This window comes from Odocoileus virginianus, chromosome 22, assembly GCF_023699985.2.
Source record: "Odocoileus virginianus isolate 20LAN1187 ecotype Illinois chromosome 22, Ovbor_1.2, whole genome shotgun sequence".
In the NCBI taxonomy this organism is placed as follows: Eukaryota; Metazoa; Chordata; class Mammalia; order Artiodactyla; family Cervidae; genus Odocoileus; species Odocoileus virginianus.
In genome coordinates, this window is record NC_069695.1 from 51,268,403 (window position 1) to 51,340,491 (window position 72,089).

At 38.0% G+C, this 72,089-nt stretch overlaps 2 long non-coding RNA genes across 2 annotated transcripts; both read right to left on the bottom strand.

Moving 5' to 3' along the window:
* Positions 1–22,464: 22,464 nt before the first annotated feature.
* Positions 22,465–35,424, bottom strand: LOC110133201 (uncharacterized). The gene is made up of 5 exons (XR_002312713.2): positions 34,730–35,424; positions 33,921–34,117; positions 28,320–28,398; positions 24,237–24,315; positions 22,465–22,588 (listed from the first exon to the last, which is right to left on the bottom strand). It is a non-coding gene; the product is annotated as an uncharacterized lncRNA (long non-coding RNA).
* Positions 35,425–35,910: 486 nt separating this feature from the next.
* On the bottom strand, positions 35,911–43,936 carry LOC139030454 (uncharacterized). Its single transcript, XR_011482823.1, has 3 exons — positions 43,524–43,936; positions 38,487–38,666; positions 35,911–36,030 (listed from the first exon to the last, which is right to left on the bottom strand). It is a non-coding gene; the product is annotated as an uncharacterized lncRNA (long non-coding RNA).
* Between the last annotated feature and the right edge of the window lie 28,153 nt (positions 43,937–72,089).

Consider the following 72,089-nt stretch of genomic DNA (forward strand, 5'->3'; position numbering starts at 1 on the left):
GATGACACCACCATTATGGCAGAAAGTAAAGAAGAACTAAAGAGCCTCTTGATGAAAGTGAAAGAGGAGAGTGAAAAAGTTGGCTTAAAACTCAACATTCAGAAAACTAAGATTATGGCATCCGGTCTCATCACTTTATGGCAGATAGATGGGGAAACAGTGGAAACAGTGGCTCGCTTTATTTTTCTGGTCTCCAAAATCACTGCAGATGGTGATTGCAGCCATGAAATTAAAAGATGCTTACTCCTTGGAAGGAAAGTTATGACCAACCTAGACAGCATATTAAAAAGCAGAGATATTACTTTGCCAGCAAACGTTCATCTAGTCAAGGCTATGGTTTTTCCAGTAGTCATGTATGGATGTGAGAGTTAGACTATAAAGAAACCTGAGCGCAGAAGAATTGATGCTTTTGAACTGTGGTGTTGGAGAAGACTCTTGAGGGTCCCTTGGACTGCAAGGAGATCCAACCAGTCCCTCCTAAAGGAGATCAGTCCTGGGTGTTCATTGGAAGGAGTGATGCTGAGGCTGAAACTCCAGTACTTTGGCCACCTCATGCAAAGAGCTGACTCATTAGAAAAGACCCTGATGCTGGGAAAGATTGAGGGCAGGAGGAGAAGGGGATGACAGAGGATGAGATGGTTGGATGGCATCATAGATTCGATGGATGTGGGTTTGGGTGGACTCCGGGAGTTGGTGATGCACAGGGAGGCCTGGTGTGCTGCGGTTCATGGGGTCGCAAAGAGTCAGACATGTCTGAGAAACTGTACTGATGTTGTGTGTGTGTTAGTTGCTCAGTCCAACTCTTTGCAACCCCACGGACTGTAGCCCATGCGGCTCCTCTGTCCATGAGATTTCCCAGGACCAGGGAAGAACCCCCCCACCGCCCCCCGTGATTATGGTGGGGCTGTTCTTTTCCTTCATCACAGTGTCTGCTGCAGACCCTCTCCCATGACCTGCTCCTGCCCCAGCTCTCATTCAGCTTTGATTACAGAGTCTACACATGCACCTAACTTTCACCACCTACAAAGCAAATCACCGCTAGAACATCTTCATAAATTTCAGTTGAGATTTTCTTAACCATGAGTCACTTTCCCCTTTTCTGTCCCTTTTGGAATTGCCTTCAGAATTCTGCATTCCTTCCCCCCACTAAAGTTCAGTTATCAAGTAATGTCCAAGAATGTAGGTATTTCTCAATCTAGTGATTAAAAACTGCTCCTGGGCTTGTTTCTGTTCCCTGAGTGGACCTCTCCCAGAGTTTCTCAGAGGTTACACTCCCTCAAAATTGCCTCCTTTAAGTGTCTGATTCTTAATTCTAAGTCATTACTGCTTAACTACTTTTTCCTCCCTTGGAAAATAATATAGTACAGTATTGAAATACCCTAAGATAGCATGTAGCACACTAACAACAAAGGAAAATAAATGAGCAAAATAAAAGGAACATCTCTCCCTGAAACAAAGCAGATTAAAATTTGCAATAATCTGCCTTAAACTGAACATTAATGTATAATACAAGGTGTTTTGTTGTCAATTGATGTATTAAAAGTCTCTTTAAATTAGGTCCCATTTGTTTATTTTTGCTTTTATTTCCAATATTCTGGGATGTGGGTCATAGAGGATCTTGCTGTGATTATGTAGGAGAGTGTTTTGCCTATGTTCTCCTCGAGGAGTTTTATAGTTTCTGGTCTTACATTTAGATCTTTAATCCATTTTGAGTTAATTTTTGTGTATGGTGTTAGAAAGTGTTCTAGTTTCATTCTTTTACAAGTGGTTGACCAATTTTCCCAGCACCACTTGCTAAAGAGGTTGTCTTTTTTCCATTGTATATCCTTGCCTCCTTTGTCGAAGATAAGGTGTCCATAAGGGAACGCTTGTACACTGCTGGTGGGAATGCAAATTAGTACAGCCACTATGGAGAACAGTGTGGAGATTCCTTAAAAAAATGGAAATAGAACTGCCATATGACCCAGCAATCCCACTCCTGGGCATACACACCGAGAAGACCAGATCTGAAACAGACACGTGCACCCCAATGTTCATCACAGTACTGTTTATAATAGCCAGGACATGGAAGCAACCTAGATGCCCATCAGCAGATGAATGGATAAGAAAGCTGCGGTACATATACACCATGGAATATTACTCAGCCATTAAAAAGAATACATTTGAATCAGTTCTAATGAGATGGATAAAATTGGAGCCTATTATACAGAGTGAAGTAAGCCAGAAAGATAAACACCAATACAGTATACTAATGCATATATGTGGAATTTAGAAAGATGGTAATGAAAACCCTATATGCAAGACAGAAAAAGAGACACAGATGCATAGAACAGACTTTTGGACTCTATGGGAGAAGGCGAGGGTGGGATAATCTGAGAGAATAGCATCGAAACATGTATATTATCAAGTGTGAAACAGATCGCCAGTCCAGGTTGGATGCATGAGACAAGTGCTCGGGGCTGGTGCACTGGGATGACCCAGAGGGATAGGATGGGGAAGGAGGTGGGAGGTGGGTTCAGGATGGGGAACACATGTAAATCCATGGCTGATTCGTGTCAATGTATGACAAAAACCAGTACAATATTGTAAAGTAATTAGCCTCCAACTAATAAAAATAACTGGGGGAAACAAAAATAAAAGTCTCTTTAAAAACGTGCTGCTTTTAATAACAACAATGTATCTGTCTCAGTTCTGAAGATCCACAGCATTTCTTCTGCTTTCCTTGGCACTGACTACAGCACTGGGGTGGCTTAGGAGGACCAAACATACCTCCTCAGACAGCTGGGAGTTGGTGCTGGCTGCTGGGTGGGAATTTGCAAGTTCAGCAGTTGTATTCCTGTTCACACCAAGAAGGCTGGGTTCTAAGAAGGAGCTTTTCAAGAGACAGGAACTACATTCTGCCAATCATCATAAGCCTTGGGCTCAAGAATCTTTGAAAGCCGTTTCTGCATATTTTATTTGTCAAAGCATAACACAGGGCCAGCACACAGCAGAGGGAAGCCCTCCACCTTTTGAAAAGGGAACAGCATGTTTGTGCAGGAGGAAGCAAGTGGTGGCCGCCATGTTGGAAACCGTTTACCACAGGAAGCCTGAGAAACACAATTTTCCACATAAGCCCTCTGAGAAAGTGTAGTTTTTTACCCCTGTGACATGTTTTCTAGTCTAAATTATCCTACATTTTCCTTCAGAATCTAAAATAAACTTTCTTCCAGGGAACTCTGACTCACGCAACGTGGTGAATTCCTCTCACACCTGACAAAACAATGCCTCTCCTTTGGTTTCAGTAAGTAAAACCTATCCAAAAATATGTTTCCTTGGGCTATTAAAATATTATCCTGCTAGATAATACAAGGCAAATACAGTATGTGCTGATTATCTTGTCATCAGAATGCCTCATTATGTCTTTCTCTTAATGAGGACCTTATTTGTGAGATTGCTGAGCTGTGAAATACATTCCAATTAATTTTGGAATATTAATTGGTTTTAAATATTCTATACTTATAACAAGAAGAATACAGTTCTTTATTCAGCATAATCGATTCCATGTTGTAAGTGATTTATAGTAGTGTGTTGGCTGGCCACAGGCTATAAACATGGCAGCATCCAAAATTAAAATGACAATACAGGTAATTGAGAAACTCCATTTTATATACCAAATTAAGTTTTAATTGGAATCTCTGTTTTTCTCAAAATTGTCTGCAGCATATGGTAAATCATTTTGAAGCAAATTTCTATTAAAGGTTGTTAAATCATTCATGCTTGCATACTTTGAAAGATTGGTTTAAATGTCAAGTCTATCATATCTCTCTCCCCCACATAGATTTTTTTCTGTGATCATGTATCATGGGGCCTCTTACTGGTATGCTCATAGTTGTTATTAAAGCCAATATTCCCTTATTCTGGGACATTCCTGATGGGGACTCAATCACAACTTTCCCATTCCAGCATCATAATATCAACATACTCAACTGACATTAGGAATAATGGTAACTTGAAAAAATGCATATACAAACAAGCAGTATACACAAACAATGAGCTTTTAGTAAGTAAACACTGATTAGTAAATTCAACTATACTGCCGCTCAGTCACTAGGTCGTGTCTGACTCTTTGTGACCCCATGGACTGTAGCCTGCCAGGTTCATCTGTCCATGGGACTTTCCAGGCAAGAATACTGGAGTAGGTTGCCATTTCCTCCTTGAGAGGATCTTCCTGACTCAGGGATCAAACCTGCGTCTCCTGCATTGGCAGTCAGATTCTTTACCACTAGCAGCACCTGGGAAGCCCAAAACTAAGGTAAAGTGAATGTAAAAAATGTCCTAACTTTTTCTGATCTGATGCAAATGCACATGGAGGTGTTGTAACCTCTGAGAGATTTAAGATTGCATTATTGAACAAGGAGATACATTTTTTGTAATACACTTTATTTCAAGAACTCGCTTTATGAAAGTATAAATATACACCAAAATTCAATACCTCTGACCTTACACATTTCCTTTAGTCTTCAGCAAACTCTGTTCCCCAACTAGCATGAATAAATATAGAGACTGAAGTACTTTTCATTGAAAAACAAAAAGTCACAAAATGGTATGTTTACTTTACCAAAAGAACAAAAGTCCAGTGACAACCCTGACACCAATGAGAATTACCACATAAACCTTGCTGATCTTTAACAAACATAATTATTGAAAGCTTTAAGAGCAGATGATGACATTTATAGGTTACATATTAAGGATAATCTCTACAAACTGCACATCCCAAATCTCACATTTGTTTGGGAAACAAAAGATTTCCATTGTTTCCGCTTTCTAGACCTTTCCTCCTTATACCTGATGTTTAACAGTTTCTTCCTAAAGTCACCCTTCCACCTCTTCAGAGAAGATTATTACGAGATGCTATTACCATTTTGATTGAATGTGTAAACCTTGATCTCTGCAAATAAAAGACTTTTAAAAAGTAATGATCTGAAATCCAAATGAATTGAACAGATGCTTTTCTTATAAAATTAAACTGATTTTTAAGATAATGACAAATGCTCTCAGATAGTTGCATTTTGTGTTTTTTTTTTTAAATGCAAATAATATCAGCTCTACTGATTTTTCTTGAGAAGTCTATTAACAATCTAAACAGAACAAGGATCAATGAGTGGTTGACTCGGTAGGAACTCATGCAGATGACGTCAATGAAACACTGAGTCGAAATCTGCCCTGAGTCACACATCAGCTTTTAGGGCCCATTTCAATGACAAATTTGCAATCTTTTCATCACAAGATTTAGTTTTTCCTATCATATATATTTTTAGGTTCTCTTCATATTTAACATCCCTGTATATTAAAAAATAAAAGTCTCTTTGGGTGGACCACTTGAAACTATTACAGCACTTTTAATTGGTTATATGCCAATACAAAATAAAAAGTTTAAAAAAAATATTCTTTTGAAAGCAAGCTTTATAGCTGCACCAGTGTTTGTGATATGGATAAAAGACAGTGTTCTGCCATAATAAGTGTCAATAGTACCAATAGGCATCTATAAACCAATCATAATGAAGTGGCATCACCAAGAGCAGGAAACCACTTTTGACTTCACTTCAAGTGGCCTTTACAACGAAATGGCAAACTAGGCTGCTGCAATCATTTCACTCAGCCTGATGGGACAAGCTAATGTTTATTGTATACACTGTGTACAGTATCAAACCAAATTATCATTTTATTGAAGGAAAATATTAGTATACTGCAGTCTGGCAAAAATAGTGGAGATTCAATATACGTATGGTTCTCTTAATCTCTCTTCAGTGGCTGAGAAAGACATGCAATTCAGGTTGATAGATTTTAAGTACCAGTTATTTTGAATTGATAACATAGATAGAATGCACTGCATCTTCAGGATGGGTAGCAAGCACATTCATATCTCTTTATAATATCCAAATAATGGTTCATGTCTTCTTTATATCTCCAAAATGGAGAATTTGCTCAGTCCAAAGCGGCAAGACAGATGCATAATGTAAAGCAGGAGCAATGTCTCAACTCCATTTTGGCTGCTCTAACAAAATACCGCACAGTGGGTGGCGTATAAATGACAGAAGTTTATTTCTCATACTACTGGATGGAAGGCCAAGATCAGAGCATTAGCATGGCCAGCTTCTGGTGAGAGTCCCTTTCTAGGGATCTGATTGCCATTTCCTTGCCTAAGGGAGGAGCTAGGGAGTACTGTGAGGTCCCTTTTATTGTTTTTTAATCATTAAAAAAATTAAAGTGTAGTTAATCTACAAAGTTGTGTTAGCTTCAGGTGTACAACGAAGTGTTTGACTGTAACCATCTTGGAACTGATTTGTGGTTTTATTGGCTCTTTATATTGCAGATATTTAGCTTCTGAATCAGAGAAGGCAATGGCAACCCACTCCAGTACTCTTGCCTGGAAAATCCCATGGACGGAGGAGCCTGGTGGGCTGCAGTCCATGGGGTCGCTAAGAGTCGGACACGACTGAGTGACTTCACTTTCACTTTTCACTTTCATGCATTGGAGAAGGAAATGGCAACCCACTCCAGTGTTCTTACCTGGAGAATCCCAGGGATGGGGGAGCCTGGTGGGCTGCTGTCTATGGGGTCGCACAGAGTCAGACACGACTGAAGCGACTTAGCAGCAGCAGCAGCAACAGCTTTTGAATATTCATAATATACAATCATGTAAATTATAGAACAGAATTTCTGATAAATTCAATCAGAATAAACAGAAAGAGTTTTTGCAAATCTTTGAAAACAGGAAATCTTTGTCACACTGAAATATGCTCAGCTTTATGGATGAAAGCTACTGTCTTTATGACATGCCTGCATCTCAGTTTACTTATAGCAGTAGCATGATCACACTCAAAGAATAAACATTTGTCATGTCTGCTTAAAGAACTGTTATCTTCCTACACACATTAGATCAAACTAAAGCTCATTTGAAGTTGAAATGGAAATTGTTGAAATGCACACAAGGGGGACTAAACTATCAGAGTTGACATCGTTTTGTTGACAATTATAAATAAAGTTTATCCTTTAAATCATTTCATTAAAAATACAGAAAAGAGTCAAAAATTATTGTGAGGTCACAACACAACTTATAATAGATTCTGCATTTTCCAGTTCTTGAAATATAATCTCATATGTGATTCGGTATTTCTCAATTTGAGATATAAATTTCTCCTTTAATTTTTAAAATAGGAAACAATCAAAATACAATCCAGATACATTTAATTTTTTGAAAGCAAAGAATTATGATGGATTATATATCAACATTTTATTTTAAATAGATTCATTTGAACATCAGTGAAGATGCTTGTAAGATTGTTTTCTACTCCAAATTTAATTTCTTTAAGTTGCCTTTCTTTAGAAAATCTGTATTTCTGAGATCACTCTAAGTAAAAAACTGAAAGAGATATTCTTTTGTATTAAAATAATTGCTGCTTTGAATTTTTGGTTTCCTGGTTTTGGTTAAATATTTCATGCTAAACATTTTTATTCCATTTTCCTTAAATTTTCAAGTTTAATCACTATTGTTTAAAATTAACTATGTTATCCTTCATATAAATTCTTAAACTGATTCAGGGCCAATTTATTTTCTTGCATGGAGAAATTGGAAGGATTGTAATTCAACAAAATAAAAAACTAACTATATAGTAAAAATAAATATTTTTCTTTCTCCGTGTGATTTCTCAAAGTTTTCTTAAGGCTTTGGCACCTATGACAATGGAACTACCATGGTCAAAATGTCAATTGCCATGCTTATCATATTGTAAGTGTGGGTTATGGAGAGATTTAGATAAAATGGTTGTGATTATTTGAGAGCATGGTTGTGAGAAAGGAGTAAATAACTAAGTACCAAGCATTCAACCTGATGACAAAAGATAAGGAAGGTAGAATTAGGAATTCAAGGCCTTAATGACAAGCATTGTTTAATGCCCAATTCTTCCTATGTTAATCTGAGTCTCTGAGTATTTTGATTACTTGAGCTTTCTGTGACCTAATCATTAAACTATTTTTGCTTGGTAGATTTTTGCTTTACATCTATCTGTGAAAAAGAGACTGTTAGTTCTGAAAAATAATAGAGCTATGAATGTGAGATGTGATGAAAAATTGTGCGAACATTTTAAATCAGATGTTATATAAAGTGTGTGTAGTAATTTTTTTAAAAAGTACTTGAGGCTTACACAGAAAAAAAGTTACTCAAAAAAAATCATACAAGTCTGAATATAAAGTAGAAGGGATATATTTATCAATCAAAATTTGTTGTATTTCCTATAGTATATTAAAGCATCATCATTTATAACTGAAAATTAAAAGAGGAAATAATATTCATGATATGTATCAATATCTGTCTAAACCTGTTTATAACAGAAAAGAACTGTATAAAATATTCTATCTTATCAATTTCAAAAATAATATAAAAATTTAAAAATTGTATTTAGAATGATTCTGGCAGGTCAGAAGCCACACTGATTAATGATAGCTTAAATGCGCCTGCTGTGTTGCTTCAGCCGTGTCCAACTCTTTGTGATTCGCCTATCAGGCTTCTCTGTCCATGAGATTCTCCAAGCAAGAATACTGGAGTGGGTTGCCATGCCCTCCTCCAGGGGACCTTCCCGATTCAGGGATCAAACCCACGTCTGCTGCATCAGCAGGTGGGTTCTTTACTGCTAGCACCACCTGGGAAGCCCCCTTCTAGGAAAGGCCCCTAGAGTTCAGATAGAAAAATAAAATGTATAATCATCACTATCTTCATCCATGCTTATAAATCCTGTCAGTGAAAATCATGACATGATGAACACACTCTCCTAAGTTACCATCAACTTCTTGAACATACCATTAAGGAAAATCTCTAATAGTAATACCCCATGTTTATCTTGTTTTATACTCTGAACTTTCAAGAAAGTGCATATGTAATACTGTGGTAATTGTGACCAATAGTTTAGAAGAAATTTAATAGTTTAGAATAATTATTATTATTTTCTTATTCTTACTACAGTTACAATTTTGAGGGTATGATATGTGAAAGTTTAGATGAAGTACAGCACTTGCCATGATTCAGGTCAAGGATTAACTCTATTAGTCATCTGGATTCCACATCATAGTTAAATACAAGGAGATGCATCTTCTTACCGCTAGCTAAGAACTTTTCTTTTCTTGCCATCTGAATTAGCAAAGAATGTTAAAATGAAAGTAAGAAGTTCATGTTAGGACTTCTCAGTATTGCCACCAGGTTAAAGGAAGCATTTCTAGGACTCAATGGTCTCTAATATTCTTCTCAATATATGATAACATGATGTCATATGTAACAATGCACACTTCCATATAGACACCTAATGGTAGTCTAAATAGAACTATCATGCATATATATATTTTAATTTCAGTGTAGTAATTGGCCAAGATTAGCTTAACAGAATCATTTTTTCTGCACAAATACACCCTCTTGGATAGACTACTAACTACTCTTGGGTTGGCCAAAATGTATTCGTTTCCCCCTACCTAACACCTTATGGAAAAACAGAACTGACATTTTGTCCAACCCAATATTTTTTCCTAACATCAGTGGTTATGTTCCCTTTATGTTAGATATAGCATAACAGTAAAGATAAGTAATAGATATCTCAGGACAATACATGTTTTCTCAAAAGACTTAAATATTCAACATTTATCCTATGAATATTTATAGGTAACATTTCAAATAATAATAATCTTGTTCTTGCTGTGCAAATGATCCATGGAGTCTTCATTACTATTTGGAAAGATATTCTATATTTATTCTGTGGTTGGAAAATATATCATTCTTCAATAATCCCAGGGAGCATGCTTCTACATTAGAGCTAAATTGATTTAGTCAAATCTTCTCTAAGGACAGATGGATAAAATAACCATGCCTGAGATCAAGTAATAGCTTCTTCAGTCTAGACAGCAAAATGAGAATAAATGACCCAAACATCAAAGGGGCTCGTCCAGCAGGTGATTCAATAACAACTATTTGAAAACTCCAGGATATTTTTCTATTTACATATAAGAAAGAATACATACGGAAAATATTTTAATGTGGCCACTTTCTATATTTCTAGGAAGAAATTATTGTAGCCAGCCTATATGGTGGAGCTGTATTTTTTATTTCATACAACTTTGCTCTAGCTTATTTAGTGGCCTCAGAAAAATACTCTCCTTTGGAAGGTTTTAAAAATCTATTTAAGAAAAATAAATAATATATAGAGCTTTTTTGGCAATCTATATTCTTCAGTGGTTCAGTGGTAAAGAATTCGCCTGCCAATGCAGGAGACACAAGAAACACGAATTCTATCTCTAGGTTGGGAAGATCCCCTAGAGTAAGAAATAGCAACCCACTCCAGTATTCTTGACTGGAAAATTCCATGGACAGAAGAACCTGGCAGACTCTAGTCTATGGGGTTGCAAAGAGCTGGACACAACTGAGCGACTGAGCATGCACTCATGCTTATTCTTCAAACATTTTAAGGCTGTTTTGGTTGCCCATTAGAACAGATGAGTTCCACCATTTTCCTGGACTTTTTCTTATGCTTCTTGAATTCTAATACAACAAATTTGTATATTTACTGGGTTTCATAGCATCTTGAATTGCTAATTTTGCTAGTTTTACTAGTTCATATGACCATTAAAATATAAAAAAATGAGTCAGCATATAAGTAAAAATGGCCAACAAATTCTAATCTTGTAATATAAAACATATTCTATGCCCTGCAAGTCCTTGGTATTTGAAGACAAGACATGCTATTTGGCTTATATCAGATCATGAATATTAGTTAGTATCGCCACCTGCATTTATATTCTGATCTCTCAAGTAAACTTCACCCCTTAAAGCATCTTCACATGAGATTTAAATAATTTGGGCAAATATTCATTATTCTTCTAAAAAATTCCTCTTGGTGCTGCTTTTCAAGGACATGTGCTTTTTCCATTCTTAGTTTCAAAATCTTGGAGATACTTTTCATGTTATCATCCACATCTGGCCTTCTCACCCTTCCTTTCATACAGCAACATCCTTTGGATCATGCTTTTTGATCGGAAAGCATTTTCAATTTGCTCCTTTCAAAATTCTGGTGAGTCAGGAAGGACAAGTGCATTCAATATCAATTCAAAAGAAAGAAATGTTATTAAGAAGCTATTATGAAGCAGACACTATTTAAGTTCCCAGACGACGAAAATAAGAATCAAGTCCATGGATTACTGTAAGGTACTAAACTCATCCCCTTGGCTGTGGGTCATGTCTTCTTTCCAATCCTTCTTCACGTCCCTGTTAGACAACCTTGCCCAAACACGATGGCTTAAAGATCTAAAATCATCCCCGGTGGCCATATAAGTGTTCTCCTGCATCAGCTCGGAATATGGCTCATCTCTCTCAATTTTTTTTAACAGCATTTGTAACTCCTAAGGGTGGCTCAGTAGTTAAAAAAGAAAGAAAGAAAAAGAAAATCCTCCTGCCAAACCTGGAGACATAGGTTCAGTCCCTGGTCGGGGAGGTCCCCTGGAGAAGGAGAGAACAACCCACTCCGTGTTCTTACCTGGGAAATCCCATGGACAGAGGAGCCTGGCGGGCTACAGTCCACGGTGTTGTGAAATAGTCAGACACAACTTAGCTACTGAGCATGCACGCACGTCACTCCTAAACTCCATTCTGATCAGGTGGACCTGCCCAGTATCTTTCATCCAATCTGTGTTCATTTCATCATTTTCCTCTCACTAATGTTATTTCTTTTTCTTGGGATTGTGTAAAATCCTTCAAATTGCTTAATAATGTGATCCTCTTTGCCAATTCTAGAGTGGAATGCTATTTAATCCATTTTAACTCTTCACGGTAGGGAATTTGACATAGTTTAACTTTTCATTCTTCTCCAATCATTTCATATGTTTTAGTTCTGCCTCCTGAGCTAGATTATAAACCTGTGAATACTGGGGCCTTATGGACGAGTGCTCATGTTTACCAGACACATAAAACGTGATTTCAAGTCTCGGATAACTGCAGGATAAGCACTTGATCTTTCCAGACATCAGGGATAATGACTTGGTCCGAAGAGAAGCTGACATAGAGGGGTTTCATATATGTTGCTAATCTGGGGATTTCAGTGCGTCTAGGGACACAGCTTATGCTGTACGCCTCTTCTATGCAGTAGTCCTCAGATTATGTTCGTTTTCCACAGGTATTTCTGTCCTTAAGCCTAGCCAACCACAGCAAAACCACTCCCACAGGGAACTCACTATGAGCTTGGCAGTAACTCCTCTTCCTCCAGCTAATCCAGGAGTTAAATCCGAATTCCAGAACCGTGCGACTCATTCACATCCTGTTTGGTGCTGTTGTGGTATGTTTTCAAATGTAACAAATGAAATTTGCCTTAGGCCATATACATATGGCTAAGGCATTCTTTTAACCTCATTTGAATAATAATTTTTTGAAGTATGGGAAAAGAAATAGATACACATTTCTATAAATTTGGCTTAACATAAGCACACAGGCATATTTGTATTTTTCCTGTCTGTAACAATCACACCTGGTTGTACCAGTTACACTCAGAAAAAGATTAGAAATGACAGTGGCAGTTAAAAATTGGTGTTAGCGCAATTCCAGTTTTTACTTTTCATATTCTTTTGTATCAATCTCAAGCATTTTGACCTCCAGATGAGCTTCCTATTACCTACAACTCATTGTAATATACACAAAGAACATTAGTGTTGATAGAGTTTGTAAAGATAAAGATGTCTCATATTTTTGTCTTTGATAAAAGAATTCATAAGATTTCTCTGCTCTTAAAATGCATCTCTTTTATCTAACAAAAATGCATGCTTTACATAGGGTAAGTTTGAATGCTATGAAAATAAATTACTAGGATTTAGATACTTTTCCAGGGCTTCCCAGATGGCTCAGTGGTAAAGAATTCACCCGCCAAGCAGAAGGCATGTGTTCAATCCCTGGGTCGGAAAGATCCCCTGGAGAAGGAAATGGTACATACTCCAGTATTCTTGCCTGGGGAATCCCATGGACTGAGAAGCCTGGTGGGCTATATAGTTCATGGGGTCTAAAAATTGGGACATGACTTATTGAGTAAACAGCAACAACAAATGCCATTTCTTTCAGAAATAAATGTGTTACTGAGCTACGTGGAACAAGGTGAAATAACTCTTCTTTTGGGCTAGGGAGCCAAAAGTTAATGTCACTGAGTGAAAAACCAAGAGAAGCTGGAGCTGTATCAGAATTAATACAAGGACTGTCCTCGCTGGGCAGCATCTAAATTGAAAGTGTTCTCAGGTCACCATGGTTAATGAGTCTTATTTACAGGAAGTAATTTAAGTACCGACTTAACTTCCACATCATGCAGAACTGTGCCTTGACCTACAAAGGTAATAAATAAGAGTTGTCTAGATCCATAATAGAAACTAGGGTTGCAATGTATGTCCTGTGAACTCATGGAAGGAACTGGTAGATGAGTAATTATTTTTTCCCCAGTGAACAAGAGGATGCCCAGGAAAAAGCACTCAGAAAGAAAAATAACGTTTTTTGGTGCCCTGCTGCTGGTTCTATGAGATGTGTTAACCAAGCTGAAAGTACATTCAGGTGAATATGACAGCTGAACAACTGGTTGAAATGTGAAACATATACTAACTAGCTAAAGGTTTGAGCTGTAAGAAATCAGTTTGATTTTACCGTCAGGTTAATGAGGGTGATTCTTGCTTTGGGGTATTGTTGAGTAGCAGTGATCACTGGCCAGTGACTTCTAAGGAAAAGAGAAAGAATAGGTAAATAAACAGGTGGAAAGGGGGTGCATTTCCACATCCAGCTTTTAATGTGGGAATAATTAATGTGCTTCCACTAACTCTCTGAGAACTCGACATCTGAGTGGCAGCAAGAAGTGGAACACGGTGATTGACAATCCTCATGTCGTCTGAAGTGACAATGCACAGATAAATTTCATTGATTCCATGAGCAGAGTTAAATACTTAGAGGTTATTTGGAATTTTCTAAGCTTCTCAAAAATTGATTCGTGGTCACTTCAGAGTGACTGCAAACATGCTCAATGAGTTAGGTCAGTTCAGTTCAGTTGCTCAGTTGTGTCTGACTCTTTGCAACCCAATGAACCGCAGCATGCCAGGCCTCCCTGTCCATCACCAACTCCCTAAGTCCACCCAAACCCATGTCCATCGAGTCAGTGATGCCATCCAACCATCTCATCCTCTGTCATCCCCTTCTCCTCCTGCCCCCAATCTTTCCCAGCATCAGGGTCTTTTCAAATCAGTCAGCTCTTCGCATCAGGTGGCCAAAGTATTGGCATTTCAGCTTCAATATCAGTCCTTCCAGGGAACACCCAATGAGTCAGTTTTTTTTTTTTAATAATTGAATTCTTTATCTTGCATACAATATAACCTAGAATAATTTTTCTCTTTTGTCCAATAAGTGACTCTCACTCACTGTTAACATCTCAAACCTCTTTAAGCATCATCTCTCCTACAAAATCTTGCCTCTCACTTCCTCCGCTTCCTCAACAGATGAAGGCAGCTTCCCTCCTCCTCTGCATCTTTTTAGGAAAGATCTTCTCCATCTCCTGTCCTCTAGCAAAATTTATCAAAATGTCATGCAGTGAATTTGCTTGTTTTCTCTCTCTCTCTCTCTTGTTTGCAATGTTGTGTGACATGTGGGTCTTACTTCGCCAGTCAGCAATCAAACCTGTCCCCCCTGCATGGGAGCATGGAGTCTAACTACTGGACTGCCAGGAAGTTCCTGTTTTCTCTTCTTGATGAAGACTTTTCCTTGCAAGCCTGCTGCACTAGTGTTGGTGGGAGAAATTCTGTGCTTAGCAGAGTAAATGATTTTTTAAATTGATGAACATATGCCTATTGATGAAGAAAACCTAATCATTTCCTTTTATTTTCACATTTTCTCAACATCTTGAATTTAAACTTCCCAACTCCAGTTTTCGACTTCATCAGTAGTCATATTCCCGGGGATGTGGCACGTGTGTGTGCATGTGTGTGTGAACCATAGGGACCCTTCCCTGTGCCCATGACTGGAAGTCAGTCCACCAACTAATATTTCTGAGTGCATAACATGAAACATGAATAGTTGAGCAATTGTATCGTAGCTTTTCATTTGCTAAGTATATAACCCTGGGAAGCTGCTAAACTGCTCTAAATGTTCATTCCTTCATCTGCAAACAAGTGAGGAAAGCAAAGCCCACTGCAAAGAATTACCATAACCTTAAGTAAGAGAATTTAGGGGAAAATTCTTTATAAAATGAATCACTCTATTAAAATGAGGATTTTTTTTCAGGTGCATGCCTTTAGACTTACTCTCTCATCAGTAATATCACTGCACTGTAATTAGTGTTTTCATTGCTGTATTACCTATTATATTGAGAGCTTTTCAAGGCAAAGACTTTGCTTCTCTAATATTGCAATGGTATATGGCACATGGTGATTTAGTCACTAAGTCATGTCTGACTCTTGGGACCCAGTGGACTGTAGCCCTCCAGGCTCCTCTGTCCATGGAATTTTCCAAGCCAGAACACTGGAGTGGGTTGCCATTCCCTTCTCCAGGGCATCTTCCTGACCCAGGAATCAGATCTGCATCTCCTGTATTGCAAGTGGGTCTCCTATATTACAGCAGATACCTTACCACTGAGCCACCAGGAAAGCCCATATGACACTTCAGTTCAGTTCAGTTCAGCTCAGTCCCTCAGTCGTGTCTGACTCTTTGCGACCCCATGAATCGCAGCACTCCAGGCCTCCCTGTCCATCACCATATGACACTTGGTAGATAACAAATATTTACTGATTAACACAGGGGTCTCCAAACTCAGAGATCTAAAGCCTGATGGTTCCAGCTTGAGCTGATGTAATAATAGAAATAAAGTACACAATAAACATAATGCACTTGATTAGCCTGAAACCATGTGTCCCTGCTACCCCAGTCCTTAGAAAACTGGTCCCTGGTGCCAAAAAGGTTGAGGATTATTAGACTAACAGATCCACCCAAGAATAAAGAGAAAGAAAATTAAAGCATTCTTTGAACACACAGATGATCATTAACTGTGAAAGCATAGTTGTGTGATCCCTGTCACCTGGGAAGATCACCTTGCAAGTAACATCTATTTAATTCCCTATCTACTTGATTTAATTATATTCAGCTATATTATTTGTGGCTCATTAAAATATATTTAATTATTTTCACAACTTAATTAGTATAATAGTTTTAATTACCCCCTTCCAATTTGCAGCGTCAGTTGTTACATTTTGTGTCAAATACCAAAGCAACTTTAAGGTTGGTCACACTAAATGAATTAAAAAAAAAAGAAACTTCACAAAGTAAACTCCACCCATTGAATGATTTAATAACAGCTGGGGAAACAGTTGTAAAGAGGACGTAAAGTGAGACTTGACTAGAAAGAGGTGTTACAAGAAAACTGAGAAGTAACGGAAGTCTGAGCTTATAAGGAATGATTAAGGAAGTAGGTCGTCTGGAGTATGTGAATCAAAGACTCTTTCTACAGTTTAAGGCAAGGAATATTATGAAAGGATGGAGGAGACAAATCCTGAAATTAGTGAAAATCTGCGGAGTAAATAAACCCTTGTAAATCCATCCCCAGATATTTGAGACTAACACTGCACTTTTTACTCAAATATTTGAAAATCTGAGCTCCAACTGTTGTTCTTGGCCTCAGTTACCTATATATATACCCATTGACTGATTCTACTAAGGGCATAATTATTTAAGATGCACCATATGTAAGGGACTGTGCTTTCCATATGTGAAGAATAAAATAATGGAGAAGAATATCCTGTTCCAGGGTGGATAAATTTGCAAACCTATCAGAAAGGGAAGCAGCAAGAAGCTATGTTGGTCAGACACTCAAGACAGAGGTGAAGACTAATGTTTCTGCATGCTGCCTGGCATGTGACATCCTAGTTCAGCAACCAAGGATCAAACGCATGGCCCCTGCATTGGAATGACAGAGTCCTAACCTCTGGACCACCAAGGAAGTCCCTCTCTCATCACTTTAATTCCTTTCATTCAAGAATCATATTTCAGAGAGATTCAGGTTGGCACCTGTCCATCATTGAACACCTCCATCCCTGGTACCTCCAGCCACTGCACAAAGGAAATGCTCATTTCATGAAGGCACATCAGCCAGGTAATCCCTGAAGAAACGGAAATAGATTCTGAGTAGGCAAAACCATCATCATTTATCACAATGACATTTATCATTATTCACGTCAAGTGAAATAAGCCAGACAGAGAAAGACAAATGCTGTATGATCTCACTTGTATATATGTGGAATCTGAAAAAGTCAGACTCAAAAAAGCAGAATGTAGAATGAGGATTAGGTGGAAAGGGGGACATGTAGGTCAAGGGTACAAATTAATGAATACTATCTGGAGGTATAATGTAGATCACAGTGACAATAGTTGGGGCTTCCCTGCTGGCTCAGACAGTGAAGAATCTGCCTGCAATGCAGGAGACCCAGATTTGATCCTTGCATCAGGAAGATCCCTTGCAGAAGGAAATGGCTACCCACTCCAGTATTCTTGCCTGGAAAATTCCATTGACAGAGGAGCCTGGTGGGCCACAGTCCTTGGGGTCACAAAGAGTTGGATGTTCTCTTTATAATGGTCTCACCATAACAACCACCACAAAATGGTAATTATGTCAGGTGAAGGATGTGTTAACTAACTTTATTGTGGTGAACATTTTCCAATATACACATGTATCATCAAACTGTACATTTCAGATTTACGCCATGCAACTTGTCAATATCTCAATAAAGCTGGGAAAGAAATCGGAATGATTGGAGAAGTTTCCCCCATATTTTCTGTAGCTCCTCCCAGATAAGTGTGTATGATGCACATTTCCCTACTTGTTTAACAGATTGAACACCCCCTGACAGCTATGCCCCCGCCAAATGGAAGATGGTAACTACGTGATGACCACCAGTAAATAGCCCCAGGACTTCTGGAGCCTAAGGACTGAGAATGTCAACCCTTGTAACATCAGACTGTTACCTTCCCATCAGCCAATCAGAGAACCGTGTACAATTCACAGCATACCCTGTGATGCCCCCACCCCCTCACCTGGCCTTTAAAAATGTTTTGCTTAAGACCCTTTGGGGAGCTTGAGGTTTTTCAGAGCATGAGCCACCTGTCTTGTGTCTTTGCGTGGCCCTGAAATAAACCTTTCTCTGCTCCAATGCTGATGTTTCCGTTTGCTTGGCCTCACTGTGGGTTGAACATGGGAACTGACTCTAACAAATATACAGAGGGGTCCAGGAAATGGAGCTTGGCTGAAACTTGTACATCTTCACAGTGCAGGCGAGTTCTTCTTGCTAGGTGCAGATACCTAGGCAGTGATGCAGCTTTTCAGTGTTTTGAGGAGTAAATGGAATATGTGTGAATAAAGGAGGAAAAATGCATTAGTCTTAAGATTGATTTTGGTGAAGGAAGTGTTAGTTGCTCAGTCGTGTCTGACTTTTTGTGACCATATGTTCTCTAGCTCCTCTATGCAAGGGATTCTCCAGGCAAGAATACTTGAGTGGGTTGCCATTCCCTTCTCTAGGGGATATTCCTAATACAGGGATCAAACCCAGGTTGCCTGCATTGCAGGCAGATTTTTTACCACTGCACTACCAGGGGAGTAAATAATTGGAGAAGAGTTGTGGTCCAGGGAGTTTTTTGTTTTGGAGCACAGAGAAGACATGAACAAGCTTGCAGCCTAAAGCAGGAAGCAGTGGAGAGGAAAGGACAGAAGCAGGAAAGAGAAATAAAGGCAGCAGCCCACATGGGCAGAGGGGGGTGAGAGAAGGCCACAGGGCTCGTTGCCCAGGTGCTACTGAGGTCAGCGGAGCGTCGGCTAGGCCGCGAGGCATTTATTCATCCTCCTCACAGCCTCCATCCATCCTCAGAAGCTAACTGCATGATAGGATGCTTTGCAAAATGTGCTTGGTGTCCTAGGGCCTTTCCCAGGAAAGCTGGGAGCTTTCTCACTTCAAAAGCTTTATTGATTTTAGTTCCTTTATACAGCACTTTTGGAGTCACTGCCTGAGTGGCTGCTCTGTGTGAGGCCATGTGGGCGTGGGTGCCACTTGGCGAAGGTTGGGGTTGGGGAGGTGGGATGGGGTCCACACACTGGCAAATGCAGAGCCACAATGCAGTATGATGTGGTCCTATATCTAACCCAGACCTGGGGCACATTTAAAACTTCTTGGAGGGAGTTCCCTGGTGGTCCAATGGTTAAGGTCTGTGCTTCCACTGCAGGGCGCACCAGTTCAATGCCTGGTCAGGGAACTAAGATCCCACGTGCAGTGTGGTCATTCTCAGGGTTGGGTGATGTGCTTTCCTAGGTTTGGGGCAGAAAAGAAAGGTGCAGTTCATTGTCCCAGCACAGTGGCAAACCTCATGTGCAGGGAAATGAAAACAAACACTGGGCATCATCCCTAAGTTTTCGTTTTATTTTGAATTTCATCAGAGATGATTTTAAAAAGCACCCTGCAACCTACTCTCACATCAAAGAACATGAGAAATAATACCTCACTTCAAAATGAGCAGGAATCATGGACTGCATGGTGTTCCTACAAATGGTATAAATACACTTTGTGAAATGTTACTACTTTGTTCTAAGGGCCATCTTCTGGACTCATACTGGTGGGAATATATCATCATAACTCCAAACTAGCCCAGAGGCACGAGCATGGGAGTGCCTGTGATGGTGGGACCTTTGCATATCTGAAGAATGGACAGAAGTGGAGGAGAACACTTCAGTGGGGGACTCATTTTGTTTGACCCAATGGATTTAAAAGGAGAAATCCAGAATATTAGCCCAGTTTCTACAATCAAACTAAAACCACCTCCAAAGAGCTATAGATTCATAGCTTATCAATTGAATACTGTATGGTCTTTGGTTGCTGTTGTTTAGTTCTTTGTTTGTGTTTTGTTCTTTAGTTAATCTAACCCAAATAAAGACTCAAGGCCAGAAGATGGTGTGGACTGAACTGGAAGGTGAGAGAAATTGCCTCGTCTCTAAAGATAAATGGGGCTTTGCTGGTGGCTCAGGTGCTAAAGAATCCACCTGCATTGTAGGAGATCTGGTTCGATCCCTGGGTGGAGAAGATCCCCTGGATAAGAGAATGGATGGATCCAGAGTCAAAAATATAAGCAGATGATTATACTGGAGCTTAGCCTAATAGATTAAAACAAAAAAACAATTTCAGCTACCACCAGAGAAACAGCTAAGGGGACACAGAACAGATGTCCTTGCCTGAGAGTATGGTACACACCATATAAATATGCCATGAGAAAATAGATGGTAATGGACACTTGACATTTGTTAAACATAACCAACCAATAATTTTCTTTTAATTTAATTGTAAACTTAATACTACAGAAAGAAGCACGTTCCTCATAAAACCTGCTACAAGTGTGCTTATGACTTTGGAAGTATCATTAACAATCTTTGCTTTTTAATTGACTTTTGATTTCATAGCTGAAAGCCAAAAATGATATATTGTTTTTTCTCAGAATTTCAGGTCAAGCTTTTTTTGATCCTATGATTATGAGTTTGTTTTATTTATTAAATTTCCTGGAAGGGGACATGGTTGTTTTTAGAGAAATAGACACTCCTGGGAAGTAAGAAGGAATAACCTATTTCCCTTTTCATAATTCACGAGTATTTACTGACTTTTATAATAGTCTGCTTGAGCTTCCACAGAAATACACCACAAACTAGGTGGCTTAAATAACATAAATTTATTTTTTCACAGTTCTTGAGGCTGGAAATTCAAGAGGAAGTTACCAAGTTACGTTTGATTTCTGACAAGGGCTTCTTCCTGGCTTGTACATTCGCCCTGCATCCTCCTCTGAGCTCACGTGGAAGGAGAGAGTGCTAGCTCTCCTCTTTTCCTTATAAGAACACCAATTTTATGAGATTAGGGGCTTATACTTATAATCTTATTTAATCTTAATTACTTCCACAAAGGTCCAGCTCTAAATACAGTCATGTTGAGGGCTGGAGCTTAAACATATGAATTTAGGGGAGATACATTTCCATCTATAATAGCTCTATAATGAGATATTTATACTATTCATTGTTTCACACATTTAAACTTCTTTTTTTCTACAGTTTCATGTTTCTAAGGTTTTTCTAAAAAGTCTATTTAAACTTCTAAAATGTTGGTGAAAACTTGAGTGATCTCTGGTTTGGGTAAATGGTCCGAAAATTCCTAAGGCTTCAACTTTGAGTCAGAAATCCCTGAAACTAATTTTGTGTAACCTGTTTGTGATATATTGTGCATTTAGTGGCCTTAAAATATTTAGAAATAAAGCAAACTTAGCGTAGTTTATGAATTCATTTTATAAAACAGAAAAATTGTTTACCATAAAGGAAGAATACTAAGTGTGAGAATTTGGACTTAAAATGATGAAGAAATGGTTTATGACAGGTTAGTCCCCTCATAAGGTCCCAAAACAGCTTTGATGAAGAGAAGTGAAGGGCTGCCTGAGGAGATAAGGTGATTGTGAGGGGACTGAAATCTCATTTATTTTGTTTCTTTGCATAATAAAGTCTAGAAGAGATAAACCAAGAATCAGAAAAGTGCAATACAGTCTGTATAAAACCAAGCACTTTTCAGATGAAAGGAAATTTCATTTTCAACTGTGTGACACATTATTTTGTCATGTAGAATTTAAAACCATGAAACATTGTTTTTATGTATTTCATAAGAACAAATTCAGTTTAGGAGAAAGCACAGATGAGAAGATTGGGTGACTATAATGATGATCATAAACACTCAAGAACACTCCCATGATTTTGTCCCAAATAGACTAAACAGAAATTAACTGTCAAAGAACAATCCAGAAAGGCCTCCATGAGGAGCTTTCCCATTTTCATAAAACTAGATTAAACTTCTTGACCTATAGTTACGGAAATTTTACACCTGTCGAGTTGCTGCCATCAGTACACCATTTCACTGTGCAATCCAGCTTGTTTCTCACACGCAGTAGCAGGTTTGAACAAACCCTCGATCTGAATTTGTCCTTCTCAGTTTTAACACGCTTGCTGCAACTTCGCCTCCTAGATTCATGTTATCTAGTATCCTCAAAACATGGGTTATTTCCAGGACAAACTTAAAAAAATTTTTTTTTCTTACAATATCTGTGGAGAGATGGCAAAGTGAATTTCATCTATGTCGCCTGGGCTGTGTGTTCTGTCTGTATTTTCTGAGTCCTAGAAACGGGTCAGAGACCACCTCTGGAACATTAAAAGGGATGGAAATAGTAGCAAAGGAATCAGCTTCTCGAAAGGTCCACTGGCTTCTTGGTAGGAGCACTTCTTTCTGAGAAACTTATTTCCACTTTGTCCTCTAACACATTGGACCCTCAAAGCAACGTAGAAGTTCCCAACCACAGAAACTCATTCAGGTCCTGGCCAGGCTCTTACCTCCTGAGCTGCTGGAGGGCATGATCCTAAGATCAGGAGCAAAGTATGGGTGTCCCCGCTTACCATGCTTTTCAGCATCATACTGGAAGCCTCACTATGCCTTTTCAACATCATGCTGGAAGTTCCTGATAATGCAAGAAAGCAAGAAAATGAAATACAAGGTAAGCAGGCTGGGTAGGAAGAGATAAAATTGTCTTTGTTCACAGATGACATGATTACCTAGGTAGAGATTTTTCGGTCTCACCTGCAGTTTTTTAGTCTACACCTGTTTAACCCGTCTGGGACAGTTTTTCTTTGACAAAGATAATCTTTCACAGGTTTAAATATCCTAACATGAAGGACTTTTATCTCTGCTTGGCCTTAGAGGAATTTTTTTTAGAAGAATGATTTTGCTTTCATGAATTTCTGATTCATAAGGTCAGTTTCAGAAGATAAAAGAAATGTTTCCCTTAAATTTGGAAACTCATACTTCTCTGGGATAAAGATCAAACCAAAGTCCTTTAGTTTTCTCAGACTCAAATACACCCAAAGTCAGGCTAAATCGCATGCCAAAATACCTAGCAACTACACTAGGTGGACTGAAACCATTTTTTTAGAGATGAAATATCTTAAAGAGATTGAATTGATCTATGGGACAGGAAATAAAATGATTCAATTCTCTAAATTAAGGTTCCCTTAGCTAAGCAATATTGTTCATGTATGTCATGTATTTTTCATGTGTTCAAGGGATCAATCAACAATATTAACAATAAGCACATACACACTTACTCTGAAATAAAATGAAAAGTGTATTTAAAGAGTTTCTGTTTATCTTTCAGAAATCTTTCATGAAAGTCAAATCCATTACACATGGCAGGCAATTTTATTTAAATTATCTTTCCAATCTTGACAAGGATAACTACTTCTATAACTTTAGAAAGAGGTATTGCAATTGCCTAAAATTTCAATGTAAAAAATAAAGGAAGCTCCTTTTGAGAAGCAGCTGCTACGTAAAGTAGGAAGTGATCCATTTTTTCTCTCCTTTTTCCTCCTACTTCTTTCCAGAACTTTCTTAGAGTAGCTACTTTATTTTACTCTCAATTTAGACAAGTATGTGCTCTCGAATTTTGTGTGTGTGTTTGTGACTCCAGGGCCAATTTTGGGCAATGGACAAGATTTCCTTAAGTCTATTTATGACACGGTAGACAACTGTTTCCTTTCTAGTGGGAAGGAATCAGGGTAAGATAGCTAGCAGCCACTTTCATTTGGGGATTGTAATAAAAGAGACTCTGTAGAAGGTTTTTGCATGTCATTATCAGACATTTTGCTAAAGTAGTTCTTTATAATGGAAAAAAAAGGAGTCTTTCTCCTGAGACTATCTAAAGCTCCATGCTGTTCATTAACAGGGCTGAACAGAGAGGTCTTACATCTTTATTCAAAACCAACATTGGCCAAGTCTTTACAGAACTTATTAGAGCCCCCTTTGTTACCCAGGCTACCTTGTTTCTTTAACCTCGTCCTCCGGCTGTGCACAGACCACTCCAGAGAGGGCACATTCAATCTCTTTGCTGTAAATGAGGATGGACTTGCCACTGAGCCAATAAACCAGTCAGTGGGCAGTGGCAATCTGGAGGTGTGTGCTGTTTCTTTCTTTTCATTTTATAAAGAATTTATAAAGAAATGAATTTAAAAAAAAAACTTGATTAGGGCATCTGGTCCCAGGAACTCAAATTATGAGAGCAGAAAAGAGAAAATTAATATGAGGTGTTGAAACTAAAGATATTCTAATCCTACCTGTGATGAGAACATGGTGTCAAGTGACAGGATGTGTCAGGCCAAGTTCATGGGTCAGAACAGTGATACTCTTCCAATTCTGAAAAGGAAGCATTTTAACAGTTGAAATTAAGAATGCATTTTCAGATTTACCAGAGGATGGATAATCAACTTCATTTCGGTGAACCGGTCTCCCTTGGCCTTTTCCCTTTTGCCATGAATAGCATGCATGCTCATAAATTTTTTTTAAAAAGCAGCTGAAGATAACATATTTCATGTAATTACCATTGAAACTGCTGAAAATCCCACCTGAGAAAGGTTCTAAACCCATAAAAAGGCTACAGAGTTTTCACATGCTGCCAGCACGCCAGCAGCAATCACGTGAAGCCCTACTATTAAATTTAGAGAACGCCAAGGCACAGGGTCCATGCACAATGAGAAGGAAGACTCAGACTGAAAGCTGGTTTGTTTGTAATACTCTGTGTTAGTGAGAACACACACTCTGCTGCTCCACGGGCTATGCGTGGGGGCAGTCACGTGCGTTCTGATACAGGGGCAGGGGCAAAGGGCAGGAGGGGGAGGGGTGACAGACGGTGAGATGGCATCACTGATTCAATGGACAGGAGTCTGAGCAATGAGTCTGATGATTGTGGAGGACAGGAAGCCTGGTGTGCTGCAGTCCGTGGGGTCTCAAAGAGTAGGCCACGACAGAGCGACTGAACAACAACAAATGGGCAAAGCCCGATGAGCCGCCTCCTTAACTGAACAAACACTTCACCTTTCTGTGACTCAGCTTCCTCGTCTATAAAAGGGGCTCAGCAGCAATGCGCATCTCACGAAGTTGTGCAGATAAAATGAGTTACAGAGTGTGCAGCACTTAGAAAGTGACCAGCACACTCCACACTCTGTCAACTGTAATTGTTAACATTTCTGTCAACTGGTTCAACAAGGACATAACAACCACTGCAAAAACATTTAAAAATGGGAGTAAGTAAAAGGAGAACAAATCAGTATCTAGGTATATGATTTTGTGTTTCTTGGTGACAAAGTTTTTTGAGTTTGGAACTTATTTTCCCATTGGAGAAGATATATTTTTGCTGTTGTTCAGTTGCCAAGTCATGTGCAACTCTTTGCAACCGCATGGACTGCAGCATGCCAGGCTTCCCTGTCCTTCACCTTCTCCCGGAGTTTGCCCAATTTATGTCCACTGAGTCAGTGATGGCATGCAATCATCTCATCCTCAGTTGCCCCTTCTCCTCCCGCCCTCAATCCTTCCCAGAGTCAGGGTCTTTTCCAATGAGTCAGCTATTATATACACATATATTTTAATGGAATATAATTGCTTTACAATGTTGTGGTAGTCTCTGCTGTATATCAACATGAATCAGTCATAATTATATATATGTGTGTGTGTGTGTATATATGTATGTAATTATATGCACGTGTGTGTGTGTGTGTGTGTGTGTGTGTGTGTGTATGTATATAACCCTTCCTCTTGAGTCTTTCCCCACCATCCCCCCTTCTAGGTCATCACAGAGCACCAAGCTAGGCTCCTTGTCTTGCACAGTAGCTTTCTACTCCTTCTCCACTGTGTCCACAAGTCCGTTCTCTATGTCTACGTCTGCATTTCTTCTCTGTAAAGAGGTTCATCAGTACTATTTTTCTATTTAAGATAAGTTTCCTGCTTGCATTGTGATTTTAGATGTGTTGATAGGTCTAAAGGAACACAAAGAGTGATGATCTTCATGGGGGCTGGTTTATTATCAACCTGAAGAGCTGTGGTTTCTCCAGTGCACTTTTTGTTTTCCTGAACATGGAGCCATTAATAAGGGAATTGTGCTTTTTATTATGTAAATCCTATAATATTTTTGTTTGATGATCTATTTTTAACAGTTTTCTTATAGTTTCATATTATTTGTGTCCATGTGTATGTATCTTTCCTTTCAAAAAATACACTTAAATTTTGTGTATTTTATTGTATGTAATTTTTACTGCAGAAGGGAAAAAGGTGCAAGCACATGCTGATCCCTAGATTATATGCTTGATGAATTTAATGAGTTTTCTATTGTCTCTCACTTACTTTGTAATGCATCAGAAGATGAGATGGGTTAATAAATGGATAGAGGGATAGATGGATTCAAATATGATAAAGTAAATTTTAGAAAAATAGTTATTATAAAATCTAGATGGCTGGCATATGAGAATTCACTGTAAAATTATTTTATTTTATTTTATTATTTTTTTTGTAAAGTTATTTTAGTGTTTATGTAGTTTTGAAAATGTTCTTAATAAAGTGTTGAAAAACAACAAGAATTGTAAACACATTCACTATATTTTCCATTTTGTTTGGGGTACCTAAATTGTATTTTTGCCGAAATATTAATTTATAGTAAAATGATTTAAACCTATAAATTTATATTTGTCCAAATTTCCATGAATAGATTCACATAGAACTTCCCTACAATTTATTTTCCATTAACCACCACACTCATGGCTTTTTCATGGATTCCAACAAGATTCTGTTAGTTTATGTTTATTTTAGAGCAATGTTTCCTAAATAAATAAATACACTATATATTTTCTTATAATAATATATATCAACTTTATTCCCTTATAGGCTTTTAATATTATTTTTTGTTTCACTATAATAATTTTGCTTATGTTTTCCATGTGAAGCAAATTATATATATATATATATATTCTACAATTAGTTGTTTCTAAATAAATGCATCTTTCAGTACTTAAATATGTACCTAACTTTAGTAGTCAAAGTAGTATTTTTAACATTTCTGGCAATACAGTTGATATATTTTGAAAATAATTATAAGAATTTATTTACAATTTGGGTAAACTAGTAACCTTTTTCTTTTTTGCTTGATACTGAAAGTTTCCTTATTAAAAGCTCACATTTTGTAAATTTAAATATACCCAGACCACTTGAAAAAGAGTATCAACTTTAATTTTATAGCACTAATTTTGTTTGTCAACCTTTTGTAACCTTACATTGATCTTATGCCTATTTTAATATTATTTAGTAGTTTTTATTTTTCAAGATGTTTATTCTTATCACGCAATATTCATATTTGATAATTTTATAGTGATTAACATATGTTATAGGCTGAATTGTGACCCCCTTCCAAATCCATGTGTTGACATCCTAACCCGAGCACTGCAGAATGTGACAGCATCTGCAGATAGGGTCTCTAAAGAGGTAATGAAGGTAAAATAAGGTCATTGGAGCGGGCTCCACTGTGAGTCATGTTCCATATGCCTGATGTCCTTGTAAGAGGGGGAGATCAGGACACAGACATACAGGAGGGACGCCCATCACAGGACTCAGGGAGAAGATGGCCGTCAGCAAACCCGGGAGTCAGTCATCACAGGACACCAGCCCGGCCGAGGTCTGCGTCTTGAACTCCTGCTCCCCAGAATGGTGATATAAGTGTCTGCTGCTTAAGCCTCGCAGTCTGTGGCACTTCATGATGACAGCCCTGGAAAACTAATGTAGTGACTACCATTTCTCAAATTATCCCGCAAAGTGAGATGTTCTTAAAATGTTTTAAAATGTTCTCAGATTTGAATATGGATGAATACATTTTATTTCTTTTGGAGAAGATACGGTATGAAACAGCATCAATACACTATCATTTCTGATGCTCATACAGGACTCCTGACAGATGGGTTGAAAAACAGAAACCTCAATCTAGATTTATTTATGTTTTATTCTTGTGACAACATATCTATTGCAAAATTTTAAAAATTAATCAAAAATGGGACAGTAGGTGGTAATATTTTGTAAACTCCTGCTGTCCTTATGGTTATTGTGTCTGGATATTAAAATATCCAGTGACAACATCATACACAAATTTTAAAAGTGCTGTAAATCAAACAACTTGGATGGAATGGATGAAAATGTATTCTGAAAAAAAATGTTTTCGATTACTCACATTCATGCCAGAGCCTTGTGTGAATAGCTTGAAGAAAATTATCTTATATAAGGGTGGACATATGTATCAAAATTAATATGCCATTCATATAATATGTTAATTAAATTTGTAACAAAATAAATGAACCTTTTTAGACGTTTAACTATTTCATCTATACCTTTAGAATTTAGATGTCATTGTTCAGCAAAAGCCTTCTGTGTGTTAATGGACATTCAGTTTAAATATTTCAAATAGGTCTGCAAAAAACAAAAGGAAACAACAAATGAAAATGAAAATACACACACACACAGACACACACATGTTATTCTAAATGTCTGGTGCATTCTTTTTCCTTTATAACCAAAGAAATTGTCCAGGTTATGTTTTTAACACAGTTGAGTAAATGTTTCAGCAAAAGATAGAAGACTGCTTGAAAATGGTTTCACTTGTGCTCCCTTAGAGCCTTGCCTCTCTCTCATGTTTGCCGCTTCCATGAGCTTTGCACTGGCGACAGACAATTCTAGCTTTTCCCCTTGTGCAAGTGTAGACAATAAGTGACTTCACTTCACGTTCTGCTAACATTAATGGTTGGGCAGTCCATTGTTTCTGCTATTTATTTGCTTTGCTCATCAAACTTTTCCATTTTCACCCAGACTTTGAAATTCCCTGACTCAGGAAAGGGAGCTGATGGCAGAAATGAAAAAGGAAACAGAAGTTAGTGCCCCTTTTAAGTTTTCAAATGTCAAGGACAAGGCCAAAGCAACAGGTTGGAAAAGCCAGCTCCCAAGACTGACTCTCCCCTTGGTCCTTCTAACCATAGGGATAAGGGATCAAACCATCTCTTTGCCAGGGAAGAAAAGGTGTGGACAGTTACTGAGGCAGCCAAGTAGTCTGCCGCTCCAAGAAGGGACCTTGAGTCCTAGGAGTCATAAGCCAGGAAGGGATTTCCAGGCAAGAATACTGGAGTGGGTTGCCATTTCCTACTCCAGGGGATCTCTCCTACCCAGACATGGAACCTGAGTCTCCTTGTCTCCTGCATTGACAGGCAGATTCTTTACCTCTGAGCCACCTGGGAAGCCCAAGAGGAACACAGCTCTTGTTTAATTGAAAGGCAGGAATCATTAATCACTCTTACAGCAAAACTGTGTAAGACTGAATTGAGGAGTTGTTCAAATACTGATATATGGTCTTAATTGTTTAACAGCCTGGCCACCAACAATGGCAAAACCATATATTAAGTGCAACTATTAAGTAGTAAAGTTATTTTTATAACATGAACCCATCCAGTTAAGCCCATATCAATGAAGCCGTTTATTAAAATAGCTACTTGTTAGACTTAAAAAAAAAATCTGTTAGAGAGCCAAATGTTGTGTTTATGTTGTAGAAACAGTGGGAATAACATTCTGTCCTCAGAGCATACATTCTTTAAACTTGCAGCTAAATTGCTATGTAGTAGAGAAACCACATAGAATACTTATAAATGTAATAAAATACCATTATCTTTTTATTTTATGACTACTGAACAGAATTTTGAGGTAGATGAAATCATATACAAAGCATTTGAGCAATGCTTTCTCCTAAATAATCTCTCCCTAATGCAGATGACACCACCCTTATGGCAGAAAATGAAGATGGACTAAAAAGCCTCTTGATGAAAGTGAAAGAGGAGAGTGAAAAAGTTGGCTTGAAGCTTAGCATTCAGAAAACTAAGATCATGGCATCTGGTCCCATCACCTCATGGGAAATAGATGGGAAGACAGTGGAAACAGTGTCAGACTTTATTTTTTGGGGCTCCAAAATCACTGCAGATGGTGATTGCAGCCATGAAATTAAGTGATGCTTACTCCTTGGAAGGAAAGTTATGACCAACCTAGATAGCATATTAAAAAGCAGAGACATTACTTTGCCAACAAAGGTCCATCTGGTCAAGGCTATGGTTTTTCCAGTGATCATGTATGGATGTGAGAGTTGGACTATAAAGAAAGCTGAACACTGAAAAATTGATGCTTTTGAACTGTGGTTTGGAGAAGACTCTTGAGAGTCCCTTGGACTGCAAGGAGATCCAACCAGTCCATCCTAAAGGAGATCAGTCCTGAGTGTTCATTGGAAGGACTGTTATTGAAGCTGAAACTCCAGTACTTTGGCCACCTGATGCGAAGAGTTGACTCATTGGAAAAGACTCTGATGCTGGGAGGGATTGGGGGGCAGGAGGAGAAGGGGATGACAGAGGATGAGATGGTTGGATGGCATCACTGACTCAATGGACATGGGTTTGAGTAAACTCTGGGAGTTGGTGATGGACAGGGAGGCCTGGTGTGCTGCGATTCATGGGGTTGCAAAGAGTCAGACATGACTGAGCAACTGAACTGAACTGAATGTATCAGATGAGTGACATCCCAGAATTAATTATGTAAAGGACAGATTAGGGAATATCTCTGGAGGTCCAGTGGCTAAGACTTCGCCTTTCAATGCAGGGGATGTGGGTTCAGTCCTTGGTTGGAAAGCTAAGATCCTACATGCCTCATGACCAAAAAAATAGGAAATATAAAACATGAACATATTGCAACAAATTCAATAAAGATTTTAAAAATGGCCCATATCGAAACAAAATCTAGAAATAAAATAAAGGACATATTAGGAATCTCTGCCAAGCCATGTCCTAACTTCTCATCTCAGACCACCACAGACCATTTCTCTGTCCTCCCTAAAATCCAAACTTGTTTCTAAGAGTTTCAGAAGTGCCTTCTTTCCCACTTGGGAGCGTGTGCAGCAGCTGCTCCATCTGCTGGAATCCCCAGTCTCTATGCACTACCTTTTCTTCTGTAGATCCCTGAAAAACACCACCTTTCTCTACTCTTTGCTTTTCTACCACCTCCCCAGTCCTCGCTGCCTCGGACCCCAACTCCACTCTCTCCCTCCCCCATCACCTGACCAATTTACAGATTCTGAGAGTCAGTGAGTGCGTTGACTTTCTTCATAACATGTATCTGACTGGGTGATTATGGTGTCCGCAGGATGGTTATGTGTTTAAGACCTTTTACCTTCTCCCTTATTTTAAAGATTCTTGATGGATCTTAATGCTCCTTCTGTTGCCATCTTAAGTCTGAGATATATGGTAGACACACAATAAACATGTTTCCATATGGTCTTGGTCAGTCTGGGCTTCTATAACAAACTACCACAGCAGGGTGGCTCAATCAGCAGACATTTGTTGTCAAGATCAAGGTTCTGGTGGTTGCTGTCTGGTGAGGGCATTCTCCCCGGGGTGCGAACACTCATCATCTTGTGCCCTCCACTGTTGGAGAGCAGAGAATAGTCCTCCCTCTCTTCCGTTTCTTTAATGAGGAGGGCACCACCCACATGATCAAATTACTTCTCAAGGACCCCACCTCTATCACACTGGAGATTTAAGCTTTGACATATGAATTTGAGGAAGTGGGGAATTGAGGGTGAATAAGACCAACATGTAGCTCATAGCAATGTATTTACCAAATAACACTAAAAGGCAAACAATATAAATAATCTTAAATGTTTCTATAAACCTCTGAGCTTATCATTATCCTTTGAAATGGTGAAGGGCAAAGTAGATGATTATCCTAAAAGCATTTTTGAAGTGCTGAAATCTGATCAAGAAACTGATAGAGATGTGAGAATTGGATCATAAAGAAGGCTGAACACCAAAGAATTGATGCTTTCAAACTGTGGTGCTGGAGAAGACTCTTGAGAGTCTCTTGGACTGCAAGAAGATCAATCCAGTCCATCCTAAAGGAAATCAGTCCTGAATATTCATTGGAAGGATGACATTGAATCTGAAGCTCCAATACTTTGGCCACCTGATGTAAAGAGCTGAGTCATTAGAAAAGACCCTGATGCTAGGGAAGACTGAAAGCAAAAGCTGAAGGGGGTGGCAGAGGATGAGATGGTTAGATAGCATCACTAACTCAATGGACATGAATCTGAGCAAGGACAGGGGAGCCTGGTATGCTGTAGTCCATGGAGTTGCAAACAGTCAGACACGACTTAGTGACTTAACAACAATAACAATTGGTAGAGAGAATGAGAAACTAAAGGAAATCTCTGATGGGATTCTCCTGCCTTGAGCCACTTAACCTCTCCATATCTAGTGATTCTGGAGGGTCAGTCAACCTGAAGCGTCTCCCACCACACAGGGTCCAAGGAGGAGGCAGTAGGTCTATCCTTTTCAAGTTGCCTTTGGGTATGAGAACAACAATGACCTTCATTCTTCCAAGGGAAAACCCAAATCCCAAGACAAGACTCTGAGTCTTGTCCTGAGATGAGGAAGAGAGAAACACATAAATATTATTCAGATTCTAAAGAAATATTAGGGAAGTTTGCCTCAGGACATCGTGGGAAAGGTACATTTCTTAAATTTAAATCTAGGGATTCACATTGTCATCCAGCTTTGCCAAATGCTTTTCTTTTTAAAATAAGTATCATCTTTATTCCCTATTTTCAGATAATCTAACATTAGTTCATGTGTTATAATCATGTTTATGTGATTTTTCCTTCTTGTAGTCCACCTCAATTATCCACATGATGGGTCCATCAAAATAGGTCTATAGGACGTCCCTGGTGGTCTGGTGGATAAGACACTCCCAATGCAGAGTGCCTGGGTTTGATCCCTGGTCAAGGAGCTAGATCCTGCATGCTTCAACTAAAAATCTCACACGTCACAACAAAGAGATCCTTCCTGCTGCAAATAAGACCTGTTGCAGCCAAATAAATTAAAAAAAATATGGCATTAAATTAAAAAAAATATGGCAGCCACTATTATTGAGATGAAAGTATATCATTAGAACTGGGGTTTATGATTTTTAAAAAATAGGTTTATAAATATAGAAAACAGATAAATTGCAATCATAGTTTCAAAATGATACAGTTCCTTAAAACAAAACAAAACCCTGAAGATGGAGACCAAAATTTCATATCACGGGACAAGGGACAAGTGTTGATTTGCATTTTGCCTTTTACCGATGCCTTGTTCATCTTAATAAAATTGTTACACAGCAAGGCAAGGAAAGCTCAAAACAGTAGGAAGAGGAGGGGAAATATGGGAAGAAACAACTTTATGCGTTAAAGTCAATATATAACAGAATACAGATGATGCACAGAAATTATAGTCTGTAATCCTTTCTGCTTTCCTCTGTATTTTTAGCATGACTCTCTTTCACTTATGTGTATTTTCTCTAGTCCCCAGGACGATTCTTGCTCCTCTGTGTCTCAGGGTCACCTCTTGTGGGACTATAATCTAATCTTCATAGTGTCTCATCCATTTACTAATTCACAAAAATCAGCACAGCCTTCCAACCACAATTCTCATAACAAGGCAACAGATCATTTGTTCAAGGATGTGTCATCCTATGATTCAACATGAAGTACTTCTAGGGCGGGAACAGGGGTGGAGGATGGATCAAATTTGTCTGTGGCAAGATGGCCACAGAGCATTTCCATTAAATCCATTCTCCTGCTCTCACTCACCACGTCTGTTTAACATAAGAACATTTCTTAGGTAATAGGGTTTTTGAAATGAGGGCATCGTCGTGGTCATTGTTTATTTCACCGACGAATGTTCTACTATGAAGAGGTCTAGGAAGTTACATCAGAAGGTGCCATTGAGAATGTGAGGGCAGGATACATGCTAAGAGGACTTGAAAAGACTTATAAGAGTGATAGAAATAGAAAATACTATACTCGAAAGGCATCCTTAGTTATTTTGCTTTGTTTTTTAATTAACTTTTATTGGAGTATAGTTGCTTACCAATGTTTGTCAGCTTCTACTGTACAGCAAAATGAATCAAGCAGATACATACACATCTGCCTCCCTTTCGGGTGTTCTTCCCATTTAGATCACCACAGAGCACTCAGCAGAATCCCCTGCGCTGTGCAGTAGGTCCCCGTGAGCTATCTGTTCATACATAATATCAACAGTGTATGACGTGCTTAGTGTTTAAACATCTGTAAAGATAACCACAGAAGTCAGAAAAACACCAGAAAGGATGAAACACACTTGTACGGGCAAGAGTTTCTGCATAAAGCACTAAAATTAAATACCCAAGGTGACACAAGTTAACCACAAAAATGAGAAAGAAACCATGAGAGGGGAAGTAAGCAATATGAGAATTTATTTAATGTAGCTCAGGTGAAAACCAGGTATGCAAGGAGTTGTGGATACATCCTTGTGTGCATGAGGGTGAAGGGCGGAAATGTTATATAAGGGAATGTAGAATCAGATGCTTAGTTTTACCGTTGCTTTTAACTCAGCTCTGGGTGCCACACATTTGCATTGGTCTTTTGCCAGGTTCAATCCCTGGGTTGGGAAGATCCCCTGGAGAAGGGAATGGCAACCTACTCTAGTATTCTTGCCTGGAGAATTCCATGGGCAAAGGAGACAGACGGGCTATAGTCCAAGGGGTCACAGAGAGTTGGACTAAAACTTTGGAGCCATGGACAAGAGGAACAAACAGTGCTGCCATCTGGTATGGACTAGGCCTGGGCACAAGTGCTGGGAATTAGCTATCAAAGCCTCCCACATATTTCCAGGAAAGAAGAACACACAATTATTTTTACCTTTTCCCACATGAGATCTGGCAGTGGCATGGAAAATGCTTCTTTTCCCATTTGGACTTGAAAATCTTAGGCAAAATACAATCTTTCTTATGCTTTGAGTAGCCAAGTATACAATGGAACTTGAGTAATAACTGCAAATGACACAAAAACCATTCTGTTTGTGTTCTACGGAGATAACAGAATATGCATAAAAGAAGAAAAGGGTATCTGCCTCATGACAGGAGACCGTTCTTTGTAAACCTTGAATTGACCCTTTTTTTGTCTCCTTCCAAGAACAAGGAAAATAAAAATGCTGTGATTAAGGACTCAGCAGTGGGTGGTGGGTAAATAACATCCAGAAGGATCTACTAATGATGGTACCTTAAAATAAGTGAAGGCAGAGTTTTGTTGGCCAGAAGCCATAGCCTATAATTTATTACGTTATATCCAAAAATTGTGGGGCATGATTCATGAAAAACAGAGAGAATGAGATGTGACGTCAGGAATGGCAAACAGTAAAACTGAAGCTAATTATTAACAGAAAAACCAAGTCAAGGGATGCCCACTCATTTTCTCCTTGAGGCTGCGAACCAGATTCAGGGCAAGACCTCCATCACTTCCTCACTTCCTAAATAAGGACAAAAAGATGCATTCAAAATTAACTCTTAAAGATGTTTGGTAAAATGAGTGTTATTATACAAAAGGGACTTCTGATCATTAACCTTTAGATATTAGGCTGATTTGTAAATTAAGGTGTTTATGTTTGTCTCCATGTAATAGTTGATTCTGTATATATATATACATATATACACATATGTAACTAGATTTATATAATACAAGTACTTATATAGCATGCACATATATATTATATATACATGCATATATATTATATACGCTTATATATGCTTATACTTATCAGTATATATATCAATACATATTACATATATATGTAATATATGCTTATATATATTTATAATGTACTATCAGTTTATAATATAGATATTCAAATGAATATACCAATTTCTCAGCACATATGTTCAAAATAAAGGTATTGTACATAGAAGTACCTAATAACATTACATGCATGTTAATACTAGTACAACTAGTAAATAAAATCATGTTATTATTAAGTGACGTGAATTTTAAATATTTTTTCAGTATAACCAAAGCAAATGTATACTTTTTCATCTTGTCCTTACCTACTAGGTCTTCAAAGAATCATTGTAAGGTGTTCTTGATCTTGTGGCTTACAGACATCATTTTTTTTTAAGACTTCTTTCTGGCAGTAGTAATCCCTAGAGGTTTTTATACATTGGATATTCCTGGAAAACATAGTTTTGTTTAGATGTGTCATCTTAGATATAAACAAGAGTTTCTTAATCCTGCCAATTTGTGATTTTTCAAAGCTTACAAAATTATCTGTTTAAATATGTGGAATGCACAGGGTGGACAACATTCAGAACCAATATAATATTGATTATTGATAATATTGAATCCAATCTGTCACCCCAGGTGCAGGTGATAAGCAGAGGCCAGGGACTTTCAGAGTCTTTTGAGGACATTGAGTCTACCTCGTTCAGATCAAAACAAGTTCCTAAAGTCAATATTCCTTCATTCACTCACAAAATACTTACTAGGGGTCCAAGTCATTCCAAGAATCCTGACGCTGTACAGTGGACAATTGCTGCTATTTTTGTTCAGTAGCTAAGCCGTGTCCAGCTCTTTGCAATCTCACAGACTGCAGCATGCAGGTTCCTCTGTCCTCCACTATCTCCCAACGTTTGCTCAAATTCATGTTCATTGAGTTGATGATGCCATCCAACCATTTCATTCTCTGTCACCCCCTTCTCCTCCTGTCTTCAATCATTTCGAGCATCAGGGTCTTTTCCAATGAGTTGACTATTTACACCAGGTGGTCAAAGTATTGGGGTTTTAGCTTCAACAATAGTCTTTCCAGTGGACACAGACGCAGGTAAAGATAATACTAATCAAAATTTTGTTTTTGTTTTTCTGTATTGAGGCTATCTGTATCTGAGTTATTCAAACTGAAACTAAATGCTTAGGAATAGGCAAAATGGTGTGGATAGCATAGTTTATGCAAGTACAAGAAATTACTAATAGAAATTAGCAATTTTTAACAGAAAAAGGTCATTATGACCTAAAAAATTTTAGAGAACTGTGGGTGGGGGAGGGAGGACTTTTGCTACAAGAGAGAAAATAATCAAACTAATGAAATTTTCAACATCTTAGTTTTAAAATGGCAATGATCCTTTCTTTCACTAAAGTTTGGCAATCTTTTTAAAGAAGTGATACCTCGAATGATGTAACAAGAAGCAAATAAAGAAAAATAAATATTAGTACATGGCAGTACTTACTCTATATTTGGCTATAATAGTACACATGATAATTTTGAAAAAATTTAATTGTTTTTCAACAAGTATTTTCGTGTATATCTTGTACTAGGGCACTGCCAAGAAAATCTACCTAAAAATTCTCAGCTACCAAAAATATCTTGATTCTTTGTTAACTGCCTACTTAAAATATAGTACACTATTTACAAATGCTTTAAAGAAAGAAATTATACATTCTGAGTAACACTTCTCCTGTTGTTAAATTTTCTGTTATTTTCTGGGAAGCACTAAGCCTTATTTAAAGGAGTTAATTACAGCTTGTATGTAGAAAGAAAAGAAAGGATTAATGGAATGTTTTAACTTATACTTTAAGATTTCAGAGAAATACTCAAATAGTGAGACTGGCCTACCAGCTTCATATATCAAAAAATAACCTTGCATCCGAAGATGAAAATACCAAGTTATCCACTCACTCTTATTTCATATAAATGGCACCTGGGCAAAATATAGAGTGAATAAGGTTCAGGTGAATGCTTTGTAGTTTGACAACCATGGTGGGACCCTTGAAGTCTACAGAAAGTGCTCACAGTAGGTAAGAATCAATCATTAGAAACATAATTCAGAGTTTCCAAACACCTTAGCATTGGTGACACATGAAAGGGTTTGACTCCTGACAGATATGATCATAGTGCTTATGGACCCAATATTTTTGTCTCCCTCAAATTTCTGTGTTGATACCCTAATGTGATGACCTCGGGGAGAGCTCCTGCATTTCTTGGTTTACGCTCCTCTCCTTCATCTTCAAAGCCAGCATAATATCATGTCTTCTGTTGAGTCTCACCTTTCTGCCTCCCTCTAATAAAGATCCCTGTGCGTTTCAGCTATATAATCCAGCATAATCACCCAATCTCTTCATTCCTTAAAAAAATTAATTGGCTGTGTTGGGTCTTAATTGCAGAATCCATGATATTTAGTTGTTGCATGTGAGCTCATAGTTGTTGCATGTGGGATCTAGTTCCCTGACCATGGATTGAACCCGAGCCTCTGGATTAGGAGCACAGAGTCTTAGCCAAATGGACCTCAAGAGAAGTCCCTCCTTGCCCTTAATTTAATTGTATCTGCAAAGTCTCTTTTGCCATATAAGGTAAAGCATTCCAAAGTTTCATGAATTAGGAATTGGTCATATGTGGGAGGCATTATTCAACCTGACATATCCCCCAAACCTAAACTGAGTCCAAATTTGTCATTTGGGTTGAATGATAAGTCCATATGATGAGAATGTTAGCTGATGGTTGTACTGTTATCCTAGATTTTCATCATAAGTAATGCAGTGGTATCAGCCAACTTAAAGTCATACAATGAGGCACTGCATAATGTGTAATGGATTTTAAAATTAATTAGCTTAAAATAAAATATGTGTAGCTTACCTCCAGGAAATGCAATCTGCGTTTAGATCTAGTTTGTAATTTAAATGATGGCTGTTATTTACCATTTAGGTTTTCTTTTCAACTGAAGTACTATTAAAATATTTGGGTCCCCAAACTAGTGTATCATCTTCAATCCTGATGACAGAGTAGCAGCTTGAATGACTCCCATTGTTGAAGATTCTGAAAAGATAGAATTTGTTTGCATCAAGGGTTACATCCATAAATGGATTTGGAGAATTTAAGGTTCTTTTCAAATTTTCTCTATGCCAATGGTCTTTTACAATACCACCATATAAACACTTAATCTAATGTTTCTACAGGAAGAATAGATTCTGCTATCAAGTCAGTTACTCCTTTTTTTAAAGTCAATGGACATGGGTTTGAGTAAACTCCGGGGGTTGGTGATGGACAGGGAGGCCTGGCATGCTGCGGTTCATGGGGTTGCAGAGTCAGACATGAATGAGCGACTGAACTGACGTGAATATTCATTACAATACCCAAGACATAGAGGCAATCTAAATGTTCAGTGACAGAGGAATGAATAAAGAAGATGTGATACCTATATACAATAGAATATTACTCAGCCATTAAAAGCAGAGAACTAATGCCATTTGCAGCCACTTGGATGGACTTAGAGACTGTCATATTAAGTGAAGTCAGACAGAGAAAGAGAAAAATCTCATATTACATTGCTTATATATGGAACCAAAAAGGAACAATATAAATGAACTTACTTATAAAATAGAAACAGACTCACAGACTTGGAGAACAAATTTATGGCCACCAGTGGAGGAAGGATGAGGGGAAGGGAAAGTTAGGGAGTTTAGGATTGACTGCTATATTTAAAATGTATAATCAACATGGACCTACTGTATAACACAGGGAATTATGTTCAATATTATATGGCAGCCTGGATGCGAGGGGAGTTTGGGGGAGAATGAACACATGTATATGCATGGCTGAGTTGCTTTGATCACCTGAAACTATTACAACATTGTTAATCAGCTAAAAAAAAAAAAAAAAAAAAATAAAGTTATTCCTTTATAAGTGGTAAAATGTCCTAATATTGTAAAGCCATTCCAAGGCCAAACAATTATTCCATTATTCAAATATGCAAATGAGATTTAGCCTAAGTAATTCAAACTTCTGCCCTTAATAAGAACATATGAAGATATAAAGGTGCTATACTTTTTTTCTGCAAATTTTTAGAGAAAAGGCATACATAAAATGTACAGAAATGATTGCTGACAGGTGGGGAGGCATCCCAGATGCACCTACGTAACAAATAATATCATGTCTTGGATTTGTTCCTATTCAATCCTATGGCATTATATAACTTGTTTCGGATCTTGAAATAGCTTACAAAGAAGGGTTTGCTAAGCAGTTTGGTGTTGTTAAATGGTTGTTCTTCCTATCAACATCAAACATTGCTTTTGTCCTTTTTTTTTTTTTAAAGATTTGCATTGTTCTTGACGGTTGTTTTTTCTTTGTGCACACAGAGTGTTATACAGCAGGAGCCTAATCCTTCAGTGCTCCAGGCAGTGGGAAAAATAAAGCCTGATAACTTGGCTTTGTTTACTTGCATTTTCAGTTAATTAAAAAAAATAAAAACAAAATGAAGAGGGAAATCCTTTATTTTAATGCTCAGACTAATTATTTGACTCAATGATTAAATGCACATTTGCCAGTGAGGCTTCCAGATATTTAAGCAGCTGTGAAAGAACTCACAGGAATTTCAAAATGGAAAGGCAAATGGAGCACTTGCTCCCTTTGGGGGCTTTGCAGTCTGCAAACAGGGATAGTGGGGTCTGACTGCAAACAAACTGAATGCTGTTCTCTGAACTCTCATTTGTCTAAAGTCCAGCCGCTCCCCACGTCAGGGGATCAGAGTTTAAGCGATCTGATGCTCAGATTCTTAGGTAGCACCCATTCTGTGAAAACTCTTATTTGGACATAGAATTTTGCTTGAGTAAAGTTTTGTGGCAGCTCAGTGGGTAAAGAATACGCCTACAATGCAGGAGATGCAGGCAGATGCCGATTCCATCCCTGGATCAGGAAGATCCCTTGAGGAGGACATGGCAACCCACTCCAGTGTTCTTACCTGGAGAATTCAGTGGACAGAGGAGCCCTATATCCATAGGGTCACAAAGTGTCAGACAGAACTGAAGCGACTGAGAGTACATGCAAAGTATACAATATCAAGCCATCTGAATTAAAAACACTGTTATTTAAATTATAAATATGTGAATCTGCAATAATAATAGATTCTTAAAATGTCATGATGGCTTCCCTCATGGCTCAGTAGTAAAGAATTCTCCTGCCAATGCAGGAAACTCAGGTTTGATCCATAGGTAGGAAAGATCCCCTTGAGAAGGAAATGGCAACCCACTCCAGTATTCTTGCCTGCAAAAATCCCATGGACAGAGGAGCCTGGCAGGCTAAAACAGGTCAGTCAGGACCACAACTAAAACAACAAAATGTCACGATATACTTTAGATAACTTATAATTCCTTTCTTCTAACTGTGTTTTGGGTACACTACATTGTCTATTATGCAAAGCACGTCCAGAATTTTTTTTTCACTTTCATGGCTTTCTAATTTTTGCCCCTGGGGAAATTTCTACAAACTTTTTCAATAAAAATAATCAATCAGTTATGGCCAAGTCAATTATAAAACAAGAAAGAGATCAACCAAAGCTTGTGGTAATGAATACTGGTGTGTGTGTGTGTGTGTGTGCGCGCGCGCGTGTGTGCATGTGTGTGTGTGTGTTTGTATGCATTATATTCATTGCAAAAGACTAAAGCTGAGTGAAAAAAAAAAAAATGACTAGAAGCCATCTAACCTTGAGTGTGCCCCAAGGACAGGAGAGTGCTGTTTTCCCACCTCCAAGCCCAACATCCTACCTGCCTAGATTCTGTACTGCCTTGCTTCTTTCTGACTCAGAGAAGGGCCCTGCTTTCCTTTTCAGCAAACTACTGTACAACTTCTGAAATCTGAATTCCAACTTATCTCACTTGCTCAAAGCCTTTGCTTCCACCTTTCTTTCCTTCCTCCTGGAATTTTATTGTGAGCACATAGCATGCTCCTGTATCCACTACATTAACACAACTCTTGGGGACTTCCCTGGTGGTCCAGAGGCTAAGACTCCATGCTCCCAATGCAGGGGGTCCAGGTTCAACCCTCGGTTCAATCCTCAGCCAAATAAATACATATATATGAAAATAAATATTTTTTAAAAAAGAAAGTTCAAGAGAAAACAGCTAACATAAAAGAAAAAAAAAAAAAAAAGACTACCCTTGACCACCCATGTCTCTGAGCTGTCACCTGCTCCCCTTACGGAAAACTACCCATCCAAGTTGTGTCCATCTCCTTCTTTCCACCCTCTCCTCACCATTCTCGGACCTGGTTCCTGATCTTTCCACATCACAGGAACTCCATAATCCAATTCCCCAGTTCTCCCCTGTTTGTCCATACAAGGCTGCTTTGGTACGTCTCCTGTTTTCAGACTCTCAGAATTTCCACCTGGACCAGTTCCTCCTTCTCAAAATGCTGATGCTTTTGAGATAGTACTTGGCATTGTATTTCTTTTCCTTTTGATTTTTTTCCCTCTGTACTCCCTTTAGTTATTTTGGAGGCTTTATCACACTATTTTGATCAAACTTGAAATATTAGAGTATCCTGCACTTTTTATCTGAGGTTTTCCCTCTTTTATATTCATGTTTTTTTACACAGGTGATAACATCAAGATGCATGGCTTTGAAGACTGGTAAGATTAGAGCTAAATATTCCCCAAATATCTACCTGACATTTCCACTTCAGTGTTTGAGAAGAGGCTCACGTTTAATCTGTCCAAAACAGAACTCTTGCTTTCTACCATTCCTGGTCCCTGCACTGTTTCCTGCTTTAGGCATTTCCCACTTTAATAGGGCTTCCCAGGTGGTGCAGTGATAAAGAATCTGCCTGCCAATGCAGGAGACACAAGAGACGTGGGGGAAGATCCCTGGTGTACGAAATGACAACCCACTCCAGTATTCTTACCTGGAGAATCCCATGGACAGAGGAGTCTGGCTGGCTACAGTCCATGGGGTCGCACAGAGTCAGACATGACTGAAGTGACTTAGCATGCATATTATACATAATATTATTACCAACTACATGCTGAACTAATAAGCAGCAACTTCAGGAATTATTACCACTATGCAAGATGGGAAAGGAAAGGATTTAGAGAGGTGGAGCTTTACTGTCACTATTTCCAATTTATCGAAAATATCCATTTCAAAGCTAATATTTCAATTTATTAAACATGAAAGATAATAATATACTAATATATATTATGTGAAAGTAACTGATTACTCCCTTTATTTTTTTTTTGAGAATCCTAACTTGATTTTTTTTCTTTTTTAAATTCAGGTACAGTTGATGTACAATATTACATAAGTAACAGGTGTATAACAGTGATTCACAATTTTAAAGGTTATATTCCATTTATAGTTACTATAAAATGCTGGCTATATTCCCTGTGTTCCACAGTACACACTTGGAGCTTATTTATGAATGTTTTATACAATAATTTGTATCTCTTAATCCCCTACTGCCTCTTACCTCTCCCCCTCCATCCTCTCTCCCCATTGATAACCACTAGTTTGTTCTCTGTATCCAAGAGTCTGTTTCTTTTTGGTTATATTCACTAGTGTGTTTTATTTTCTAGATTCCACATAAAGTGATATCATACAATATTTGTCTCTCTCTGTCAGACTTAATTTAATCTTTAAAGCAGAGTTAACAGGAGTTAATTGACATAACTGCACCTATTAACATACACACTTGATAAGCTTTGACTTAGGAATGTACTGTGAACCATTAGAGCAATCAAGATCATGAGCATTTAATCAGCAGCAAAAGTCTCCTCTTACCCTTTCCTCCCCCTTGTTTATTTTCTATGATACGAAAATAATTCATAATTTTAAGATTTTAAATAGTTTAAAGGAGGAGAAAAGGAAGCCATCGGTATGTGAAATTAAAGTACTGGAAACGTACCTCACTGGACTTCTACCCCAGAGCAGGGCTGGGGTGAGCTGGTCCTGCTCTGTGAGGACCTTGATTGAGGCTTTAACGCCTCGTGGAGGATAAGAGGCCATTGGATCACTTCCCTCTCTTCATTTAAACCTGTCCCCGTTTTACCACTTTGACCTGCCGCGTTGTCCACAGAGGGGTAGGTGGCCACGCGTTCGTCACCTCTCAGAGAAAATGGCCGTTAGACTTGGCATGCAAAACACGACTCTTCCTATTTAGACCAGTTTTCTGGATTTACTCTTCATAAAATGTCTTTTTAAAAATCCACTGTGAGGTGTTTTAGACAGATACAATGTCTCCATTTGACATTTTCCTAGGTTGGTTTTCCACCAAACAGACCCTGAGACAGGAACAGACAGGTGCGCCAGGAAGCGGGAAAGCAGACAACACAGCCCACCCAGGCGTGCTCCTGAGCGACGGCGAAGGGCGGTCCGGCTGCGGCCTAGCCCCGCGAGACTTGACCTCTGGGCTCCGATACTTGCAACGGCGGAAATGCTCTCCCAGCCAGCCCACTCGGACAACGTAAGCAGAGGAGCAGCAGGTCAGACACCAAGAGACGGGCGGCGCCGTGGTGGTGGCACGGATGGTCAGGAGGAAATGCAGCCAGGGGATGAACGTGGTCCAGCAGAAGAACTAAAGTTCCTTGAGAATGCATGTGATTATATTTCATTTATTCCGTGAACAAATTTAGACTGGACACTTACTGAATTATGTGATTTTTTTTTTTTTTTTTTTATCACCTTCAGAGAAGGCAATGGCACCCCACTCCAGTCCTCTTGCCTGGAAAATCCCAGGGACAGGGGAGCCTGGTAGGCTGCAGTCCATGGGGTCGCTAAGAGTCGGACATGACTGAGCGACTTCACTTTCACTTGTCACTTTTATGCATTGGAGAAGGAAATGGCAGCCCACTCCAGTGTTCTTGCCTGGAGAATCCCAGGGACGGGGTCGCACAGAGTTTGACACATTGAAGTGACTTAGCAGTAGTAGGGACAAGTAGATTACTTTGCTAAAAAAGCACTCAATATTCAGATTGTTCTAGCTAAAATCATAAACTCACATAAATGTAGGGCTTCCCTGATAGCTCAGTTGGTAAAGAATCCTCCTGCAATGCAGGAGACCTGGGTTTGATCCCTGGATTGGGAAGATCCCCTGGAGAAGGGAAAGGCTTCCCACTCCAGCATTCTGGCCTGGAGAATTCCATGGACACGACTGAGTGATTTTCACTTTCACTTCACTTCACATAAATGTACCTTCTCACATGATAAAATTGTTATGTCTCACTAGCCTAATTGTTCCTAATATGTATTGCCGTGCTGTGTGCGTTAAGTTGCTTCAGTCATGTGGACTCTTTGCAGCCCTATGGACTGTAGCCCACCAAGCTCCTCTGTCCATGGGATCAGCCAGGCAAGAACACTGGAGTGCGCTGCCATGCCCTCCTCCAGGGGATCTTCCTAACCCAAGGAAGGAACCCACCTCTTCTGCACTGGCAGGCATATTCTTTACTACTAAGCCACCCGGGAAGCCCAATAAGTACTAAAATGTCCATTTATTAATTATACTGATTAATTGCAATTAATTATACTAATTAAAATATTTCTAAAAGTTAAGTGATTAATGTTCAATTAAATGAAACATTTTATAATAATCACTATAAGAAGAAATCAACAAAAGTAAATTGATAATAAATGGACTCTTCAAGAAAAATAACAATAACAATTACAATAATAATAATACTGTTGCTGCTGCGGCTGCTGCTAAGTCGCTTCAGTCGTGCCCAACTCCTAGTGGGTGGCTCCTCCATCCAGGGGATCCTCCAGGCAAGAGTACTGGAGTGGGGTGCCATTGCCTTCTCCGAACAATAATACTAGCAAACATCAATTCAGTGCTTCATTTGCACAATTCTTAGCTTTCTATATAAACTCATTGAATACTAACAATATCCTATGAATTAAATAGTGCTATTATCATTATTTTCAGGAAGTACAGAGTGATTAGTAACTTTTAAGAAAAAAGTAAAATGAAATTTAAAAAGAGCAATTTTATAAACCATTACATAATCTTACTTTTTCCTTTCCCTTTTTTCATTTCCTTTAGAGCAGCAGACTTGGGTAGTTAAATGGTGCACACACAAGCTTGTCTAGGAGCTCAATTCCTATCCTAGCTCTGCAACTTTGAGCAAGTTGTTCATTCCTTAAAAAGTAGCAAGTATTAAAGTTAGGTGTGAGCATAGATAACATTTTATGACAAGCAGATTTCTGAAATAAGAAATTAACAAGAACATTGACATTGACTTATAGTCTTTGCAAATGTCCTTAGTAGAAAATACTGTAGCTGTTTAGTCGCTAAGTTGTATCCAGCTCTTTTGCCTCCTGTGGGCTATAGCTCCCCAGGCTCCTCTGTCCATGGGATTTCCCAGGTGAGAATACTGGAGTGGGTTGCCATTTTCTCTTCCAAGGGATCTTCCCAACCCGGGGATTGAACTCCCATCTCCTGCATTGGCAGGTGGATTCTTTACCACTGAGAAGCCTAGTAGCTGTAATCTTATATCAGCTTCTGTACGTAATCTATTGATATAGTACATGATTGGCTTCTAGAAAATGCCACCATACACACATAACAGAATGAGCAAAAAGGCAACTAACATCTTATAGTTACTGTGAAACTCGTGAGCCCTGAAGGTGTCTGAGGGACTCACACACAAGATCTCTAGCACACACTGGAAAAACTGCTGCTAAAGCACCAATATATAGAGTTAATTTAGAAAATTCACTCAAAAGTAAAGGTCCCAGGAGGAAAACTATAAAAAAGTTTATAAGATACTATCTAGACAAATCTGACAACTGATTGGCTACACTTTCCAACTTTCCAGTGACTTTTGCTTATTATACCTATGTATTTAAATCTTTTATGATGATTTTAATATGGTCCATCTGAGTTTCAAAAATTAATCTAGGAGATTAATAATATTTCCAGAAGAAAGTCATCTTCCCATGGGATATCAAGATACAAAAGAAAGAAAATGTCCAAATGCTTTCAGAATTCCAGAATCCTTGATTTACTAATTTACAAAAAGACAAACTTAGATATTTTCTTTTGCTGTGGAGCAGAAGGAAGGTGGGTGTCAGAATTTCATGTCTCATCATACAAGTGCAGTAGTTCATTAGGTTGTATGTATGAGAACCAATTAAATACTTATTATTAAAGGTCAACAGCCAGATACAAGCTGCAGAACCTTTTTTCCCTTGATCTGCAGAAAGAACATCAAGAGCCTTATCTAGAAACTCATACTGTTTTTCAGAAGTAGGTATTTCTTAAAAAATCTAGTTTAGTTTCTTCTAAAATAATAGATATCAATTTGCCTTTTTAATATATTTCTTTCAATTAAAATGCTTAACATTGAAGAATAAAAACATTTACAAGTGATTCTATTAAGAAATCAAGGATTTTTTTTTTGGGGGGGGTGTGGGGTATTGTTGGTCATAATGACAATACTCTCCACTCACAATTATCAACCATTGGTAATGAAAAAAAGTTAAACTCATCTTAACATGTTTAATTCAGTGGATTATTAAATTGTGTTGAGTAATTGATTCAGTTATTATTGCTGAACTCTCTTTAATTCTGAATCACTTAAGCAGAGAAACTGTTCTCAGTGGTATTCTGCCTGCACTCAAAAACAAGGGAAGTCATGGTAGTTTTGGGCTTCCCAGGTGGCAAGTGGTACGCTTGCCAGTGCAGGAGACGTGGGTTTGATCCCCTGGGTAGGAAAGAACCCCTGGAGGAGGGCATGGCAACCCACTCCCGTGTTCTCGCCTGGAGAATTCCACGGATAGAGGAGCCTACAGTCCATAGGGTTTCACAGAGTCGGACACTACTGAAGTGCCTTAGAATACACGATGTACAGCAAGCTTTGTTCTTTTCTTAGACTGTTATCTTGATTTCATGTGTTCATCCTTCTTTTCTTTCATCTCATTCGATCTATACCCCAAGACTCAACTGAGCACTATTATATTCAAACTGGGAAATATCACCTTGATTTTCTCTACTTTTAAAAATGAATATGATACTGAACTCTATATTTTCTTATATTATTTTAGTGTGCATGCATCATTACTATAAATAAATTGTGAACTTTTAGGAAGTCAGGAGCATTATCCTAGATCTACTTATATTCTCTGAATATGGGACCATGACTTGAATGTATTAGGACCTCATAATTTTTCATAAAAAAATAATTACTATAAATTGACAATGTTAGTGTAAAATATGATCTTGACAAATACAAATTATGTGTAAGACTGTTCCTTATTAAGACCCAGAAGTTGCAGTCACATTTAGACAAAAGATAATTTATGGTGGTATTAACATTTCAGAGAGAGGAACTTCTATTTGAGTGATCCAGATAATCAGAGAAAATTCACCTTTTAAGAGGCAAAGTGAGTGAACTTTTAGATGAGATATCAATAAATAAATAAATAAATAAATGCCATTTGTCCAGAAGGTGACTGAATTTAAAAGTTTGGGTTGCCAAGCAGAATGTGATATTTTCACAGAAATTCACCAAGCATGTCCTTTGTGAAGCATGCCACTAATTAGACATCTGTGAGCACCTTATGCTTGATGAATTAAGCAAGAAACAACTTCTCTTTCTTAAGGAAAACACACCCACAACTTCCAAAGAAAAATTATCCACATCTGAAGGTTTCAAGACTGTCACAGTAATGAATTTTATTTCTTATATTTAAACTGCTGAAGATGGTTAATGGTTCTGAATTATTAAAATCCATTGTAATAAGTAGTGATGCCTAACATTTACTAAATGCCTTGTATCGTTCTCAACATGAGAATGAACTCTTCACACTGAAAAGATGCAGGTTTAAAAAAAAAAGAAGATGCAGGTTTTATTCTTACAAGGCTCCAAAGCTAGTGCATGACAAAGTGGGGGTTTGAACCTAAGGCAATTGATTTGCAGACTCTGTGCACTTAGCCATGACACTGTATTATTCAATATAAAAAAGCTATATATATTCAATGGAATATTTATAGCAGACTGATGAATGTCAGACCTGAAAACTAGATTACCACTGACAATTTAGAGAAAGCATAGCATACCTTAAAAACAGTTATTAATAACATTTCATTAAGCAAGACAATCTTTTAGGAAGAGTAGCAAAATGTTTGGAGTTCTTATGCATTTTTTACATTTTGTAAAGGGTATACAATGAAACTTGGAATTTAAGACAGATGGAAGGATAAAAATAAGTATATTACATTTTATTGGGTACTTACAATGAATAGAGCATTGAGATAAGTCCTTTATAGGCTGTTTTAACTAACCCTCCCAAACCTTTAGAAGTAGTTACTATGTTGAAATCACTTTATGCAAATTTTGTTTTTGAAAACTTCTTACTGAGTTATAACATATGACATGTAACAGCACAGACCATAATATACAGCTCAAAGAATTTTGACAAAATGAATACACCCATGTGACCAACCATAAAAAAGCTGAGGGCCGAAGAATTGATGCTTTTGCACTGTGGTATTGGAGAAGACTCTTGAGAGTCTCTTGGACTGCAAGGAGGTCAAACCAGCCAATTCTAAAGGAGATCAGTCCTGAATATTTATTGGAAGGGCTGATGCTGAAGCTAAGTTCCAATACTTTGACAACCTGATGCAAAGAAATGACTCATTTGAAAAGCCTCTGATGCTGGGAAAGATTGAGGGCAGGAAGAGAAGAGGACAAAAGAGGATGAGATGGTTGGATGACATCATCAACTCAATGGATTTGAGTTTGAGCAAGCTCTGGGAGTTGGTGATGGACAATGCCAGGGGAGCCTGGCGTGCTACAGTCCATGGGATCGCAAAGAGTTGGACTTGGCTGAGCAACTGAACTGAACTGATGTGACCAACAGTCATATAAAGAAATAGAACATAGACCACTTATTATTGTTAGAGTAGCTTGTGACCCCACTTGCTAAACACCAGCCTTTAAATTTAAATGTTGTTGTTTTCAGTTGCTAAGTCATGTCTGACTCTTTTGCGACCCAGTGGACTGTAGCCCACCAGGCTCCTCTGTTCATGGGATTTCCCAAACAAGAATACTGGAGTGAGTGGCCATTTCCACCTCCACGAGATCATCCTCACCCAGGGATTGAATCTGCTTCTTCTGTGTTGACAGACAGATTCTTTACCACTGAGCCACCAGGGAAGCCCATTTAAATATAAACACTATCTTGTTTTTCAGTATTGCAGGTGAGCTTTACCTGCTTTGGAAAATTATATCAGCAGAATCATCTTTTATACACATACATCACATACTTTTCTGAGCATAACCCTATGAAATTCAGCCATATTTTATGGCTAGCAGCAGATAATGATTTCTTATTGAAGAATATTCCATTGTATGAACTTGCTATAATTTATTTATTTATTTTAACATTGGTGAACCATTTAGATGTTTTTAGTTTGGGAATATTATGAATAATGCTGCTATAAGACAGCTGTACATTTTATCTTAGCTATTGCCTGATATCCTTAATCAAATGAGGTTTTGTTTCATCAAAAGTTAGAAACTTTTGTTGGTGGGAACACTGGTCTGCCATAAAGTACTCAATTCTCTCTTGAAGCAGAAATCCATAGTGCTATTGGGACATCGGGCAACATGAACCACTGAGAGAGTCAATTCCTAGGCAGGTTGATAAGAAGTCCAGGGGTTCCAATGAAATAGGGGTCTGGAATTCTCAAGGAGGAGGAAAGGACAAACTTTTTTTTCCCCTCTACATTCCTTAGTCTTAATCACATAAAAATTTTTTTTTTCTTTAAGCCTGGAACTGATGATTACACAACAAACAACTCAGTTTAAACTCTGTACTAGGGATTATATAACGACAGTGTATCCTGATTGAGGACAGTTTCTCCTTCCTGAAAACCTGACTAATCCTGATATTTTAGAAAGTAAATTATGGGAGTGGGTCTGGTAGGGTCTTTCTATTGTTAAGTTCGAATCCTGTTACCCTAAAATGTAAATTGTGGGAGTGGGTCTAGTAAAATTTTCACAAACTTAAGACATTCTTTTGATTTATAGTAATGACTAATTAAAAGTATATAATTCCCTTGCTAAAGACTAGTGAGAGGGGGCACTGTCCACCCCTTTCTGATGTCTGTGTCAGAAGCTGTCTCTGCCCCTTTTCATACTTTAACAAAACTCTGCAACACAAAAGCTCTTGAGTGATCAAGCCTGGTCCCTAGTCCTAAAGTTAAATCTTCTTTGGAGATCACAAATCCAACATTGTTCACCATAAGCTATTACCACCTCATTTGTATGAGAAAATTGTTGTAATCATAATATCATCCCCCAAATTTTAGACTTAATAAATCATCAGTTGTAAGTTGGTACCTCTTCCTTGGAGGTTGTAATTTGTTTATATATTTTGCCACAGAATTGTGCTTCTTTAATTATGAAACATAAATTCTTTTAGACCAGCTGTTTATTTGCATCAAACCATCTATCAGGAATTTTATTTTTATGGTAGCTGTTAGTATTTAAATTGTTTTAATCAATATGAAATGCCATCCAAATATTTTCTTTGTTTATAAATCTAATATTAAAATTTGTACTCAAAAGTTGATAATATTGGGACAGAAGCTGTATGTGTTAAAGTGCAATAATATGGCCAAATAATCTTGGTATTATCTTTTACTACTTGTTCTTTCAGACTGAATTAAAAAATCTGTAAGAAATAATGCCAAAAATTAAAAGTAGTATTGAAGTAAGATATGCAATATGTTGATAGATTTATATGCTGTGAATTTTCTCATTTATAACAAACTTGAAGAAGTTTGAATTACATAGTATTTTCAGAAATGTGTATCATGGAGAGAAAAGCAACTTAGATTCCTTTTTTCATAGGTAATAAAAATAAAGTTCATTGAAATTAAATAACTGCCAAAAATACCCATCTTGCAAATGGGGATGTATTTGACTTCAATATCCATGCTCTTAATCATTATACTATACCAGGCTTTTAGCCATGCTAATGGTTATGTTTCTTTGATGTATGCAAAAAAATTTACTGAGCACCTATAAAGTTCCAGATGCTGTGGCATATCTAGGTATACAAAGATGACTAAGACACTTTGTTTACCTACATCAAGCCAGGAGGCTATTAGAGAAATTCGGAGTCTAATAAGATGTCAAGATTTGATACTCCTCAAAGGACCATTAAATGAAAAGATGGATAATTGGATTTTTTTTCCCCAGAAATTGGTTTTTGGGACTTGGAAATAAACCAATGCTGCTGCAAAAGTGAGCATGATTTCATTTATATAATGATTTAAACTACTTAAAAAATTAAGTATATAATCACTCTATTTTAGCATTAGAAGTGAATTGTTTTCCAGAATATTTCCAAGCAAAAATGTTTCCACTTTCACTCCATTTTTTATCATGTCACCAAACCTGAGTCCTTTAAATTGAATGCAGTATAAGCACTTGGAGATCTCTCAGTTTGATGTGTTAATTCATACATCTGTGCACTAGTTTCTTCTTCCTCTTCCAGGAATGCATTTTATGTTTGTCCATCTGGAAAATAGCTACTCATTGTTCAAGACTCAGTACACAAGTCACCTCCAGGAAGACGGACTCAATCCCGCATGATTGTCAATGGCACAGAGTTTACTCTTGGCTGTTTTAGCATATTTACCACTTAATTGCAGTAATTTGTATTCACGTTTTCAAGGTTCATACTTCATAAATGTGAAAGTTCCAGGAGGAACATCTCCTTCAGCTTTATATTTGTAGCACATGAAACGGTTGCATTTTCCAAACATGGTTATTTCATCAGCACTGTGTAGTTTTTAACAAATAAGTCCTCAATAACTTTTGCTGGATTTACAATTAATTATTTCTTTTTTGAGCAATTGAAAACAGAATTGTAGTTCTGTGTGCATGTGTTCATTACTAGCTTATAGAAAGAAAACTGATTTAGTATGCTTGTCTTATGTATGCATACCCATGCTGTTATAATTGAGAGGCTTTCTTGTATTTAGCATATGGTTAGGTTATTGCTCCTGTTCTAATCTTCCAGTCCCTGTCATTCAATCAGTACATTTAGATCATTTACATTTAATGTAATTACTAACATGTTAATGCATAAGTCTGTCATTTATTTTCTATTGTTCTCTTTGTTCTTCAGTTGCAGTTCCCCTTTTCCTGCTTTCTTGTGGGTTATTTGAGCCATTTAAAATTTTTCATTTTATTTTTTGATAGTGTCTCTTGTGTAGCTTATTGTACAGTTGTTCTAGGTATTACATTATATTTTTTCAACTTATTGCAGTCTAGTGGTATCGTTATTTTATAATGGAACTTAGAGAAGTTTAGAGACTGTTGTGAGTGGAAATTATTTATAAAAATAATGTCTGAGAACTTAATAGAATTAAAGAAAGCATGAGTTACAGGATCAGAAAGTCCATTAAATTGACAGCAGAAAGAATAACACTGAAACTATTCTCAGACACATCTTGGTAAAAATTCAGAGCATACAAAACTAACATAAAGTCTGAAAGTCACCTGAGAGAAGGGACAAATGACCTACAGGGAAACAATATTTAGCCTGGTGGACATTTCATCAGCAGTGGTGTTTGCAATAAGAAATGGGATACATATTTAAAATGCTGAGGAAACATAACTGTCAATCTAGAAATCAATATCTAGCCAACTTACAATTAAAGACTGAGAGCAAGATAAGGACATTGAAAAACAGAGGTGAGGAAAGCTGTGCATGTCTAGTTTAAAGTAACTAAAGTTTAAATTATGCAGGAAAATAATTCTGATAGATGATACAAGTGAAATGTGGATAATTAGGTAGCACCTTAATTACTTTGATGATGCAAGATCTTTAAACTATCTTGTTTATACACCCAGAAATAATTTTGAAAAATATGTATGACTTCACAATAAATAAAGCAAAGATCTATACCTTGTTTCTACTTTTTTATATGTCCTATGCTATCTAGCAGAACACTGATTATTCTCCTCTCAAGATATTAGAGAATTATTCCTTTAGCTTTTGTAGTTTGTATGATGAGTAGAACTGTAGGTGCAATTTCTATTAAGCCTGGTTTAAATGAAATTTGTAGAAATCCACTGCAATACTATCTCCAGGGACTGAAATATGCTTTTTGATATTAATTTGGCAAGACTTTTACAAATCCATTAAAAATCCTTTATTCAGAAGTTATGCTTTATATTTTAAATCCATGTACACAGGGAAGGAGCAGTTTGAAGTAAAGGATAATGGAATAAAGGAAATGGTGTAGCCCTGCACAGCCTCTGCAGCAATCTTCTGTTTTCTTTTCTTTTTTTTTTTAAGTATTCATGTCTCATAAGATAGGACATTGAAGTTCCTAAGAAAGCGTCTATCAATCTTGGTGGTACACATATGTGTGGGGTTTTAGTCAAGAGAGACAGTGTCAGCATTTCCCCCGTGGTCCAGTGGTTAAGACTTTGCCTTCCAATGCAAGGAGTACAGGTCTGATCTCTGGCTGGGGAACAAAGAGTCTACACACTACAGCAGGTGGCCAGAAATTAAAATTAAAATAGATAAAACTGGTTAAAAAGAGAGAGAGATAAATAGTGTCTAAATACACTAAAAACTGAGTACATTGCACATCCTTGGACCAGAGTGCTTGGCACTAAACTGAGCTATACCATTTACGTGCAGGTTGACCTTACAAAACTAGCCTTAAATTGTTTTCTGTGACAAAGTTTTTTCTTTAATCAAATGGGAAATAAAAATAGTATTATCCTTAAACATATGTGTGTGTGTTTATATACCTACACATAAAGTATATACTAGAATCATACCCAATTGAAACATAATAAATACTAGAAATATTATCAATTATCATGAAAGCATACAATGTCCAGGTATATCAAGAAGAATAAAACCTAGAGAAAACAAAATAAATATTTCTTTTAGGTTCTCAACTGGCTTTCTATTCCCTTTAGTATGAATACAGCAGGCCTCCACTATATTATTTCCTGAAGCATCCTCTAAGATTCAGTGTTCCATCTCATGACTGATACCTTTAATGGAGGGATCAGATAGCAGATATTACTCCAAGTTGACATCCTCTTTTTTGTTTAAGCCAAGCACATAACCTGCACAGAAGAAAGGTCAGGTGGAGAGCTGTACAGAGAAAACCAAATCAATAATGTTATATGATAAAGATCATGTAAGAAGCATTATCACATCATCTCCACCGCCACTCTTGACATCAGCTCTTCCATGGCCATGTCCCAAGATGCTTTTCGTTTTCCACTGGGAGATCAGATCAGCACTTAACTGTCATCATATTTACATTAGTTAAATGATAGTTTCAAAATAGTCAGTAGATTCTGCTTTCAGGAGAGCTGAGCCAGGTGTTAATTTGATCCTAGAGGCTGTTGGTGGCTCTCAGCCTCCCTCTGCACTCAGGTGGGTTAGTTCATCATAGGAAACCCAGTCTCAGAAGGCTTCAGTGTCTCCTCTCGCAATCAGAGTCCAAACAATTTTCCTTTTTACTATGAGGCACCATTAACAGAGGCACTTCGTTCATTCTCCCCAGAGGCTGTGGGTAGGATGAGCTGTATAGTGTATTCTATATAGCTTATATATTAGTCTTCTAGGAAACAAAGTCACCACTCAACAGAGCTTTAAATTAGCATACTCAGGAAATCAACAGTTCCCAGTGTGATTAGCATACAGCTGCTAATTATCAAGTGAAATGCTGCATCAAAGAGGGAGGGGAGTTGACTGTCGATTTGGGTGTTAACATGACGTGATCATTATTTCAAACCACTTTACTTCAACCTTTTTGTTATTGAACATATGTCTCTAATTTCCCAGGATGCAAAATTTTATTGGAAAGATATATAAGGCAACTATTTCTTAAAGCACATCTTAGAATTGTTCAATAAATTCTTTTGAATATTGTGTGATACACCCTTGAAGACAGCAATATGTTAAAAATTGTGTTCTTTCATAAAAATTAATGACAATAAAGATGCTGTAGAGGCTACAAAATTCTTTACTATGTGTAGTATATACATACATAAATAACAATAATATATTTTTAATATAACCAGCTTCTCCAAATATGCAACCAAGAGTTATATCTATTTCATCTTTCCAAATTATAACTTGAACCTTTGTTCTTAGAAATTGAGTATTTTGCTTTTCAGTGCCTCTGGCTGGCTCTTTGAAACAGGAAATTTTCAACAATTTCTGCAATTTGCTCTGTTAGAAGGATAGTGGATTTATTTCCAAATTATGCTTTTAGAGAAAAATTAAAGTCTGGTCATTTGAGAGCTGCCTTTGCTCCGCTCTGCCCCATGTGTCTGTGGACAAGCCACCTTCCATAATGAGGCAGATAACTTCCCACTCTGCAGTTTTGATTGGGCACTTCTTTGTGAAGGGTACAGAAGAACCCTATGCTTGGTTTCCCAGCAATGATTTTTTTTCATATTCACACGGTGAACCATTGTTCACAAAAGCATAGGTCTCTAGGTAGCATGAATGGGTTATAAAAGTCTGGAAGGAAGTAATACTTGTCCATGGCTGAAATGTAAACTTTAAGAAAAGTATGTGGCTATAGATGAGTCTTAGAGAATTATGGAGGTTTTATGCCCTGATTGATCATTTTAAGCCAATAATAATTTTATATGTTACTCTGTGAGAAAATGTCTTGAGAGATGTGATTGAAATCACAAGGGTAGAAACAAAATACTCAGAAGAAAGTAGCTGTTCCAGTTAGTTGTTTTCAGTTGAAACTTTATAGATACATAGATCAAAGATCTACAAAGTAATTTCAACTCCCTTTGTAAAAAGAAGGGAATGTTTGTCACTTATTATTTAATATATATTTTCTATTTTTACAAGGTTGGGAGAGGAGGAGATAGAGGAGAAAGAACAATATGAAAGATGAGGGCTGAAACAGTACCTCCAGAGAGAGATCTGAGTCCTGGGGAATGTCATCACCAAAAAGGACACCCATGTTGAGAGCGTGGGGACAGAGGAGCCCACTCAACCCTGGAGAAGACGGAGCCTGTGAGGCCAAAGTGACCGCACAAAAATGATGCACTCTTGTTGATACAGTTGCTTCCTGTGGGGATATGGGTTAATAATTCTGAGACAGCTTTACATGCCCACTGAAACTGACCAGTTAAATTCGTGAATAGCTGCAGTGGGAGCCAGATTTCTCACTGTTGGAGTCAAAATTGTGGAGAAACCAGAGAAGGATTTTAGAGAGACCTATGTGGTCATCAGAGTTGCAGACATTCTTATGGACTCGCGTTTAGCTTAATAGATACAGATGGTTAACAAGTAGAAATAAGTATACATATGCATATATATGTGGTTTAGAGGCAATGATGTACTGTGACATAGTTTACTTCTAACAATATTTCACTTACCCTAATCTCAGAATGTGCTGTACTTGATTAGACTACAGATTTTTAATTGTTTTTGAGATATACATATGAGTTCAGCACATTGTGAAACTTGAGTTTAAATGTAGTGTGTGTGTGTGTGTGTGTGTGTGAGAGAGAGAGAGAGAGAGAGAGACAGAGAGACAGAGAGACAGAGAGAGAAAGACAGATTTTAATGGGATGTCTGCATTTACAGGCTTCAGTCCTGAGAACAGTTCAGTTCAGGACCTGTTGACTCTGACAGAGTTGACTGAATGATGAAAAAACATGCAATAAACATCAGCACCTTCTAGGGTCATTTGTCAGGGATGATTAAATTGTGAAAAATGGCAAAATGAGCTGTAAACTGTTGAATAAGTCATCATCTCTATACACCTAAATAAAAGCTTGGGGGGATATGATTTCAAACAATGGCCCCAAAGGTCTAGGAAAGATAGAATTCTCCAGTGAGCATCTAAAAGTACAGGAGAGGGAGAGACTACTTTGTTGACAGTAATCTAAAAATATAGATAAAGTCTTTTTAGAGAGAGATTCCATTTGGCTTTACATCTCTGTAGAGGGGAAAAAAAAGAATACTTTTAAACAGAATTCAGCATCGCCAGACCTCAAATTTGTACCTGTTTACTTACAGTTACCTAATGTATCTCTCAGGTATGTTCTCTTGCTTTAAAATGAGCATTTTATTAGTATTTCTTCTCCAAATAGGCTTATCTTCCAGCCTGCAGCCCACGCTCATGTGACTTTGCAATTACAATCCTCTTATGTTTGCCCAATCCTGAGGAATATATCACAAATTTAAGCTGTTTCCAGTCTGTACAATACAAATGAAATTATATTGCAGAAGAGTGCTAGAAGTGTGACTTTTTAGAGGAGGTTTTGGTCTGAAACAGAGGAGGATTCTGCTTCCTAATTAGTTGGTCCTGACTGTAAAGCAGTGAGTTCTTCTGAGCACAATGTGATGGACCTCTGTTGAGAAAGGTTTTAAATAAAATCCTGTTTTTCTTTTCAAGGTAATATTAAGTAATAATCAATTTTAAGTGCAGTGTTTTCTCAGCCTTCCGAGGTTCTTTGCAATATTTTAAAAGTATAAGCAAGCAATTGTTGAATTTTAGTCCTTAAATCATGCCTGACTCTTTGCGACCCCATGGACTGTAGCCCACCAGGCTCCTCTGTCCACGGGACTTCGAAGGCAAGAATACTGGAGCGGGTTGCCATTTCCTTCTCCAAGGGATCTTCCCAACTCAGGGATCAAAGCTGTATCTCCTGAACTGGCAGGTGATTTCTTTCCAAAGAAATTTACTGAGGAATCCCAAGACACCAGGGAAGCCCATTAAGCAAGGAAAAACTCCCCTAAATTTTTCTTCATCCCTATCTTAAGAAGTACATTAAACACAAAACCTTAACTTTAGTCAAATTGTGAGTTTCCAACAAACACACCATTCCCACTGGAGGCAAGATATTCATCAAGATAGTGATGTCCTCCAATTCCAATGATTTCTGTCTCATTCATGATGCTGAGGGCCGCAGAATCTCCCTATTCATACACATAATGAAGATATGAATTAGCATGCATACAGTTTTCTTGGCATAAAGCGTACCATAAAGATCTTCACAGAGCCACTCATGGTTTTGTTCCCTGTGCTTTTGTAACTTAAATATTTTTTTCCTCTGGTTAATGGAACAACACACAGTTAATAATTCCTTGTGAATGATTTTCAAACCAGCCTTTCTGCCAGATAAAGAGCCATTTTCCATAAGGCATATACTAAAGAAGCTATTTTGGCTTATGAGGTAAAATCCTCCAAGATTCCCTGGACCAGTATCTTAATGGACCCTGGAATCTATGTAAAGCTAAACTCAGATGATAAAACATTTAAAATGCTAGATATAAGTTTTCACAGGTTTTGATCATTGCTATGCTTCAAGATTTCACGTATTCATGCCAATCTCCAAATCATATTTTATAGTCTTGTCCGGTGCTCACCACTGTGATTAAGTTGCCTACTGAGACTTCCCAGGTGGCACAGTGGTAAAGAATTCACCTGCCAATGCAGGAGACAGTGACTCCATCCCTGGCTCAGGAAGATCCCCTAGAGGAGGCAATGGAAACCCTCTCCAGTGTTCTTGCCTGAAAAAATCCCACGGATAGAGAAGCCTGGCAGACTAAGGTCCGTGGGGTCACAAAGAGTCGGACAAGACGTAGCGACTGAGCACACGTGCCCTGAGGCTTGGTCACATGCCCACCCAAAGAGGTTTCGTAACAGAATCAGTATTGCAACTTTGCAAGCTCTATGTTTTAAGCTATGTCTTTAATGGAGACAATAAAAATGTAAGAATGCACTGTTCTCCTTGAAACATATTAGTGAGATGCAGTGCTAATCAAAACAAATTATCATACCATAATTATCATACCATATTAGTGTGAGAAGTTATTTATGTATTGGCAAACAGAAGACAAATGTAAAAAGTTTTTTACGAAGACTTTAAAAAAACAGCAACATAAAATTGTCAAAATACTACATTTCTATTTCTCACATCCTTTTCTTGTTTATGAATAAAGCTATAGAACTAGTAATCTATGATTTTGGAATAAAACTATAAAATTCCTTTCTTGCTGTTTTCTCCCCTAAATTCCCCAGAACAAAACCCGAAATTTGCATTTACTGCTCCATAAATGTTCCAAATATGGCTAGGTCATTAGTAAACATTGTTTCCTCACAGCATCTCCTCGGACGGAGGAACACATTTATCCGTCAAATAATGATATTTCTTTGGAAATTAAGCTTCAGAAGAACTCTGCTCTATGCCACGCTCTCCAGTCCCAGGTTGATGGAAGGAAGGCTGTTAGCTTCTTAAGGCGCTTACTGAGGAGGGTGGGCGTGGAGTTAGGGCAGAACCTTGTTAAAATGCCACAACCCTTACTGTTCTTACTGAAATGCAGACGTTTTTCTTAAATACATTTTGTCTGGGTTGCCACAAGCCTTCAGTTAACTTCCAGGGTTCTGAAACAGTTACCATTGGTGATACTTGCCAGCTTTTTCCATCGCTTTTACAGAAGAGTGAATGTTCAGAGGTCCATTCTCTGCCCTTTGGCTGATGTTGGCTGAAGCTCTTCATACAGAAGGAGGCACTACCACCCTCTGGGTTGGGAGGAACTTCCCACTTTCGCTCGTCTCCTAAGACATCACTATTCATTCCATGACGGTTCTCTCACCCCAACCCACACCTCTGTACATAATCTATTTATAAAATTGTTTTTGTTTAAATTCTATTCAATGCATCAAATCTTTCCTAACTGAATCATGACCAATACAGTAATAATATTCAATAGATGCCAAATATTATAAACAACAAATGTCTACGTACAAGACAGAGTGCTAAATTCTAGAGTTATTTTAAAGAGGGCCAGAATAGATTTTCTACGACAACATAATTTTTGAACTTTGCCTTCTAATAAAATATTTCCTTTACATCGGCTTTGCTTTAGATATAACCCATTCACAGGCATTTATTTTCCTTTAAGAAGCTGCTACAGACTTGAAAAAATAAATTTACCCAAACAAAAAGAGAATAGCATGCATTTGTCTAATTATTATTGATATTAATATTTTTCATTAGTATTTTGAAGGAAATATCTGTAAACATTTGAGGAGTGCCAATTATAAATGTTATTCTAATTTCAAGTGTTTTTACTTTTGAGATACAATATTTAGATAATAAATATGGCTTTATTTTTCTTAGTGAATACTGTTTCTGTAACAGAAACATTTTGTTTGGGGATTTAATGTAAATAAAATAATTTTTTAAAGATGCAGAGATTTCCATGTAAGCAAATTTGAAAGGATTCTAATTGCTACATTGTTTATAATGCAATTATATAATAGAAGTCTGTTTTTACAGGTACAGAAGATATACATGGTATTTTAAATGTCATTTAAATGAAATAAAGTACTTTCTGTTGTAATAATTTCAAAATACAGTATGAATACATGAATATGTGAAGTAATAATATATGAGCTTTCACTGGATGATCTTGCTAGGGAGTTACTTTTTTTTTTTTTTTTTTTGCAACACTGTGTCTTTGTTATGGCTCCGGGCTTTTCTCTAGTTGTGGAGCAAGGACTATAGATTGCGTGGGCTCAGTAGTTGTGATGAGGGGGCTTCTCTATTTGTGTCATGCGGGCTTAGTTGCATGTTTCATGTGGGATCTTAGTTCCTTGACCAGGGATTGAACCCACGTCCCCTGCATTGGAAGGTAGTCCTTAGCCATTGGACCACCAGGGATGTCCTGAGAGTTACTGTTTAATGAGTATAAAGTTTTAGTTTCATAAGATGAAAAGGGTTATGGAGATGGGTGGTGGTGATGTTTGCACTACATTCCAAATATATTTAAAACCACTGACCTATACTTTTAAAAATGGTCAAAATGGTACAATTTTGTATTCAGTTCAGTTCAGTTCAGTTGCTCAGTCCTGTCCAATTCTTTGCCACTCCCTGGACTATAGCACACCAGGCTTCCCGGTCCTTCACCATCTCCTGGAGTTTGTTTAAACTCATGTCCATTGGTGATGCCATCCAATCATTTCATACTCTGTTGCCCCCTTCTCCTCCTGCCCTCAATCTTTCCCAGCATCAGGATCTTTTCCAATGAGTCAGTTCTTTCCATCATGTTGCCAAAGTATAGTACACCTAACCAAAAAAAAAAAAAAAAAAAAAAAAAGAGGGGAAAAGTCATGGGAAAAATTATATTCATATGAGAGAAACAATGTAATATTCATAAAGGGAGCTTTCAAATGAAAAACACAATTATCAAAATATAAAATCCAGTAGAGAGTGAAAAACCAATAGCCTCTAAAGTAAACTGGATTAGTAACACAAAGATCAGCATAGCAACTTTTTGAAAACTAATTGAAAATAAAGAAAAACAATAAAATAGACATGTGTTATAGATCCTCAAGGCTCCATTTGCAAATGATATGAATTCTATTAGGACTTTATAGGAGCAAAATTCAACAAAATGAAAGTAGATACTCTGAAAAATAACTTTGCTCTTGAGATGCAAATGAGTCATCAAGTACTTAGGTAAAATTTTTTAACAAAAGATTCATATCTGGGCACTTCTTAGTACTTTGTAAAAAACATTCAAGGTTATAAAAAACACATATGTTTTGTAAAAAACACACAAAAAGCACACATAAACATACAAAGAGTTGCCTACAATGGAAGAAGACAGCAGAACTAGCATGCTTCCTTTTGCCTTCTGGCTTCTCTATATTCTTCGAGTTGGTTCATTTTCAGCTGCTAACTCCTGTTGGACTCTTTTGCGACCCCATGAACTGCAGTCCACCAGGCTCCTCTGTCCATGGGATTCTCCAGACAAGAACACTGGAGAGGGTTGCCATTTCCTTCTCCAGGGGATTGTCCCAACCCAGGGATGGAACAGGGGTCTCTTGTATCTCCTGAATTGCAAGAAGATTCTTTGCCATGAGCCACCAGGGAAGTATTCTTTGAGACATCTGTACAGTTTCCAAATCTTACACACTGGACATTCTTTCACTACAAGGTGGGGGTCAAATACGTGACCCCTGCCTCAGCTCATCTTGGCTTTGTTTCCAGCGAGGCTACCACCATGTATACAAGGTCTATATTCCTTAGGAGCTTCAGCTTATTCACCATCAAAATGTGTGGATAAACAGCTTACGTGTTATGAGATTGCTATCAAAATTCATTGAGATGACACGTCATCAGAAGCTCAGATGAGCTGGAGACAAAGCTGACCTGTTACAGGTCTGAGTACAGAGGAGCCCATTGAGACAACAAACCAACCATGAAAGAGTGAAGCCTTGAATCACTTACTGCAATGATGCAAGCCAGAGGGAAACGCCTGAGAAAGCGCTGACTCCCACTTCTCCGACTCCCGCTGTGGGATGGTGCACAGACATGGGATGTCGTCTCACTGTTGAAGGAGACTGAACAAAAGCCCAGGCTTCCCAGGTGGCACAGGGGTAAGGAATCCGCCTGCCAGTGCAGGAGGCACAAGAAACATGGGTTCAGCCCGTGGGTGGGAAAGACGCCCTGGAGGAGGAAATGGCAACCCTTTCCTGTATTCTTGCCTAAGAAATCCCATGGACAGAGGAGCCTGGAGAGCTGCTGTCAATGGGGTCACACAGGATCAGACAGAACTGAGTGACTGAGCCTGAACGAACGTCCCTGCAGTTTTAAGGAGCCTGGGCTCATCAGGTGAGGGGAGGGCGAGCGGGAAAGCACTGGGACTGAGTCAGAGTGGGGAATAATGACTCTTCTTCCATAAAACCAATGCTTAGTTTTGTCTTAACAGACTCATCAGGCTGATCAGAGATTACAGGTGCCCCTCAAAACTCAGCGCTTGCCCAAACTTCCATGTTTGTTCTAAGTGGCTCCCGGGAGATTAGAGTGACAAGTCCTGTCGGTCTCTGGAGTTGGGTAAATTTCCACTGACCCATCACTCCCGGGAAGACTACTGTTCACCCACACCCATCAGCTTCCAGATGCAGGTGAGTTAGAATTAGAATTAGCCCAATCCTTAGTGGCAGCGGTGAAAGTTTGCAGTTAAATTCCCCCAGGAGAGGTGGAGACCTCAGCTTTTTCTCATGGTCTCTCTGTGCTGAGTCCCTGGGGGAGGCAGCGGGGAGCCCCCCTGCCTGCTCAGAAACTACCTGCTGTTTTATGCAATCCTGGTGCTGTCGTTGGCTTTTATTCCGGTTTATTGTTTAAAATATTTATTTATTTGGCCATGTCGGGTCTCACTTGTGGCTCGTGGGGTCTTTAGCTGCAGCACACAGAATCTTTTTAGTTGCAGCATGTGGGATCTAGTTCCCTGACCAGGGATTGAACCCGGGTCTTCTGCACTGGGCACGAGTCTTAGCCACGGGACCACCAGGGAAGCCCCATTGGCTTTTAGAGCTGGAGGATGTGGGAGCTGGTCCCTCTGGTGACACTCGAATAAAGTGGAGTTGGGTGTGTGTTTCATATCCTCTCTGCTCCTCAGGGAGAAGCTGGGAGTTGGGGGTCCCTCTCAACTGGAAGGTGCAGTACCCAGGGAGGGCTGGGTAGCTGAGGATGTCTCACATTTTCCTGCCCGTTTTAATGGGGCTACTTTCTCAGTCCCTGGAAGTGCAGTTGTCTCTCAACTGGTTTCTGAATTTCTCTCAGAGGGGATTTGTCTGCATGTAGCTGTATATTTGGTGTGCCTGTAGGAAGAACAAGGGTCAGGAGTGTCCTAGTCCTCCGTCTTGCTCCATTTCAGCCTTTTTCTCCTAAGACCTTCAACTGATTGCACCAGGCCCACCCACCTCTTGGGCAAGGATCTTCTAGATTGGATGAGAATAATATGCTTTACTCACTGTCAACTGATTTAAATGTTAATCCCATATAGAAAATGCCTCCACAGCATATCTTCTGGTATTTGATTAAATATCTGGGTACTTAATCAAGTGGACACACCAAATTAGCCAGCTTGGTGAGGAAGTCTGTATTGGAATTCTGCTTGTTATTAGAACTCCTATTAATATTTGCTATTTCTTAAATTATTTGCATTTCCATCAACAAAGTATTAGAATATTCTGTCTGTTAGGGACAGAGAAGTGAACCAATCATAATATGTATATGTAAATATATACACACATATGATAAAACTGTACAGAGAGAATGTTTCTTGTGATAATAGAAAGCTATCATCTTTGTGAAGTGAAGAGAAAGTCTTTGCGACACCATGGCCTATAGAGTCCATGGAATTCTCCAGGCCAGAATACTAGAGTGGGTAGCCTTTCCCTTCTCCAGGGGGTCTTCCCAACCCAGGGATCAAACCGGGGTCTCCTGCCCTGCAGGCGGATTTTTTATCAGCTGAGCTTGCAACTGACGGTTCTTAATCAATTCAAATAACTGTGAGGCCACCTGTGAGCACACCTGGTGAGGTTGGCACATAACAAATTACGCAAAAAGTGAACAGAAATTTTTAGAAAAAAATCAATTAATTGAAATGTCAGTTCCTTTTACTCCAGATTTCTCAAGACTTAAAATATAATATGATTTGCTTTATTAACTTGAAGGACATGAACATATACAAAGCTTAGAAGTGAAGTGACACATGTTACATAGTGTTTTAAGCTATTTTGCAGTATTCACGAGTTGCCATTATTTTACAAATCATGGAAACTTACTCTACAACATCACCTGGGATCTAGCGGTTGCTGAAGAGAAGGCTTTGGTTTAAAGAGCATCCTGATAAAGGCCTTTCTTTCATTCCTCACCTGACTGTAGCACAGGCTGCCTCTTGGACCAGCTGAGGGATGTGAGGAGCCCGCCTCCGGCACGCGGCCCACAGAGTGAGCCACACGGTAAGGAGACAGAGAACCCACGGGAGATGAGAAACGGCGCAAGTCGTCCTGAGTGGGCCCCACAGTAGATTCATGTCATAATCTGAAGGGGGCTCCAAACGCCTCGCCTTGTGTGATGGCGGAGCCTGTCTGGGAAGGACGGCTGCCCTTTGCAGGTGGGGCGGCCTTCCTGCTGGCTGGGCTTCACCCTCCTGTTCCCAGGACACCTGTGAAGCATGTAACAGCTGCTCGCTCCATCACTATATTCTTGGCAATTTATGGCGCTATTACCTTCTGCTTCCTTCTCCCACTCTGTCTCTCTCCCCCCCCCACACACACACATGCACACACACACACACACATGCACACACACACACACACATGCACACACACACACATGCACACACACACGCTTCAGCCTGAGCTTTGTAAAGGACAGAGGTGCACTACCCAGGGTTCCACCCCCCACCCTTAGCCATGTAATTTCGGTCTTGACTCACTCAAATATATGCAGCATAAAGACCTCATCCCACACTGTACTCATCTCTTGCAGGCAACGTGAAGTCAATGTGCCAATCCTTCTGTTCTTTAACTGATTGGACGAAAATTTTCAGACACTGTTAATGAGTTATAATCTCATCTCCATTAGAGCAAGTCTACATCAGAGTAATGCTTTACTGGAACTTAACAGTATCTTCCAGGCAAATAAGTAAACAAACATAAATCAGAATAGCTAGAGAGAGAGAGAAAGGGAGAGAGAAGGGAAGGGTGAATGGAGTGGTGGAAGTAAGTTGGTCTATGCTGTCTGCTACTACGCATCTGTCCACGGAACATGATGGCCTTCAAGACCAAAGCCGTGGAAGCTTTTTGGTGAAAACTAAGAAGGTTTTTTTCAGGTTTTAAAATTTTTTTTTTTTTACTGGAATTTTATCAGTAAAATTTAACATTTTACTGGCTTTCAAAATTTTACTGGAATATAGTTAACTTGCCATGTTGTGAGTTTCAGGTATACAGCAAAGTGAATAATTTCATGAGTTTCTCATTATTGGCAAAGAGGTGAAGCACAGCGTCTAGAGAGCAGGGAAGGCAGTTGAAATGGCTTCAGGAAGAAGCTGAAGAATTAATTAGGGTCCACGGAGAGCCCCGAGGTTACGTGGTGGCTCAGTGGTAAGGAGTCCGCCTGCCAATGCAGGAGACAGCAGGTCCCATCCCTGGGTTGAGAAGACCCCCTGGAAGAGGACATGGCAACCCACTTCAATATTCCTGCTGGAATGATCCCATGGACAGAGGAGCCTGGTGGGCTGCAGCCCACGGGGTCGCAGCTAAACCACACCACCGCCATGGAGAACTCTCGATTAAACAAGAGTCAGGGGGTTGACATAAAGATCTTCAGAACCAGAATATCTCTAACAGGATAAGCCTTAAATTGGAATCTTTATAAATCTGATGTTATATTCTAAGCATCAGAAGTTTGAAAATTTTAATTTTGAAGAGTAAGCCTCTACAGAATCACAAAATGCCTATTTCTTTGTACTTTAAATATCACACAAACATATTTACCATCTTGGGCTTAACAATAAAATATGTACTGTACTTTGAAAGCTTATTCGTGTTCTATAGAGTTTTGCAATGTTCTGTAAAGCATAGACTTTTCAATTCTAAAGTGATAGAAAAAAGGAATGCTATTTTTCGGTTTTGGAGAAATTACCTCTTTGTTGTATGTTAAATCTGTTATAAATATCCTATAACCAGATAAACATAACTTCTTGTTACTTGAAAACAAATGTTAAAAATAAGGAAACAGAAACTTTCTTTTTCAATACTGAATTCTTCACAGCAAGTAATATAAATCCACGTTCAGTCTTTCTGTCCTGTTTTGCATCTTTTTCTCTCAGAAACAGTATATATCCCTCTAGATAAAAGATCATTTTGAACTTGTACTTTCTTTCTTCTGTGTATAATTTAGCAATAAACCCTATTATGTCCTAACACCATCCTGGCTCACACATTTAGCAGTTATATTTTTTTGACAAATTACTGAAGGGGAGAGACTGGTATCTTCTTACTTTTACAACAGAGAATAATACATTTACTTTCAAGAAAGAGTTCACAATGAATCACAGAAATTCTCCTCAGTACCAAATGATACATAAGTACTGATAACTATAATTTAGGTACTCACGTTTTTTCTTGATTTCCAGAACCAAGGTTCCGTCTATCCCAAGCCAAGTAATGACTGATAAATTAAGTCAAGTAAATTAGGTTTAATATTTTAAGCAATCAAATCATTCACAAATCAATTCAATCTTAATAGTTGATTTTGTAATTCCAAATGGAGGGGAAAAAGTTAGCCACTATTTCTAGGAAAGTTCTGCAGTTTTTCTCACTGATATATTTTATTTTTGCCTGATTTTTTTTAAAGAAAAAAGGAGAAGTGGGACTTGTGTGGCACTCCAGTGGTTAAGACTTTGCCTTCCAATGCACAGGGCACAGGTTCAATCCCTGGCCGGGGAGCTAAGAGCCCTCATGCCACATTGCCCCCCCCCCAAAAAAAAAGCATAAAACAGCAATATTGTAAAAGTTCAGTAGACTTTAAAAATGGTCCACATTTTAAAAAAGCCTTAAAAGAAATACAAAAGGAAAAGGACTTCAGGGCATACTGTATAGCACAGGGAAATCTGCTCATTATTATATAGCAACCTAAATAGGAAAATAATTTTAAAAAGAATAGATACATGTATATAGGGCTTCCCTGATAGCTCCTTTGGTAAAGACTCTGCCTGCAAAGCAGGAGACCCTGGTTTGATTCCTGGGTTGGGAAGATCTGCTAGAGAAAGGATAGGCTACCCACACCAGTATTGCTGGACTTCCCTTGTGGCTCAGCTGGTAAAGAATCAGCCTGCAATTCGGGAGACCTGGGTTTGATCCCTGGGTTGGGATGATCCCCTGGAGGAGGGAACGGCTACCCACTCCAGTTTTCTGGCCTGGAGAATTCCATGGAGTGTATAGTCCATGGGGTCACAAAGAGTTGGAAACAACTGAGCGACTTTGACATATGTATATCTGAATCACTTTGCTGTACATCTGAATCTAACACAACACTGTTAATCAACTACACTCCAATATAAGATAAAGGGTAAAAAAAAAAAAGAAAAGCATTTCAAATTTGAAATACTTCATATTTTTTGATATATAAGACCTGCATTTTGGTATTCATTCTCTATTAATTATTCATTAATTAATTATAATCATATTATTATACTATGAACCATTAAATCAATAGTAGTTCTCCTTAAATTGGTATTCTATTAAATATTTCTATCAGTAATTACAATAAGTTCTTGATATTTGTATGTAAGATGTCATTCTTTGGTGCTCTAAGCTGATTTAGGTTGCTCCTGTTTGAGAGGAGTTTATTTTATTTTAACTGGCTCTAACCTTTTTATGCAAATATTTTGAAGATAGTGGAACACGCACAAGGATACAGATTTCTGTCCCAGCACTCATTGGATTTCACTGAAATTAGCATCTTTTAGTACAAGACACAGTATCTGAATAATTAAATGTCATCCTAATTGACTTTCTTCTATAAAAGAAATTTTTCTGGGGTACACAAATCCAAAATGCCTAAATTGAAGCTAAGTATTCACAGACTTACAATTTTGGAATGATCACAGGAAGAGACTGGGAGGAGGTGGAAGCTGGCTTTGAGGGTCCTTCTGCTATTTGCCTACTTATGCAGATCCTTACTGAGATGAAATCTAAATAGCAGTGACTCGACGGTGACAATTATTTAAGCAGATCTAGGATCCATATGGCTAGGAAATTAGCATTAGGTGTTAGATGTTATCTTGGAAATAAAGAATTAACAATAAGTTAATTCATAGCTATTCAAGGTTTATCTGAAAATTGAGTCAGTCACACTTTTAATTTTATTACTCTATGAATTGCTTTCCAGCATGATTTTATACATCATGGTAAAAGAAACTAAAAAGATAGTTTAAAGTGCACTTAAGAACATATCAGTCAAAGAATAAGATAGAAAAAGAAAGCTTGTAATGAGTCATGCTTGTTGTGGCTGTCAAAATGCCTAATTAAAAAAAAAAAAAACAACAAAAGAGGTAAGATCTACCAGATATTCTGAAACAATGTGCAGAAGAAAGCCTTCAAAAAATAGAGGAGTGTCCAATGATACACATACATTAATGTAATTTAATTATACCCTGGTGAAATTTGAAACAGGACAGATGTGTTAGATTTATAGATAATTTACATTTTTATTTATATTTTAGAAAAGTATCATTATAATAAGTTAGTTATGTTAATGGATACTTATCGAGCATCAAGGTGACAAGTTGGTCAACCTTCCTGGCCAGGTTTTTTGTCACCTGTTACTGCATAATCTTTGAGGAAGTTTAATAATGTGGACTGTTCAATTCTAAAGCTATGAAAAAAAATAATGTTACTATTCAGTTTTAGACAAATTACTTCTTTGCTGCATGTTAATCTGTTAGAAATACCCTGTAGCAATATAAAGATAACTCCTTGTTACTTAAAAAATAAGTGTTTAAGAAAAAAATGGAAAAAGAAAGCATCTTTACAGTGAATAATGTAAACCCCTCTCAGGTCACGTCCTACTCCACTCCTTCTGGGCACAGTGTATATCTCTACAGATTTCATTCCAGGCATTTACACTTAGAAAGGGAAAGTTCAAAAATATGACTTAGAAAAGTTGTATTTTTATTTGCATAAATAAGCTACTATAGTTAATATATCTCTGAAATCTTCATTCTTCACCTAATACATTTTGGACTCTTTGGTCTTGCATACCAATCAACCCCATTCTATTGAATTTCATTAAAGTTTCTTACCCACAATTGATGAAACTATTGCTCTACTGATGGATATTTTTGCTACTAATGTTGCCTAAATGGCACAGCCAGCCTGTGAGCATCTCTGTATGCTTGGAAGTTAATGTTTCTGTAAGATTCTGTTCACAGATTTGTAATTGCTGAGCAAATTTTTATAAATACAACCTGCGTGCTTTTCCAAAAGGCTTTCTGTAATATTCAGCCCAAAAATAAATTTTGAATACAGCTTTTCCCCACATTTTTGCCGATATTTTATATGATGCATAAAACATGGGAATTTTTAATTTCCCTGTGTTCCTGGTTACTAGTGAGTTTCTAACTTCAGTTCATGGTTTTAAAAGCAGTGAATTTAGAGAATTGGCTTTTCATGAACTTTATCTAGTTCTCCTTTCACTGCCTTACTTTTTTCTTGTTTATTTATGGAAACTATTTATAGGTTAAAGATATTCAACTTCTGTCTGAAAAATATTTTCAAGATCTGACAAGTCTTTAAAATTTTGAATATTTGTAATTCCAATATTTTAAACTTTCATTTAGTTATCTTTTTGTGTATCACTCTTTTTCATCTCCTGATGTTGTGTTCTGATCTCAGTTGGGTGTGACAAGAGTGGAGGATGATATAAAACAGTTTCTGGAGCACATGGGTGCTTAGGAGACACTGATGCAGAGAGCCTGCCCAGAGTTGGGTTTGACCAGAATCTGTCTTTGGGGCAAAACTGTCCTGGTTGCAATTTGATCTAAGTTCCTTTGCAATCACAGCAGGCTTATTCAGAAGGATTGTCTTTCTTGGTATTATATAAGTCTAAGTATCAGTATCCTGGGGTTTCCCAGGTGGCTCAGTGGTAAAGAACTCACCTGCCAATGTGGGAGACAAAGGAGACGTGTGTTTGGTCCCTGGGTCGGGAAGATCCCCTGGAGAAGGAAATGGTAACCCACTCCAGTCTTCTTGCCTGGAGGATCCCAAGGACAGAGGAGCTTGGTGGGCAAAGAGTCAGACACCACACACACACACACACATACACACATCAGTATGTCAGGATGGCAGTTCAGCTATATTAGGGAAATAATTTTTTTGACATGTAAACTAATTTACTATAACATTATTTCTATAAGAAAATGAATTTTAAGTCACAAATAAATTCATAATAAAAATGCATTTTGAATGCACTTTCATTGTGAGTTAATACTTAGAGAGGTTAATGTAAATTAAGTACTTTAAAAAAATAATAACTTCTTTGACTAGACAATTTTATTTAGGGTTTTTGTCTTAACAGGGACAATAAGGTTGTTATAACTTTTTATCACCATCTAGTGGCAGAGCATATACTTCCTAGAAGACATCCTAGAGACACTGAAAATTCAGACTAACTGTGATAGTAGCAATTTCGTGACAGTCTGCTTTATTTTCTTTGAAATGAATTCTCCAAAATCAAGCATATGCATATTCAGAAATGGAAACTAGGGCTTGGTCATACTTCCGGTTTAAGCTTTTTTCCCCTTTTACCACAGAAAAGAAATAACAGAGCACCAACAAATGCAATCCTTTTAATTTATTTTGCATTCACTGTCTATTGAAACTTAAATTTTAACATTTAAAGGAACTTAAAAAAAAAAGGAAAAATGTTCTACTGAGCAGGTAAAAACTATTTCTGCTGTCTACTGGGCTTTGGAATTCTGATGGTAATTAAAAATCATTTTCTTCCATAGAGAAAACATGAGATCAACTTCATTTTAATCCAATGTTTCCTTCCTAATAACATTGCTGGAAGCATTAGGAGGAAAGAAAAGAAACACAATAAGCTGATAAGTTACACTAATAATTAAATTTCTAGTT